The sequence below is a fragment of the Onychomys torridus genome, chromosome 8 (genome assembly GCF_903995425.1).
Source record: "Onychomys torridus chromosome 8, mOncTor1.1, whole genome shotgun sequence".
In the NCBI taxonomy this organism is placed as follows: domain Eukaryota; kingdom Metazoa; phylum Chordata; class Mammalia; order Rodentia; family Cricetidae; genus Onychomys; species Onychomys torridus.
The window spans coordinates 33,695,546-33,767,634 of NC_050450.1; positions in this window are offsets into that span (position 1 = coordinate 33,695,546).

Below are 72,089 nucleotides of genomic sequence, written 5' to 3' on the forward strand. Positions count from 1 at the left end.
GGCCTTGAACTCAGAGATCCAGAGGTTTTTCTGTCTCTGAAATGCTAGGATTAAAGGCGTGTACTACCACTGCCTATCCTCATGTTTAATATTGTGGCTGTCCTGCTTTCTGACCCCAGATAAGTTTATTTCAGGAAACACACAATATTTTGGGGGACACAATACCACCACAAAAGTGACTAACTGGAAGCATAAGGAATTTACCCAAAGTCCCACCACTGCAACTGGGCAGGTTCAACTGTTGACTCTAACAGTTCTGTATTCAGCCACCATACACCACTGCTTCCCTGAAGACAGGTGACGGATGCAGATGCCTGAAAACTTGCAGTGAGGGAACCACACAAGGGGCAGGCCTAGTGTCCAGTGGCATCAAATAAGGTGCCTGGAGGATCCAGACACAAGGCATATATATGCTGGTGATCAGGGGACAGACAGGGGTGAAGTATGTAAGGGAACAGTGAAATTGATCTTATACATCAGTATTGCCAAAATATTTCTGGCACTTTTAGAGAAAGCTATCTATATCGATCCCAAACTAGAGATCTGGAATGCCTTTCCACTCTGGCAGAAAACTTGCACAAAGAGCCTCATGAAGCCACTGGTGCTACAATACTACAATTGGGATATTACCTGAACATCTAGCTCTTCTTTCTCTCTTCCAACGGAAGCCTTTTACTATTACATTTGGTCTCAAAAGCCTGCTTAGTATCTATCCATGACATCATCCTTGAACTTCTTGGTGGCAAGACTTTATCGCATCTACCTAGACTTAGTGACCCACTCACGTGATGCAAAGAGGGGCATGACAAAGGGGGTGTAAGTGACTACCCAGTTGAGTGAGTAGCAGCGACTCCCGTATATTATGCCGTTGACAGAGAATGGAAGGAGGGAAGTATGAAGAAGGGCTTGTTTAGATGTGAAGGGCAGGAGAAGGTTGTGATCAGAGCAGAGTCACCAGCGGGAGTCACTGGGGTGTGCAGTAGCCTCTTAGGTTCTCAGTCACCCTCTTCTTGGTACTGGTTATGAACTATTCAACTCCTGGGAGTTCCAGTGGGAGATGATGTCCCATGGATGTAATTTAAGAATACAGGAGGAAGGGGTGACTCCATGAGGATGCTGGGCCTCTGTTTATTCTGTTCATATGCCATGCTGCAAACCTTCTTGGCTCGTTCCTGCTGGTCTTTCTCCTGTGGAATATTTCAGATGTACACTGCCATCTGTTGAGGAGCCTGGGCCCAGGATGCACCATTCAGCCTGCAGCCCCTCTGCTGCCCAAGTCAGGGAGGTGGCCCTGAGCTGCTGGTGCCAGGCTCTTATCTTCCCTAACCTGCAGCCGTCTATGGAGGCTCCAAAGAGTGATGGATGAGGACCCCAACTGGCCCACCTCCTCTTATGTCTGCATCTGGATTGGTGGCAGACCAGTGGTTTCTGGTCCTGTTTGTGCCTTGTCTTGTACATTCTCACTCACATTACTGCAAATGTCTCCTGGCTTCGATTGGATGCCCTGGGATCTTTCTCTTCCATGCCGTACGTTAGCTCCTCTCAATTCTGGCATTTTTGGAAACTGTCTTTGCCAGGGCTGAGGGGGCGATTGTCGAGGGAGGGTGGCTGCTGTACCCTGACCTCTGAGAAATGCATTCTCACAATGTCACTAGAGGATCACTCAGATGACAAAGGCAGGGTGCTTCAAGCATTTGGATACTGTTTTGGAGTATCAGGGACCCAGCCCTTCAACCCATCTCACCTATGGAAACCTTTTGATGCAGAAGGCAAAGCTGTCTCCCCATCTGGAATTGACACATAACAACATACCCCAGCATTTTTGGCACAGTGGGCTCCAGTACAATCAATGTGCGTGCCCTGGAACATGTGATCCAGCCGCCCTCCTGTGACCCCGGCTGGAGCACTAAGCATCTGAAATGTGGGATTGATGAACAGGAGCCCACTCTGTCACTCAGTTGTATGCCTGCAGGCCTGAATGGCACATTCATCTTTCCAGAGAGCTTTCGTGTGCCCATGCTTCCTCTAATTGGATCTCATCAACCCTGGGAAACATGCAGAGCAGGGCTCATCACTCCCATTCTCATTTGGCTGACAGGTTCTGGGAGGACACATGATGTGCCCAAGGTCACACTTTTTTTGGGTGGAATATCATCCAACTCAAAATCCAGCATTCTTCCCTTGTGTCAGAAATTCACTCTGCATCTCCTTTTCTCTGAATCATAACATCAGTGTGCTCAGACCAGTGTCTCCTAATCTATAACACTAAGTTTAGTAATTCACTTTTGGGGAACCTCAGAGCACTGATACAGGATGATTAATTAATTTACACTTGACTAATGTCGAATCATATAAAGCATGAGAAGGCCCAGTTTACAATATGGAAAAAGCATGGTCTAGCCATTTTGCTAAACTTCAGTAACAATATCAACAGGAGCTGATACCGAGGAAGGGCCAGCACTGTGCCTGGAACTCTGCTTGCTTAGATGTCACAGTGATAGCATGTGGTAGGCAGGATTACTTGTGCCATTTTGGAGACAGGATAGCAGAGGCACAGATAGACTGAATTATTTGCACAAGATTACACAGCTAGGAGATGGCTGAAGCAGAAGTTGAACTCTTATCCACAAAGACTATGGTCATCAATGCTGTTGCTCCACATTAAATAAGACTGTCAACATGACCAAAGGAAGTGGAAGCAGCATTTACTGAGACAAAACTCAGAAAACTGAACATCAAAAACTTCTAAATCCTGAGTTTGGTGGTACATGCCTTTCAACCCAAGAATTTGGGAGGAAGAGGTGGGTGGATCTCTCTGAGTTTGAGGCCAGTCTGGTCTACTGGTCTACATAGTGAATTCCAGGACAGTCAGGACTACCTAGTGAGACCTTGTCTCAGAAAGAAAGAAAGAGAGAGAGAGAGAGAGAGAGAGAGAGAGAGAGAGAGAGAGAGAGAGAGAGAGAGAGAGAGAGAGAAAGGGAAAGAGAAAGAGAAAGAGAAAGAGAAAGAGAAAGAGAAAGAGAAAGAGGAAGAGGAAGAGAAAGAGGAAGGAAAAGAAAGAACAAAAACACATAAACCTCAGGCGTCTTTGGAACCCAATACACTAACTATAAAAGATTCTTCACTGCTGTTTGAAACAGGCCCTGGGGAATTTTATCTGATATATCTTAACTCAGAAAATATTAAAAGAAATTATATCCCAGAAAAATTAAAAGAGTTGGTGTCTAGCTGAGTGGTAGAGAGCTTGTTTATCATGTGTGAGGCCCTGGTTTCAATTCTTAGCATTAAAAAAAAAAAAAAGTGATTAGCACAAGTAAGAGAGATTGGGTCATTCTCCCCAATCAGATCAGTGTTACTGCATCACTCAGCTTGAACTTCTAGTCTGTGGCCACTCCCCATGTCACGCATGCGTGAGTTCCTCACAGCTATTGAGTAATTCACAGTCCACACCCCCACAATATTTTTACATGTTACCTCAGCCCCCTCTCCACTTGCAGGATCAAGATTACAAGTTTGTTTATTGATATATCTGGGGGTTAAAAACACCATGAGATGTGATCAAAAGTCAACAGACCAGAAAAAGGCAAGAATGGTAAAAGCAAATTGCTCCCTGCCAGGAAAACAAATAAAATTTTAAGATGTAACAAACTCAACCAAGTGTTTTAGTAGCAACAGAGATATGTTCTGCTCATAGGCCTAATCGACCTGGCTACGCTTAGCCCAACTCTGAGAAATGCATGTGGGTTTGAGAACACGGGAACCATGGTGCACTTGGGAAGCAATTACAAGTGCCAACCAAGGAGGCTAAAGATAAACTATTCAGAATCCCAGATGGTTCCTCCCCATCCCCCATATGCATATGAATGAATAGCCGGATGCTGCTGTATCTAACAGGTACATTTGAATAATGTACAGGTATATATGAACAAATATCCTATTCTATCGTTTATTGTGGGGCAATGAAGACCTGTTTTAATTCAATTGCTAAGAGAATATCTACTAATGCCAAAAACATTTATAAGGTCATAAGGAATTCTTGCAAAAATCTCTGGGTTTCCCCCCAACATTTAAAGTGAAAAAACAAGGAAAATTGGGTATGGGGCAGGGGAAGCAGGTAGCAGGTATAGCTTACAAGTAACAGTTATTTTAGCCTGTTCAGCTTTGTGTACTCAATTTCTTTGGAGAAAGAAATGGTTCCAAGAATGGATGGGCTTCTGGGGATTCAGGATGGGTCCAAGGCAAGAAACATAAAGCATCCTTCTAATGTGGGAAATTTTGTCAACCAATTTATGTACCTGAATTACAACCAAGGCATGGGATTTATAATCCCACCCATCATAACCCAAATTCCTAGTTACAAAGGAAAGGGAGATTGGAGAAAATGACCCCTAAGCAAGGTGACTTGAAATCCAATTTTGATGATTTAATCATAAATGCTGAGTAATCTATCCATAAAATTCCCTTTAACATATGCCTAGGTGTAGATGAGCAAAGAAAAATGATTAAGGGGGACAACACGTTTCACCCAGTCCCCTTCTCCCAAATGCTTTAGTGAACTGTATCTTACACCATTTAAAAACCAAAATACATACTCAAAAATGTACTGACCCAAAGATCTTGTTCTTTTAAACAACCAAAAGTCAAAGAGGGAACTTGAAAATAGAATACAGAAAAGGGGGGGAAAGGGGGATAGGAGAGAAAGGAGGGGAGGAGGGGTCCAGATGGGGCACACCTCACTGTAATTTTACTTTGGATCACGAGAGCAACCGGTTCCCTGTCGTCACCACCCATCTGCATGTCAAGCTAGGAATTGACATATTGTTTCCATTCAGTTGATTAGCAAAATCTGTTCCCAGGAAAACTTTAAAACTAGCCCTGCTTTTAAGTCTCTGTCGGTTACATACCCAACAACGGCAATCGGTTTCAAAATCTGTTGGCTGTTCGCCATATCATTTGCCCCTTTGCATCTGTTTAACTCGGAAGTGACGTTCTCAGTCAAAGTGTATTTTCCGTGAGCGCCCCATAAAATCACTTCATTTTTATGTACAGGCCATCATGTACATGTCAGGAATTCATGTAGGTCTAAAACAAACATATGCTTTGCAGCTTCGCCATTTCCAATCTGATACTTTCCCTCAAAATATAAGGTCAAGAGATGGCGGGTGTTTGGAAGAGGGAAATGGATGAGTGTTATAGTTTATAAAAAAAAAAAAAATGGCAAAAACCAGAAAAGATCATTTTTAAACTGTAAAATTTCTGGGCAGATTCCCTTTATAGATCATTATAACATAAAGCATTACTGCTCTCTTTGCAGAGACTGGCTCGTTTTTATCCTCTTCTATAGATGGATTGGCTCTTATATTCCGGAGCCTCACAGTTGCTCAGCTTCCTTGGCTGGCCACAACAGATGCTGTAAGGCAGTACTGCTCTTCTGTATGCGAAGGAAGAACTCTGGTACATTTCTGCCAACAGACAAGAGCACTATGATGGATCCCTACTCTGAAGCGCTACCACTATTCCTAACGGTGAATTGATCCCCTTCTCCTCTATAGAATTGAGTTTGCTGCAGTGGGGATCCTAGGTCAAAGGTAAAGCAAACGTTTCTAGAGACACCAAAGAAAAAGGGAGGGTGGGTTTCATTTTAGTCCTCCTGATTTAAGGTCCTAGGGTAAATGCCACTAGAGCAAGGCTCCAGACCAGCAGCAGGATGACATAAGCGCTTCTATTTCTAACCCAGTTACCCACCAGAACCCAAAGCATCCTGAAGCTCATGATGTATAAATTTAATTTCTCTTTTATGGCCAGAGCAGTGTTTTCCATGATTTATAAATCATTTGGTGGGTGATTTCTTTGAAATCTTTGCCTCATTTATGCTCTTGACCTCTTGACCTCCTGATACATTTATTTATGCCACAGACCCCTTTGCAGCGGTACAATATAATGTCATTTGCCTGAGACTGGGTGGCTGAAAGGCAAAGAAAACAAAGACAAACGTTAAAAGAGGTTTTTCAGTACAAAAATGTGTATTTAAAAAGAGGGATAAACAAAGGAAGCCGTGGACTGTATTAGTCTCGTGCTATTGATTTATGGTAGGAATGCTCTACTTACTGAATACTTTATGGGTATCTAAGTATATGCCAGTTGATGGGGCAAGAGCAAATACTGATCCTCACAGCAAAAATATTTGCTTTAAATGTCATGACATGCCTTGTCTAAATATGATTCTTTCCAGATGGTTATTTTTCAAGTTTCAGAAATGGAAAAATATGCCTTAGGACACATATACATAAAAGTGACATCTTTCTCCTTTGTCTCTTTTTTTATTTGTAGTTTATTAATATTCTTCTGTTTGCCATGGAGCAACATGCTGAAGAAATCTGGTCTGAATGACATCTGATTAATTGGGCAGGGCACTTCCTACACAGCTCTTTGCTGATACCCCAGCTGGCCAAGAATCAGTTCATTATGAGAGATGCAGAGGCAGGCGACAGTCACAAAACCACTGGGAAGCTGGGTCTGTGCTAACAGATTGGCACAATTTGTACCACTGGTGCTCAGAACCTACAGAGCTTGCACAGCCCAGAGCCAAGGGCAGGCTCTGCCTCTCAGGACAGGCAGTGTTCCACCATACCATTTGCTCATTACTAAAACACCATGAAGAAAAGATCCCCAACAATTCCCAATTCTACTGGTTTTACATATATACAATGACACATACACACCAACCCACACAAACATATTGTAAAACAGACATCATTTAAAGGTGAGACTTAATATCCTCTTGGCTAGTCAACAAAGTATTAAGTTGAAAAGCCCATTCCCAATGTTAGAGGAAGCTAAATCCTTTTGTGATTAAAGGCTTTTTTAGTTTATAGAGAAAGAACGTCATTTACACATTGAAGTTATGTAAATTCACCTGTAATCATTCCTTCCCTCTTAGCCACAGAACATATGTTCTAAGACTCCAGTAGATGCTTGAAACTATAAATAGCATTAAACTTTACCCATACTAGTTTTTGCTGTACACACATAACTATGATAAAGTCTTGGTTATCGATTAGGCACAATGTAATATTAATAACTATAATTATCTGAACTATCTGAAAAATATAATAAAGACTCTAGCATCTCTATTCTGCCCTTGAGGACCATTACTAAGTTAAGTAAAGGCTTCCTGAACAAAAGCACTGTAAACCACAACAGTGGATGTGAAATAGATGAAGCTTCTAAATAACTAATGAGCAGGTGTTAGATGCTGCTTGGATATATTGGACAAAAGAATGGCATAGGTCCCCAGAAGGAGGTAGCAAGATGGTGTAAGGTCTCAACACACTATTCATAATGGCACACAGTTTAAAACTCATGAATTGATTATTTTGAGAATATCTATTTTGTATTTTTAGACCTGGTTGACCATAGGTAAATGAAATCATGGGGTGTGGAAAAGAGATACCTCAGATGAAATAGAATTATTACCCTATAAATGAGTGTGGAAGAAGGGAACAATAATATGAGAGAAATAGCAATTCAAATAGGTATATAATCTTCCCCCTTCATTCTAGTCCAAAGACAAAGAGCACAATGGCTGGATTGGATAGCATGAGTGGCTTTTATCCCTCTGGTTTTGCTTCCCTTAACCTCTCAAGCTCTAAGCCTCTTAGAACCCTGGGCATGATTCAAAAGTGGAGCTGATCACATCCTATTTTCACCTTACATATTGATACTGGGCATTCATGTTCTGAAAGTGGGGTCAATGGACTCCTGGGACCAAGCAGAGTAAAAGTCAGAATGACCCTTTGGTACCAGTGCAACATTGGTTCCATGACCCCTCACAAACAGCAAAATACAGGGATGCTGCACTCCCTTCTGTAAAATGTCCCAGAACTTGCTTATAACCTATACATATCCTCCTGTATAGTTTAACTTATTTTATATTTTCTGTATATGCTTTACAAACAGTAATTACACTGTATTGCTTAACTCATAGGAAAAGTCTGTGCATGTTCAGGACAGATGCAAGTTGTTTTCTTTTTAATAGTTCTGACCCAGCACTTGAAGATGCAGAGCCCATAGCTCTGGGAGATGGATGATGCGAAGCATCACTAAGGTTTAAACCAGAAAGAAAACAGGCAAAAGCCAAACACAAACACCAAGCAAGAATCAAGTCCTAGCGATTAGAAACACAAGGTCAAAATCAGGGCACAGCAACAAAATGTTAGCACTGGTTACTTCTAAGTGGGTGGCTATTTTTTTCTCTCTATAAACCTCCACTTGAGGTGGAGGGTGGTGACACAGGCTTGCAATCTGAACTACATCAAGTGCTGAAGCCAGAAGATCACAAGTTTAAGACCAGCCTGAGTTGCAGAGAAAGTTCCAGGTCCATCTGGGCAACTTACTGATACCCTACCTCAAAATGCAAAGTGAAAAAGAAAGCAGGGGTGGGGGGTCTTGGGATACAGCTCATTGGTAAGGTAAGTTGCTTGCCTTAGCAACTGTGAAACCCCAGGATCAATCTTCACCAGAGATAGATCATAGTTTATAATTTATATCTATAAAACATAAACACCAGCTTTATGATAAGGCAGAGGGGCTGTCAAGATACTAACCAAGGAGATGCTTTGAGAGAAGAGCCGTCCAGAGATCAGCAGACAGACTGCTAATACAGGCTGAACCTGGAATGTTCTAAGGCTGGGGAATCCTCATGCATTGGAAAGTTCAAGTTCATTTTTCTCCTATTTAGTGTTATTGCAGCTCCAAACAGAGAGCTTAGAGGCACAGCAGGCCAAGTTCAAACCCAACTCTTCAGCCTTTAGTGTGTGATCTTGAGCAAGTCATGTGACCACTTCCAGGAAGTGGTGTCTCAGTTAGGGTTACTGTTGCTGTGGTAAAAACAAAACCAAGTTGGGGAGGAAAGGGTTAATTTACACTTCCACTTTACTTTCTCACTGAAACAAGTCAGAACAGGAATTCCAACAGGGCAACCACCTGGAAGCAGAAGCTGGTGCAGAGGCTACAGCAGGGTGCTACTTCCCAGATTTGTTCAAAGGTCTTACTCACCCTGCTTTCTTACAGGACCCAGGACCAATAGCCCAGGGGATGGCATCACCCACAGAGGGCTGGGCCCTCCCACATCAACATCAATCATTAATTACAAAAATGTTCCACAGGCTTGCTTACAGCCAGCTCTTATGCAGGCATTTTCTCAGTTGAGGTTCCCTTCTCTCAAATGACTCAAGCAGCTAGAGTTGATCTAGCCTGTGTCAAGCTGACATAAAACTAGGCAGCACAGGTGGTTTACTGCTACACACTGAACAACCGCCTTTTCGGGGAGGAGGCTAGAATGTGATGACAGTGTTTTCCATTTTCCATGTATGCAAATGTTCCTTCTATGGCCAATTTTATAATAACAACCTGTCATTAAACAGATCACAGGATTCCTAACAATGTGCAAATAGACTCCCTGAAGCTGGGAAAAGCCCACCCAGCCACAACACCATTTCTTAGCCTCATAAAACCCTAGCACTCGCCAGGCAGAGTAGTGAGTATCTCTAATCACAGCACTAAGGATAACAGGAAGGAGGATTAAAGGTTCAAAGCTAGCCTAAGTCTACATAGTGAGTCATTGTCTCAAACAAACAAACAAGTAAATAAAAAACAAAACGAAAACCTCAATCACCCATCCAAAGGTATATTGTCCACAAGAAGATTTCAAAGACCAAGAATGTTGGCAAGCTGATTGCAGCAGGTTCTGCTAGTTAGCCCAGGCTGTCGTAGACTCATTGTTCTCCACCTGAGTACCATCAGCACTGGGATAGCAGAGAAGCACCACTGCTGTTTAGGTTATATCATTATTATTGTGTATATATGCATGTGCATGACTCAGAGAGGAGGCACATGCCACTGTGCCTGATGGAGGTCAGAGGACAACCTTGTGGACTTGGTTCTCACCTTCCATCTTTACCTGGGTTCTGAGACTCCAACCCAAGTCACTGCATTGTCCATTGTCAGGTGGCAAGCACCTTTACCTGCTGAGCCAATCTTGCTGGCTCTGGGTTGTTTTTTAATAAAAGTAAAATGTAGCCAGGCAGTGGTAGCACACACCTTTGATCTCAGGAGTCAGGAGGCAGAGGCAGGTGGATCTCTGTGAGGCCAGCCTGGTCTATAAAGCTAGTTCCAGGATAGCCAGAGAAACCTTGTCTCAAAAAAACCAACAAATAAATGAATAAATGTAAAATGTAATCCTTTTAGGAAATGCTCTTCAGTGATGACCTTCACTAAAGGGGGTGTTAAAAGGAGCCAAAAATTGTACCAGCAAGGTGCCAGGCAAGCTAGCTTTGGATTTGTGTTTTGCATTCCCTAGACTCTTGCTATACCTGGGTCCTTCAGTATTTCTCTGGTTTCTCAAAAGAGATGTTCTCATAGACTCATAAAGAAAGGCATAAATGGCCTCACCGGAAATTCAAGAAGAATGGGTCCTAGGAACAGAAGGCTTAGCTGCCTAGACTAGCTGTCTAGTCCAAAGCACCTTGAATCAATCTCTAGGGACAAGCCAAACTCTTCTTATATGTAACTAGTAATAAATAAGACACTATGTACACAGTGTTTAACTTGCTGCCCATACTAAGAACTTTATGTCAGTTGGCTTGTGTTATCATTTTTAAATAATACAAGCCAGGTAGTAAATAAGAGACACATTTCAGTTACTGGAGCCCAATTGTAAAGACGCAGCTGGGGAGGAGACACAGTCTTTGTTATGGTTCAAGCAACAAAATTTACATCAGGGGTATCAAACATGCTCAATTCACATCACTATTCTTCCCCTTCAGTGCCTATAACAGGCATCACTAATCAAGTCCAGATTATTCTCAATCTTTTCCAAACCAACCCTATCATTCAGTGAGTATTGTCCTGAGAAAGGACACTTCTGATTTTAACTGGTTGCCTTCATTACCTGTGTTATCATTAGCATGAAAGAAATTTCAGTCTGTCAGTTATACAAGTATTTTTGGTTTTGGTTTGGTTTTGTTTTGAATAGATACCATGCTATGCTCAACTATAAGCCTCCTTTCACCTCATATTATAAAATCCTTGAGAGTCAACATTGAGAGCAGCATTGGGTGGGGAATTCAACTCAAAACCTTCCTCTCTTGCCCCAAGCAAGTCCTCCATGGACAACTACTAAATTCAGTTTCAAGCCTTAAGCTGGAAGTGAACAAGCTTGCCTTTATTCTACCTGAACATTTCCCTTCCATTTGTCTCTCTCCTCACCGAGGCTCTTGACACTTCTCAGTGATCATTAACAAACTTCCCAGATGAAGCTGGAGTTTTTCTCTGTGTTGAACCAGATCTTTTTATACAGAATTCTGTCATTTCTAGAATATTCATACTACAAAATCAGGATAAAATTATACACCTTTTCATTCTTGACCAACAACAGCAAATAGCTTAGAAGAAGAAATCTTTTTAGAGATTGTTTTTTCTTTTATTGACACAGCTCCTTCGGGGTAAAGGCTCTGGGTCTTTTTCTTCAGATTATAAAGGAACCATTGAGCTGAACTCATATTTTCTTTTCTATTTTATGCCAAATAAATACATGGTCTCAGATGAAGTGTCGAGGGACAAGATGATAAACATGGCTTCCAGACCTCTCTTTAAGAACTTCCTCCTTACTCCAGACTCTGGGATACTGGGGCATGTGTGGGTACAAACCAGCTGTGTTTGTGTAAGGATGGGGAACTGCAGAGTTACACATCCAGCAAGTGAAACTGATCTAATGAGCTAATTGGGCTCTGAACTTATCTTTCCTCACTAATATTTACTTTGGGGGGTCTGAACACTCCCCCAAATTGCTATAATTACATTATCCTTGTCAACACAGCCTAGATGAACCATTTCAATTGTACCTTGAGACAAATCAGTTCTATTTTATAGCAACAGAGACAAGGATTATGAGAGAATCCTGATTAATCAAATCTGAAGTGGGAATTCCAAATTTTATGAATGTGATTCAAATCAACGGTTCAGAGAAGGGGCTCCAAGGTGCATGAGGCCAGAGTTCAAAACCTCTAAGAAAGTGAGCAAGGGGCTTTGTCACTCAAATCCTAAGTTACAAAAACCATAGCTGTGTTTTATGGATAATACAGTGCATGAGTCCTAAGTCCTCAACACTATATTCTCAAAATAGGGAAAAAATTGTGTTGCTGTTAAATTTTTATATTCATCCTGTTTCTTGGGCTTCTGGGGAGGGGGGTAGGAATGTAGAAAGGCAAAAGTTCAATCCATTTCAGAGTTCCATATTAACAGGAAAATTCCTTCCTTTTCCCTCAAACTCCTATATATTTCTCAGAAGCAGGTAGCAAGTGAGCAGAGTTCAGATCTCATGACAGTAGGGTTACTTACTTGAAGATACTCTCATTGTCACCAAAGATAACAAATTAAAATTCTAAACAATGTCCACACAGTGTTCCAGCACTTCTGTCCCACCCCACCCTCACGTTACTCCTAAGTACACCATGGAGGACACATCCTGAATATAAAATTGGGAGAACTAAGCTGGCTTTGATGGATATGATCCAGTGCCTTGGCAGCCCTATAGAACAGGCCCACAAATTACACTCTTTCTCCCTCTCTGTACCTTGCCCAGCCCCCAGGAGAATTGCACAGTCATCAGCTGAAAGTCCCGAGCGGCTGGCTGAAAAGCAAGGGGCTGGCAGCAGAAGGTACTGCAAGAATATTGATTGGAGGGCCACCTCTCTAATTAAGGAAACCTTAGGTTTGTGATTCTGAGGAGCTTACAGCACCAATTTCCCAAATCAGCCCGATATACTTGCTCTTCTATGTGAGGTCCCCTGGGGGGGTCTACCAAAGGCTTTGTATTCATCACCAGAGAAACAAGCCTTGCAGGCTGTACTAGGTCAATTTCCCACTTGGACTTCTGAGGATGGAAGATACTTCCTGACACCCAGTGTGTCAGATTGCTCTTCCTAAGACCTGGAAAGCACATGCCAGAGTGAATGGCAGCATCAAGTTTTTCCCAGAAGGGCAGCTTTTTCTTTCTTTCATGGGAAACAGGTTTTTTTTTTCCTATGCCATACTTCTGATCAAGTTTTGTAGTTTGACAATCTCACTCACTTATATACTCACTTATATAAGTATTCTGATTACTCTTTCACATACATACAAATTTCCTGCATCGCTATTAGCCCCTCCCTCAGGTTCACAGTTTTTGGGGGTTGGGTTATTCTGTAACTCATTTAGCTTAACCAAGGCCATCTTTGTAACTACTGGATAGGAAGTGTCCGTCGGAGCATGGTGGGGTCTTTGGCGAGCCTACATCTGAAGGTAATGAGTTCTCTGCTCTCTCTATCTATTGGAAACAAAGAGTTCAGCACTGAAGGATGTGGTGATTTATTGTGTACCCAAATATACTGTGTACCCTAATAAAGCTTATCTGGGATCAGAGAACAGAACAGCCACTAAATTAGACATAGAGGCCAGACAGGGATAGCACACACCCTTAATCCTAGCACTTGAGATCTCATGTCTTTGCTTGGGAAAGACACACGCCTTTAATCCCAGGAAGTGATGGCAGGAAGCAGAAAGGTATATAAGTTGTGAGGACCAGGAACTAAAGGCTTTTAAGCATTCAGGCTTTTAGCAGCAGTTCACCTGAGATCCATTCAAGTGAGGACTCAGAAGCTTTCAGTCTGAGGATCATGGGAACAGGATTGGATGAGGAGTTGTCACATGATGTTGGCTGTGCCTTGTTCTGCTTCTCTGATCTTTCAGCATTCACCCCAATATCTGGTTCTGGGTTTGTTTTTTTTTTTTAATTAATAAGACCATTTAGAAATTTGTATACAGGAGGGTGAACCCCTTGAGTCCCTCCTAGAAGGTATCCTTACTTTGACCATATCACTCACCTATTATCCTGCAAGAAAAATGAGAATACTACAATCTACAACCTGAGATAGCCACATGGCTTAGGTGTTAAGAGGACAGTCTGTGGAGATAAGTGACATGGTCTAGTGTACAGCTTTCGTATGTGCCAAGTTTCTTAAGTCCTCTGTTCTCCATGGTCCTTGCATACTCAATAAGGATAATATTATCGGCTTTAAAATTGCACTTCTGAGAATTAATGATAAAATGCATGAAAAATGTTTATACTTGTAGTAAGTAGTAAGAGCTCAAAATGATTGACTCATCTCAAATGAATTGGAGAAAGAATACACGCCACTGAGATCAAACATGAGCTCCTTTTAACTAAACTGGAAGGTCATGTAACAAAAACCCATTAGAAATTAAGTTTATTTTACCTGTAACTATGTCATCAGCAAGGAGTCTTAAAATACCTTGCTCCAAACTATAGGCAACCTCCTAGTGAGAGCCCCAGGATAAATATGCAGAAAGAATAATGACAGACAGAAATCAAATGGCATTATTAGTACAGACTTAGGCATCCAACCTCATGACACAGGCCATGGCTAGACTAGACCACGGGGAGCATCATTACTGCCTAGTTAAACAGTTGACCTATCATTGCTGGCAGATAAAGATTGAACTCACCCAGCCAAAAACTGGTGGGGAGGATGAGCATGGCTTTTTTGCTATGTCTGGCATCAAGTTGATCTTGACTCTTGTCCATAGGGTAACCTAGAACCTAATTGGCCCATGGGAGAAGAAAATGCAGAAAGAGAGCTCATCTGGCTCTTGCCATCTATTGATGCTGCATAGGAAGATGGGTAAGAAAATTGAGGAATAGTTACAGTCACTGACCATTTAAGAGCCACCAGACTCTAGTAGAGAGAATTACCCAGAAATACCAAGGGGGAGGGTCCCCACTAACACTTGAATCTAGACTGAATGGAGTGACAACTTTTCTTTAGCATTGTAGTCTGAGCATTAGGCTTGAATTGACCTTCCCCACATCTCACTGGAGGGAAGATGTATAATAAGACTGGATATTTTCAGGGTAATTAGTGGAGAATCCTCTAGAACACAAACTTTTAAGAATAAATGTGGCACAACATCTTTAAAAGAAAAATGAGGGGTTTTTTTCTATGTCAGTTTCTTCAAATAAAGAACTTTTCTCTAATCCTACAAAGCAGACTTTTATCAGGTTGTATATAGGAAGTCAAGTTTTATCAACCTTGACACTAGCCATATTTTGTGTGAAATAATCCTTGTGTAGATTTATCCCACTGTGGTGATAAAAATGATTCCCATAGGCTCATGTTTGAATGTTTGGTCCCTAATTAGTGGAACTGTTTGGGAAAGATTAGGAGGTGTGGCCTTTTGAAGTAGGTGTGGCCTTGTTAGAGGAGATGTGTCACTGTGCGTGAGCTTTGAGGTTTCAAAAGCCAATGGCAGGCTCAATGTCTCTCTGCAGGCCTGTGGATCAGGATGCAAAGCTCTCAACTACTTCTCCAGCATCATGCATAGCTTCATGATAATAGAATAATCCTTTAAAACTGTAAACAAGCCCCCAACTAAATGCTTTCCTTTATAAGCGTTGCCTTGGTCATGATGTCTCTTCATAGCAATACAACACTGAAACACCAACCTATTGTAGAATATTTAGTATTAATTCCAGCCCTCACCCACTTGTTGGTAGCACTTTGCCATGCAATTGAGACAATCAAAAATGTCTCCAGGAATTCCAAGTCTCCCTGTGAGCAAATGTGAGCTATGCCTGTCCTCTATGCAGCAGTCACTGCAACTAACAAGTCCCAGTTCACAACCAACATCCTGTAGTTCTTGCCCACATTGCTTGTCTAGAACAGGGGGCTGAAAACTTGGCTCCAGCACCAGGTTAATGCAGCAAACAAATACCTCTGCATTAATGCTGTTCAGCAGGCCAGAGAGAAGGAGAATCCAGACAATTCTTCATCCAGGAAGAAAACATACTCCCCTTTTGCCTCTTCATCAGCCACAGCAAGTCCCACAGTCATCCATTTCTCCAAGGGCTGAGAAATACCAATTCTTCATTTGACCAGAAGTAGAAATATTGAGTAACCAGCCCTAGGGACAACAGCCAGATCTAGCACTTAAGGAAGTTTGGAAGTTCTTCCTGGTGTCTTTATCTTTTCCAGCTTCTATTTTCACTGCCTTCTATTCTTTATTCTGTCATTGTTTCCTTAATTGACTTGCTAGCCTTTGGGGCTACACTAAGCAAACTTGTTTTTGATATTTTTCCAGTATAAAATTTTATATATACCACATTTGCCATATTGGCCTACTTATGAAAAAAATCATTTTTTAAATAAAAACTCTGCTTAAAAATATAACAGATCATTCGATTACAGTATGATTTAATATGCAAATTGTATTGCTATGCATAAAATAAAATGTACTATAAAATAAAGCAAAATAAAAATAAAAATACCATAGCGTTTGATATGTTCTATCCAGATTCGAGAATCTTAGGATTTCCACCATAATTTAGGTTTGTTTTTTTTTTTTTTAAGATTTATTTATTATGTATACAGTATTCTGCCTGCATGTGTACCTGCAGGCCAAAAGAGGGCACCAGGTCTCATTACAGGTAGTTATGAGCCACCATGTGGTTGCTGGGACTTGAACTCAGGACCTTTGGAAGAGCAGTCGGTGCTCTTAACCACTGAGCCATCTCTCCAGTCCCATAATTTAGTTTTCTAACCAAAGAATTATGTAGAATTGTGCTCCTCTGTTTACATCTCTATATTAGAGAAAGGTCTCATTTTATTCTCATTCTGCAATAAGTGTCTGTTGTTCTATATGAATCAGTTTCTATAGGATCCTGGTTTTTTTGTGTTTGTTTGTTTGTTTGTTTGTTTTTTGTTTTTTATTTATTTATTTTTTTTTTGGTTTTTTGAGACAGGGTTTCTCTGTAGCTTTGGAGCTTGTCCTGGACTAGCTCTGTAGACCAAGCTGGTCTCGAACTCACAGAGATCCACCTGCCTCTGCCTCCCGAGTGCTGGGATTACAGGCATGGGCCACCACCATCCAGCGGATCCTGGTTTTCTTAATGCCCTTTATTTCATACTGGAACTTACTTTAGGCCTAATAAAATATCGTCTTTCATAACTATTACATGTATCTTTGTAAAGAGAGGAGCTCTCCTCTAGTGGTTCATTTTGATTGTCAACTTAACTGGCCTGAGATGTGGGGAGATAAGTAGAACAAATAGCTGAGTCACAGGGAGACTAAGTCAAGCCATCCAGAACACAGAATTCTTAGGTGTCTGTATGGGACATTTCATAAAAAATATTTGGGTTCCTTTCTGTGAGAGACAATGATAACAGCGATTAATATAGTTATGGTTAGGTTTTCATTGATCTAAAACAGCTGCTGCACAGATCTAGAGGGCTGGTCATCTCCGTCTTGGGCACAGCTTCTGTGTATGCTCATGATGGGCATCATTTTGTTCTAATAGTCTCTAAAATCTGTGTGTGTCTTCCACAAGATGTACAAACCATTTTTTATCACAAGAAAAAGGTATCTTTCCTACTTCTATTTTGTTTATGAAAATATGACAGAAAATAAGGCATATCAATGAATAAAACAAGCAATGGTAATAATGTTTTAATTTATAAATAAATACACTTGGATCTGAGATGTTGAGAAATTTTATGTATAGGAACTATGCTCAAAACTCTCTGGGAAATGCAAGTCTACTCAATAAGTGTGTAGCCTCCAAATACAGCCTACAATTTTGTAAAATTCCCAACCAACTGTTCACTTCTCTGTCATCAATCTAGAATATACTAGAAAGAAGACTTGGGCAGTGGTACAGGTACCAACTATTTCATTTTTGATATCTGGGTCTGAGCTAAATCTCAGTTGTTATATCTGTTAAAGAGACCAACAGACCCATTTGCTAATAGGGCCATAATACAACTGCTATGTACTTGGTTCTCTTGTTTATAAAGTGTGGGCATCAATAGCATTCATTCAAGTTCATTTGGGTAATTATTATTGTTTATAAAGTATGGGCATCAATAGCATTCATTCAAGTTTATTTGGAGTGATTATTAAAATGCAGCTTCCAGCATTCTGCAACTCTGATCAGACAATGGAGTCTTGAGCCATCCAGATGACTTTGAAGGTAAAGGCATTTTCCACCAAGCCCAAAGGCCTGAGTTCAATCTGCAAGATCCACATGATGAAAGGAGAGAAGTAATTCCTGCAAGATATTCTGAGTGCCACACATGTGCCATAATACATGTGCACTTCCCTACATACACATACAAATTGTGGTAGTATTGTGTTCCCCAAAATATTGTGCACCCAAATAAACTTATCTGGGGTCAGAGACAGAACAGCCACAATATTAAACATAGAGGATAGGCAGTGGTAACACACGCCTTTAATCCAAGCATTCCAGAGGCAGAAATCCATCTGTTCAAGGATATAGCCAAGCATGGTGACTCATGCCTTTAATCACAGAAAGCAAGCCTTTAATCTTAGGGAGTGATGGTAGAAAGTAGAAAGATATATAAGGTGTGAAAGCCAGAAACTAGAAGCATTTGGCTGGTTAAGCTTTTAGGCTTTGAGCAGCTGAGATTCATTCTAGATGAGGACTGAGAGGCTTCCAGTCTGAGGAAACAGGATCAGCTGAGGAACTGGCGAGGTGAGGTAGCTGTGTCTTGTTCTGCTTCTCTGATCTTCCAGCATTCACCCCAATACCTGGCTCAGGTTTGATTTTATTAATAAGACCATTTAAGATTCCTGCTACAACAAATAAATAAATGCTTTTTTAAGAAAAATGGAATTTTATAGCTCAATGTGGTTGCCCATGTCTATAATCTCAGCATTCAGGGACTTGAGGTAAGTGAACTGCCAATGGTTTAAGGTTATACAAGATTTTCTATTCATGAAATTCAACTGGCCTTGTGAAGATGTGAATTTGGGTCGTGAGGAGCCTTGCCATTTTTGCTGCCTTTCTATTAGAAAACTCCCTTATCATATGGAGAAGCCCAGGCTAGTCAACTTAAAGCTAAAGGAACACAGGAAGAGACTAGCCCATCAAATAGACAATACCAAACCTGACTTTCCAGTGAGGCCATGCAAGAGCACCCAGACCTTCTGGGCCACCTGCTGATAACACAAGTATCACTTAGCTGAGCCCAATCCAAATTGCTGAACCAAAGATTCATGTGCTGATATAGAGTCTTTCAGGAACTATGAATGTGTGGAGTTGTTTGTTACACAGCCAATAGCTGGTTTAGCTACTGACCAATACTATTACTCTATTTTATGTTCTTCTAGGTTCCAAGCAAAGAGGGATGATAGTCCTCATATGTTACATTAGAAAAGAGATTACATTATTTGGCAAGGTGTACACCCAAATGGGAGGTGTAGAAATCATTCACTTGGCAATGGAGACATTTCATTTTGTGTTAATCCTTCTCCCTTTTAATCAAAGAACAAACAAGCAGAACTTTGCTAATATTACTATCTAGAGCATATGTGTTGGGAAACAAGTGTGTACATTGTGAGTCTTTGGGAGTGATGTGACATTTTAAGATGTGTTAACAATTCAAAGCAAGATTGTATATGAAATACATTAGAATGTGAGTCTATGAACATCACTATCTTAAGCTAACAAATACAAGACCAAATCCCAGATTTAAGGACCCAAACAGGAACAAAGCACAATGCAAAATAAATTTCCTATGGAAAAATCAAAGGATTTTCAAAAAGCAATTGTCTTCCTTTGAGAAATTAAGTATAATAGTTACTTTTTAAATTATAAAGTTTTCTGAAGTATAAATATGGAAGAAATGGGGAATGCATTTTAAAAGTAGAATCATCTAAATTATACTCTAGTGAATGTTCCATAATTAGGTTTATGGATGAGCGCATCTGGAAAGCATCTCTCTTCTAAGTAAGAAAATTGGGCAATGAGTATTACATTGTGGGAGAACCATGGTGGTTCCAATCTACTTTAAGAATAATTCTGGGGGGCTAGGGAGGTGGTTCAGCACTTTGAGAGCATGAATTGCTCTTGCAAAGGACCTGTGTTGAATTCCCAGCTCCTATACTGGGCAGCTCACAACTGTCTATGGCTCCAGTTCTAGGAATCTGCTACCTTCTTCTGTCCTCCACAGGCATACACACACACACACACACACACACACACACACACACACACACACACAAATAAAATCTTAAAAAGAATAAACCTGAACTCTTTATAAAAGAAAGAACAACATGGGTCTCAAAATTTCATAAACTGTGCAGACAAGCATAAACATCGGGCATGTTTGTGAGCTTTGTTAGATTTCATGGCTAATGTAAACATCCATCTGGCAATGCAAATGATGTCTAAGAGGAAAAGACATTGGAATTGAGCCCTGTGCTCATGGCCACGTTTACCAAGGATTATTAAGGGATTGAATGGATTAATAGTTTCACCCCCATGGAAGAGTACCTGCCATACAAATGCTTGAGGGTTGTGAAAAATTACAAAGACAGTAATTGAGGTTGGGGTGTCACTGCCAAGGAGTCTTTGGCTTGGCATACCCCTTTGTTTTCATATGTACCCTCAGGAGCCATTATCTCCTTTCTTGCCGGGCTACCCAGAATTTCTGACATTAGAGATGTGACACAGGTTTAGAGGAATGAAGCTACTTACCCGGGAACATTCATATCAACTCTAATGGTCCCCTAGTCCTTTGTTCTGGCCACACATTAGGCTACCTTCAATGATCATTCTAGGGTCAATGCAATTTTCTGTCTGAGCTAATCCAATTCACAGCAGCAACATCCCAGACTCCTTGGAGTCCTGTCACTGCCTCTACATTCCAGTCTGAGGGACCTACCGAATTTATAACTGATGCGTCATGAGCTCAGAGCCCAAACTTGATACAACTCTGGTCTGCATACCCTCTGTGCATGCACATGCAAACACAGTCAACTAGCTTTCCAAAAGAGCCATAGCCAAACTTCATCTACAAAAAATGGCAATATTTTCCATCCATTTATAAAAACACAAAGGGCAAGAAGAAGTTCTCATAGTTCATCCCATCCTGGGTCCTCGTTGCATAGTGGCTCTTGATGGGGGTGGTTTTTCCCCAAAAAGACATTTAGCAATACCTAGATAGAATTCTGATGGTCACAGATGGAAAAGGGAGTGCACATCACTGGCTTCAAATTGCGTTGTTGCTTGGATCTGAAATATGCCTCCATAGGCTCATGATTTGAAATGTTGGGTACCCAGGATGCAAAGCCTTTAAGAAGTGGGATATATACGGAGGAAATAAGACATCAGCGGCAGCTCCCTGACTCTGGACTACATCCTCTGCTTCCTGCATGTCATCACATAAACTGACAGCAGTGCGAAAGACCGTCACCACAGGCTGAGTCACCTCACTTGCACCATCCCTGTCGCAGTGCACCTAGGTCTCCCCAAATTCGGAGCCAGAATAAATCTGTAAATGTCAGTGTTTCTGCCAGGTATTTCAGCCACAGCCACACAAAAATAGCTAGAACACATCTGAAGAGGAGAGGGGTCCTGCTGAATGTCCTACAGTGGGTGAGGCAGCCCTCCATAACAAAGGCCCAAAATCTGTCATGGTTCAGAAACCCTGCTTAAATGCCGAAGAAATTCTTACAGCTCCTTTTTGTTGAAAAAAAAAAATTACAGGCAACAATAGTATTACCTTACAGGATGCTTGCCAGTGCTGAACAAGAACAGGCTCTATGCTAAGCCTTCAATATGGGTCTATCTCACAATAAACAAAGAACTCATTGATTCATCAGGCACAGGCACCCAGGGTAGGGGTGGGTGAAACACTTATCCTTTCTGCCTTAATGGAGACAAGAGACTAGAGACTGAGACATCCATCAATCAAACAGTCACACAAACAATAATAGTTGCCATTATTGTCATTGTTATTATTAAGAGAATTGCTCCTTTTGGTGACTTTACTTGCTTTTATTCCTAAGCTTTTGCTTATACATATATATATATATATATATATATATATATATATATATATATACACACATATATATAATGATATGTATAATATGTATTAATGATATATAATATATAATTACATATACAATTATATATACATACATATATATATACACACACACACACACACACATATATATATATAATTCTGATGCTAGTACCAACTGTGAGCTACTAGTCTTCCATGCCCACCCTAGGATGAAGAGCATGAAAGCTCTCTGCTCATCTGTCAGCTCTCTGACCTCTGAAAGAAGCTACCTGTAAGTTCTAATTGCCTGCTCCTAACTCCTCAGTGTGTAGAGAAGGAGGCATGTGATCTGTGGGCAGTGCAGCCACCACACTGTTGCTATAGTAAGGATGCCCTTTATTGATCAGACTAGCTGGGAGTCATGCATCTTCCCAGGCTGTGCTGAGCTCCCCAAGGGGCAGTTGGCAGGCAGCATGGTCTCTCTAGACCAACACTGATCTACAGTTCTGCCCTCTCTCCCACCCCAAGTACCTGAAGTCTGCTTGGAAAAAATAAAACACCTAATGCTTCTCTGTGGTGTCTTGTCATTCACACACTAATTTGAAGCCATAGATCAACACTTGGGAGGGACACAGGGAAGAAAGATTTGAAGGCTTCCCTATTTCCTAAAGCAGTCCTGCATCAACTGAGAGTAAACCTACGCTGATCCCCCCACCACCCAGAGAACCTCTTCGCCTTTAATTCCACCAATTCCCTGATGTCTTCTTCCTACTGACATTTTTATTTCAGGAAATCTGATACTAAGCCCTGGAGAAGGGCAGTGTGTTTGTTATGGATGAGAAAGCCAATGTCCTGAGAAGTCCTCAGACTTGCTTAGAGGTCACCGGGCCTGTCAGTGACCATACTAGTGAGAGCAATATCTTATTTCTTTTATTAGTCAAAGAGAATGGGCACAGGAAGGTGTTTCCATATGGATTCCAGAACCTGTAGGAGGTAGTGCCTAGCTGACCAGCATGAGTCACAGGAGGGGGAGGATTTTGAAGGTGATAGATACTCAGCCTCAGTTTCAACCTGCTCTCTGGTTCCTGGTCTGTCACAAAACATAGTGTCCCCACTCTGCATTCTTTCTGCAACAGACAGAGTACCCCAATGTGCTTTTCCTCCTGTGATGGACTGAAATCCCCCCCCCCCAAACCGTGAGCAAAAGAAATCTTTCCTCTCTTCAGTTCTTCTGCCACAGGGACACAAAACTAAAGCAGACTAAAACAAACATCCATGTCTAATCGCTGCCTCATGACAAGATGATCCACCAACTGCTGACAATGTGTCTGAGCTGCAAAGTGACTGCCGCTTCACCTCCAATCCCGAAACTTCACACCAAGGATCTCTGTAACTGTCCTTAAGTGGAATATTTCAGGAATGTTCATTCTTAGATTTGGGGACCAAATTTTATAAAGCCATCCACCAAATGAGAGGATGAATTTAAAAATATATATGTGGTGTATGATTCTGTGTGCGTGTGTGTGCACGCGGGCGCGCACGGACACACATATGCCACAATGTACCTGTGAAGGTCAGAGGACAACTTTGTGGATCCTGTTCTCCGCCTTCACATGAATTCTGGGGATTGAAGTCAGTATTTAAGCTTGCATCCCAAGCACTTTACCCACCAAGCCATCTGACCCTCCCTAAAGGATAGACTCTAATGCCAATCCCTGGCTACTCAACAATACCGTTACCCATTACACTCTCCTTAGGTCTCCACACAGTTGCGGTCCTCTCTGGAACTTATGATTAGGCTAAGACTAACTCCTGACCCACAGAAAAACAATGTATAGGTTCACTGAGACAATAGTTTCTTTCTCTGTCTTATCTCAGTATCTCAATGCTACTCTCCTAGAGATTCCACAGTTTTGTAAGGGGATTTAGGGGGAGTGAGCAGAGTGGTAGCTGAAGGAGATGGATGTAGTCATTCAGACCCCATGCACCTCAAGAGCTAGATGAGAAAGAAAAGCAATCATGAAATCTTGTGACCTGGGAGACACGGAATCCCTGTGTTCCCTCCATTTCTTAATAACCCAATTGTATTTTCGCTTTGTGGTAAAACTCTGCTTTCACTCTGGTTTTGCAAAAACCATCAATTTATGCCTGAGTCAGGCACCAGAGGTCTCAAAGGCACCCTGCACTCACTTCCCCCAGTCTTATCAGCTGTAAGGCACCCGGACAGCCCAAGGTGTAAGCTCTTCTGCTTACACAAAGTGAAGAGCATATGGCCAAGTCACACCAGCCTGCAATGAACAGAAACAGCCTGAGTGAGGCAAGTCACAGATACGCCTTCCTCCCCATGCTGAGGGTATCACATCAGCAGAGCCCTGTGAGGTAGCATGGGCAATCTCAGCCCATAGCTCCTGCTAAAACGCACTCTTGAGAGATGCAGCTCTTCCCAGAGCTGTCAATCTTCCGGCATTCACAATATCCGGAAATCAACTGAACAGAAGAAGGTTTTAAAGTGACTTTTCCTGAACTCTGTGACCAAATGAAAAAAGAGAGTGCTGGTTGCACTTTAGAGGTCAAGGTGCTTTATGGTCCAGGGTCTGCATGTTCCTGATGCCTTTCCCCCACACACAAGAGTCACCCCTTCCTGGAAGAGAGACATGTTGTTGAGCTTGTTTCTTGGTGTGGAGGCATCAAGGCCTCCATGTCTCCAGAAACAGGAGGGTGTCAGCCCTTGCTGTTGGCCACTGCACGGGGAGTTAGGAACTGTGTGCCTCCTGTAAGCCCTGGACCTTGTCAATCCCACAAACCAAGACTCAGGTGCCCTTCCCAAATGTTGGTTGCCCTAGCCACCAAATGCCTTCTCTACCAAGAAGGAAACAAGCAGGAAGCTGGCAGCTCACTGTCTTAGAAGTATACAAAGAACAAGTACATCTACTTCATGCTTCATTTTCTTAAGAGAGAGGGAGGGAGGGAGGGTGGGAGGGAGGGAGGGAGGAAGAAAGGAAGGAATTTGTGTATATGTCCACACCTAGACCAACTGCTATAACCAGAGAGAGGATAAATCATGAGCCATGTCTAGCGTCTGTCCCAGGCTATTAGAAGCAGAGGATATTGCCAGAGACAAGAGAGGGTCAGCAGAGACCTAACTGTGGCTGGGTAGCCATTCACATTGTCTCTTCAAGAGAACCTCTGCCTCAGCAGCCCTAAAGCAGACAAAAACACATTACCCTGGCAGCAAGGCAACCTATAGCCCCATTGATGTAACATTTATTTTTCATTCCTCAGGACCCTGCTTAGGAGATAAACACTGGAGTCTGAAAGATACATTGTTTCAAAACTTCTGACTCTCTTTGTTAATCTGATTTGGGGGAAAAACAAACAAACAAACTATGTGCTTACACTAAGAAAAGGCCTGAAGGCTGAGACAATGAAGGAGGAGGCATCATCATTTAGAAAATTTGTTCTCTAAGGAAAAGATGAACACGCAATAAAATGACCCACGGAGAGGGCAAAGAGAAACAAGTGACCAAGATAAATGGTCACTTAGACATCAGATCCGAACAGCTGAGACATCTTTTGTCTGACAAGTATGAGTGAATTCAGGTGTAATGACAGATCATGTTCATGCTACCCAGGAGCAGAGGCCATGATCTTTGTGAATGCCACAGCAATGTGAATGAGAAGGGCCCCTCCTGCCAGGATGCTGAGTACTTGGGAATAGCTGCCCACACAGAGATTACTTCCAGCATCTGCTGATGTCACACAGGCTAAACCTCAGGCTGTTTGCAGATGGCGTCACATTTTCTCAAATGTCACAGCCCCTTGAGGCAGGTCATCACACCTGTCAGAGGCATACTTCACCCCATCCATGCCCCTGAGGCATTCTAAGCTAATTGCCACGGCTAAAAACAATCCCAGAAATTACAAGAGACTTCATAAATAACAACGGGGCAAGTGCGTACGACACGCATTATGACAAGGCTCTACAGCTCTTATCTTTTCCTAGAGTGGAGCTTGTGCGTTTGTGTTACTAATGAATCTTCCTCATTTGTGCGAGTGATGCTTCCATTTGACAATGACAAGAACATAAAGTGGAGGTTAATTTACTCCATGGCAAAGAGGTTCATTATTTAACCTGACGTTGAGGACAAAACAATGTAGCTTAATAGATGACAAATAGAAATTAGTTGTGATAAATTTTGCCATTTAATTCCAGCAGCCTCTCTGAGTGCTTGCTGTAAACACAGCAAGAGAAGTTACCTTCTCCGTGGGTGGGATGTGCTAGCTTTGCTATTTTGAGGGTGTCATCCAGTGAGCTGGAAGCTTCCCTGGGGAAATGCTACCTGAGGGAGGCCATTTCCTGTTCTACAGAAGACTAGCGGCTGAGAAGCTGACCCCGAGTCCAGTTTTTTCTAATACCAAGCCAACAAGTCAAAAGGCTACACTCTGGGCATGTGATTGAGCCTTGAGAGCTATTAGAATTGCCAACTAAGCAAGAGAGAAGTGAACAATGAAGTCCTATCCCTTACCAAGAAACTATTTGCAATCGGTAGCTACAGGGAGAAGCAAAACCTGTTAGTTCAAAGGAGCATTGCTGGGTATACCAACCATACTAGAGGGCAGGCTCATGTCCAGGAATAGTTGGCCAACACAAAAATGGACTCCATATTTTTTATATACTTTTTGTTTTGTTTGGGAATTCTTGTCTTATTGTTCTGACCTTTTGTTTTTTATGATTTTTTTTTTAAGCATGAAATTGGGTAGGCAAGGAGGTGGTGGGGATCTAGGAAGAGTTGGGGGATGACAAAGAATATGATCAAAATATATTGAATGTTAAAAATATTTAATAAATAATTTAATATGTATATAATCCTAGAATCGAATGGAGCCTCCATTTACATCCAGAACAGTGAGTAACAGGATAGTGTGGTCTGGATGAGAGTCCCTGCAAAGCGCTCAGAGGTCAAAGCCTTGGCTCTCATAGTAAGAAAATGGGTAAAGTTGCAATCTTCAAGAGGTGAGGTCAAGTAGAAAGTTCCTAGGTCTCTCGAGGGTATGTACCCCAAAGGGATTTGAGAACCCACACCCCATCCAGCCGGGTTTTCTTTTGCTTCCTTATTCATATTGAAATATTTTGCTCTACTCCACAGAGGTCCACAACTGAGGCTTCCCAGTCTTGGAACTTCCAGAGCCCTGACCCAAAGTGAACCTTTTCTCTTTGAAACTTGGTTGTCTCCGGCATATAGTTATACTGAGGGAAAGAGACTAATATCTGGCTGTACATGAAGGGATTATTCAATTTTTCCTAGTCTGTATTAGTAATCTATAGAATGAGGGTGCTAATAATATTTACTCCATACTATATAGAGCAAATAGGATTTAGAGAATTGAGACATATACAGAATTCATAGTTATTATAGATTTAATGTTCCTGAATGATGGCTAGAAATTCAGTCATCGTTTCTAATTTTGTCTTCCTCTGTTTCAAAAGATATTCTTCATAAGATAATAGAGCATGCCATTCAGACCTTTGTATACTGGGTGTGCTCCTTTCCCCAGTGATATGGGCATTCACACGTGCCATCTCACTGAAGAACTGTACCCAGGCTAAGGAGTCCTAGGTCCAATTGATTACATAATGAGGAAATAAAAGAGAAGACAGGATATGCCAAGGCTCTGTGTCAGTGGAGAATGTAGCGAATTCAAGAAGCAGAAAGAAACCCAGGATATTTTGAGCACAGAAATCCAGAAATTTGTGGGAGGAGGAGAGGCAGCGCCAAGGTTTCCCAGACCTTGAAGGCCATGCATGATAAAGAGTTTTGACTTCACCCTGTGAGATGACAAAATGCCCTAAGATGTCTTAATCAGAGCAAGGATATGTTTGGATTTCATTTCAAATGAATAATGCTGCAAGGGGTGTGTAGACAACCTTTTAGAGGCAGGCAAAAAACAATGCAGCTGGCCCAGACTCTTTCTGTGACTGCAGCCCAGACTGAGAGAGTGATAACATAGATGAAATGATAACGGAGGAAAATGAGGACTTGAGAAACTGTGCAGAAGGTCAAAGTCACAGCCCGGGGTTGTGATAAAGAAGTGAGTACCAAAGAGGATGGCATGTGTCACATGGTCTACTTTAAAAGTGAAAGCACAGAGCCAGAGAGATGGCTCAGTGGCTAACGGTGCAAGCCTGACGTCCTAAGTTCCTTCCTCGCTGGAATCTATGTAAAAGGCTACATATGGCAGCACATGTCTGTAATCCCAGCACTGACGCAGGGGATTCAAGCCTGAGATAGAATTTCCGGGATGCTCACAGGCCAGTTAGCCTATGTGTGCAGTGGCAAAAATAACAAGAGAGACCCTACCTCAAAAATAAGGTGAAAAGGTGCTAATCGACTAAAAAGTCATTCTCTGAACTCCATATAGGCACTGAGGCTTGCATACACCTGCACTTACACACTTACACACACACACACACACACACTTGAATTTTAAAAAATAAGACACCCCCCCGAGAGAGGAAATTAAGTTTATCTAAATATACATATAACAACTGAGCTAATAAATCTGTACAAGTGTAAGAAAGAGGCAAGGGGCTGTGTGTGTGACCACTGTCCACTCACATACATGAATACATACTGTCGCATCTCTAACCTGCATGAACTGCATTCCTATGACCCAACACTCAGACTGTCCTGCTTAGTTTTTTTAAGCTCTATAGAGCATATGTAACCCCTCTGTATGCTTTCTTTTATCTCTCCAGTGTGTGGCCACCTCGTTTTTATTGTAATTCTGGCTTTCATTTAATTTATTAGTGCGTGGCCTATGTACACATATTTTAATAATTTTGAAGGCAGCTTGTCGTCATTGAAGCTTGCCTAAGGAAAGCCTGAGATAATCAGTATTTCAGATTTTTACTGTTCCACTGTCCCCTCCCCCACCACATGCCCACACTCATATAGGTTTTGCAGTTTTTTTAAAAAAGAGAGATTTAACAGCCATAAGGCACTTTTAAAAATAACATTCACATCTGGGCTGACCACCTGTTTGCCAAAATTTAGCTTGATGTTAATTAAAACAGGCATGTTATAAAGCTCAGGAAATGGCAGCTGACCCCTAACCATGAATGTAGTGCTATAATAATATGCAGTAAAAATAAGACATTTGGGGCTGTTGTCCAAACCACTCATGCATTAAAATTCTCACCACTGTACAGTTCCTTGCAGAGGAACACACGAATCAACTGCAGAGGGGGTTGGACCAATAATAACACAATGATGATAATTCTAGGGAAAAGGGCTCTTCACTCAATCAAAAGATATCTCCGAATGCCCATCCTAAACAAGCATCCGAGATCCACCTGGTGAGGAAGACTCTGAAAGGAGAAGGGAAGACTTGATTAGCCATCCTCTGACAGGACAGGGGTGATGTCAACACCATTGTTATCTACTGAACAGTTTGCTGTGTGTGTAGAGCAAGGTTTAAAAAAAGTTCGTTTTGTATGATTTCACTCCATCCTTCCTTCAGCTCTGCAAGGTTTAGGTGTTCTAATGAGATTCATCTTACAGACAAGGCAAGGGCGGCGTGTAAGAGCCCATTCACCACCCTATGTAGTACAGTGACTGAGCTGTGAATGCCGGCCATCTGGGTGTTTTCACAGAGCCTCTCCATGACCATGATGTCATGTCCCTTCTCCTACTTGGTCCCCACACTGTTTGAGAACTCATGCCACACTGTTTAGATCCAACCATAGAGATGTTTCTAGGTTGGGCACCATCTCCCATCCTACCCGTGTGTTACTTTCTTCTTCTGAGGCCCCAGAGAGTCTCCCTCCTCCTCCTCACTTTCCCATCCACCTCACTGGTTTGAAACTCCTCTTAATTACCTCTGATAAGCTGACAATTGGTAGCTCAGCCTTTGTTCTGCCTTTCATAGGATCCAGCTACTTGTCCTTTCCTCTGAATCACCAAGTTTTCCTTTTCTTCTTACTCAATTTTTCCTTTTCTAAACTGGGGCAACTAGAAACTTGCATTTTAGGACACACATATACAACTTACATGATTGGCATGTATTATACCATAACTGAATGTTAGATTGCATACACACCACCTTTAAAGAAAATCTTCTACTGGCCCCATCAACATTTCCTCATGGAGGAGGGGGGCAGCTTATAAGGCCCCACCGTTTACTGAGGAGCTATAGGCAATTAATAGTTGCTGGAGGCTGGAGGACACATTGTACAGTGGTATAGCCAACGGAAGTTGCCCTCCTTGAGTTACCTGCCCCCTCAACCCTTGCCCATGCTCATGCAGGCAACCCTAATTAAATGCAGGGGGGCACACAGAAGACCTGAAATTAGGGGAGAGACTTGGGGAAAAGAAAGTGCTCAGTGGGCAGAGAAAGAGGTCAAGAGAGGACAGTGTCCAAGGGATGTGATCAAAGGACATTATATACATTTATAAATAATCTATCATTCAATAAAAAGTAACCTGTATTTTAAATTGTGCAAGACTAAATCAATTGTAAATGCTTCGCTTGTTGTACAAACTCTGTTACCAAAAGTGCCCAATTGGCATAGCTAAATTCAAACTGCAAGACTAAGTTAACGTGTGAAATCTCCATATTTGCTTTTACTATGTGTGGTTTTTTTTTTGTTGTTGTTGTTGTTGTTGTTTTGGGAGCTGAGGATCGAACCCAGGGCCTTGTGCTTGCTAGGCAAGTGCTCTACCACTGAGCTAAATCCCCAACCCTATGTGTGGTTTCTTTAAGAAATAAACAAGGGGCCGGGTGTTGGTGGCGCATGCCTTTAATCCCAGCACTTGGGAGGCAGAGCCAGGCAGATCTCTGTGAGTTCGAGACCAGCCTGGGCTACCAAGTGAGCTCCAGGAAAAAGGTACGAAGCTACACAGGAAAACCCTGTCTCCAACCACCCCCCCAAAAAACATAACAAAATAAAACAAAAACAAACAAAAAACAAAAACAAAAACTTAACCTAGTAAGTACCTGAGAAATGGCACCTGCTCCTGACACCAATTCCTTAGCATTGCCATTGTTTGGTAAAGACTTATTTGTGAGTGTGTGTGTGTGTGTGTGTGTGTGTGTGTGTGTGTGTGTGTGAGAGAGAGAGAGAGAGAGAGAGAGAGAGAGAGAGAGAGAGAGAGGGTGTGTGTGTTTCTGTACACCACATTGCATGCAAGTGCCTACAGAGGCTATAAGAGTATCAGATATTCTGAGACTCAAGTTACAGGCAGTTGTGAGCTGCCTCATATGGGTGCTGGGAACTGAACCTGTGTCCTCTGACTGACCTCTCCAGCCCCACCCCTGGTTTTTAGATGGTTGTTTATCTCCAGACACTAATTATAGTTGTCACAAAAGCACATCTGGTGAGGAACCCAGATACCCCCTTCCCCTTTCAGCAGCATCTGAAACAGCAGTCCCCCTTCAGCAGCAACCACACCAGCAAACACCATCCTGTTTCAGCTGTCCTTCCCCCTTTTATGGATTCTTCTCTTTGTCTTGAAATATTGTTTGGTCCCTGTGAATTGGTCTCATCAAATCCAAATCACTGTCCAATTATCAGATTAAACATGAGCATCTCTGTGAAGTCCAGCCTGACTCCCCAAGACAGCCACAAGCAATCCTTGTCCGAATTTCACAAACTGAATCTCCTAGTAGACTAAAGATAAAATAGGAATGCTATTTTATCTTATTTTGCCATTATTATATTCTCAACACCAGGCAAAGTGGACCATGTATCATGGGGTCCTTTTCAGGAGGCTTTACTACCAATGAACAAAAGCTTCACCCTAAGAAAAGAACTTAAATATTAAATAAATGCGTGGCCAAGTATGACATGAAGCACAGAGGCAGAATGGAGTTTGGGGTTCATTCGAGGGTTCAGCATCTGTATGGAGAAGAGACCAGTTCCTATCAGATCCTCAGCTGCTCTCACCTTCAAGGATGAGACTTTAAAGCCACAAGATGGCTGCCACAGCACCAACCCTCTCACCCAGGAGTAGCAACAACGAAGGAAGAAGAAACTGTGTTCTCTCCTATGTTTCCTATAGAACCCTAGAAACCTTTCCCAGAAGCCCCATCAGACTTCTGATTCTCCATTTCCCAGGATTAGGGTTTTATGCTCATTCTCAAAGCAATCATTCACAGGGGAAATGAGATTACCCCAATTACGTCAGGCTAGGGCTCAGCAAACATTCTCTTTAAGGGGCCAGATAATAAAAATCCAAAGCATGGCAGACCAGACTGTCGCCACTGCACAGCTCACTGTGCCCATATAGGATAAAAGCACTCAGAGCTTGTATGTAAATGAATGATGTAGTTGTATCCCAATAAAAGTATTCATGGATTCCCAAATTTGAATTTCATGTAATATTCACATGTCATTAACTGTTCTTCTTCTGAATGCTTAAAAATGGTTAAAACTAACACTTAAAAATGGTTAAAAACAGAGTTGGGAATTTAGCTCAGTGGTAGAGCACAAGCTCAAGACCCTGGGTTCGGTCCTCAGCTCTAGCAAAAAAAAAAAAAAAAAAAAAAAAAATGGTTAAAACCATTCTTAGCTCAAGAGACTATACAAACATAGGCAACAAGCTTGGTTTGGTCCAAGAGCTATATTTTGTTGATTTCTAGTTAACAATATCTGTGGCCAGTGCATTTTGAAGTGCCATCAAACACAATTTCCTAAGTGTGCCATACATTATAAAAGATTAAAGTGATATATGACTAAAGAGAATGCAATAGTTCTTTCCTTTTTTTTTTTTTTTTCCCACCCAGACAGGATCGTTTGTATCTCTGGCTATCCTCACATTTGCTATCTATCTAAGGACGACATCATATCCTTGCCTCTACTTCCTCAGGGCTGGGATTACAAGCACAGTCCATCACACTCAGTTTATGAGACACCAGAGAATCGAACCAGGACTTCATGCAAGCTAGGAAAGCACCCTACTAACTGAACTACACATAGCCTGAGAGCACAGTTCTTAGCTGGGAGGAGTTTGTAGAATGTCTGTGTGTATGATTTCCTGAAAAGTGTGTTTAGAAGAAGAGCTTTACCTAATGATGATAGATTTAGCAGAACTAGACAAACAAAACTTGCTGTTTACAACAACCTAAATTGTGAAAATGAGAGATAAGTGATGTTTTGTGTTCAAGCGTGTGGGAGATACAGAACTGCAAAGCTACTCAGAACTCAAGTCATAAAGGGTGTGCTTTTCCGAGCAAGGAGATGTAAGAGATTATTCCAGGGGCATTTTCTATGCTAACATCGTCTGACTTCACAATTTTCCAAACATTATTTTGCATGTATCCTGCTGTAGACAAAGAGATAATTATAGAGCAACTGCTTGCACTCAGTGCAAATTAATCAAATGTAAATTAAATAAACTGTAAATACAAGATACTCCTCAGCTGATAACAGCAAGTGAATCACCTCCATTATAGACTCATTTTTGCAAAATTACATCTAATCATAGTATTTTAAGATAGTGTTTAGCAAAACATCTCTAAATCTGTCAACAAAAGCGGTGATTACTTCTCTGAAGCTGAATACCTTTGGCAACCAACGCACATCGTTCAGGGGAGATTTACTGAAGAGTCTTCCTGAAGGCAGGGGTAAAGTCCAAATGACCACTGGATGGTCCCTTGACCTGTGTGCTCAGAGTCAATAAAAATTCATTTCAGAGTCATTTACTGCAATCCTTTTTAAAACTATAAATCTAAGGTGTGAACGAGTCTTAAGAAACCCCAAAATAGAAATTATTCTAATTATACTTACATGACTTAATAAACATTTTAATCTTGCTCATCAATAGAGCATCTAATCTCATCTCTAATAGAGACCAGACTTTTCCATGTGGTTCAAAAGGTCTATAGTTCCCCATTAGGCCGCCATTCTTTTTTTTTTTTTCTTTCAGAGACCATTTTAGTTTATTTTTAATACAAGCATATATAAAAGAGAGATTTTATTCTAATGAATTCTTCAAGAAAGAGTTTCAATTTCAAGTGGAGATTTTTAAAGTTATTTATGAAAATCTACCTTTAAAAAATGTAACAATGCCGGGCGGTGGTGGCGCATGCCTGTAATCCCAGCACTAGGGATGCAGAGGCAGATGGATCTCTGTGAGTTCGAGGCCAGCCTGGTCTACAAAGCGAGTTCCAGGCCAGAGTTCCAAAGCTACAGAGAAACCCTGTCTCGAAAAACAAAAAACAAAAAAACAAAAACAAAAACAAAAAAAAGTAACAGATAAACTATTTGAAGGAAAATAAGTAAACATTGATTTTATACCCACTTTTTAAATTTTTTAAGCAGGGTCTTATTATGTAGCCCTAACTTCCCTGGAATGCATAGAGATCTACCTGAGTCAGCCTCTTAGTACTAGTACTGGGATTAACTGTGAGAGATGTGCCACCACACCTGCCTACACTTCCTTTTTAAAATTTTTATTATTAAGAAATTTCTATTCATTTTACATACCAACCACAGATTCCCCCCTTCCTCTTCACATCCCCCAGCCTCTTCCCCCAACCCTCCCCCCATTCCCACCTCCTCCAACTCAAGGTCTAAGACCCAGGGAGGTCAGCAGAACCTGGTACATTCATTTGGGCCTCCATTCTTTCTAAACGTATTTCATTATGTGGATGGGTGTTCTGCCTACATGTATGTGTGTGCAACACAAACATGCTGTGTTGATGGAGGCCAGAAAAAGAACAACAGATCTTCTGGGACTGGAGTTAAGGATTGCTGTGGGCTGCCAGGTGGGAGCTGGGAACCGGACCTGAGTTTTCTGCAAAACCATCCAGTGCTCTTAACTACTGCGCCATCTCTCCAGACCCAGCAAGTGCATTATTAATGCTCTACTACGATGATATCTTAATTCCTCAAGCACAAGGGGTCTGTACATCTGAGTCCACGCAAGTGCTCTGCCTGGCCACTGCTTCCCTCTTCAGACATCATGACCCCTTGATGTTGCCTTCCAGCCTTGACCAGGACTCTCTTCCTTTACCATATCATGGTTTAGGTGGCAAGTCTGTGATTATAGCACCTCTTTTTTAATGTCTGTTATCCAAGTGCTTTTCCACATGTGGAGAGCAGAGAAAGTCCTGATTGAATGAATCTTGAGTGAATGTGTGCTGCTGATATGGGCACCACCATGTCAAAGACTGCAATGCCTCAGACACATGCAGAGCACAAAACCATCCCTGGCTAGGCTCAGGTGAATGACAAAGCCTTCCCTCTGTTCCAAATGTGAATGGGATAGTGTGTACTAAAAACATCCAGCTTTTGGCCCTCTCCATGATTTCTTCCCACCCCCATGCTCACAGCCTGAAGATTTCTCCCTATAGAGACTGTTCGTTCCTACAGAGTCACTAAAACTGCCTCCTTAATCCAGCTGTGTGCAATACCCTGCCTCTCTGTTCAGCTGTGTATAACAATATGCTGAGCTTCTAGGTTCTGTATCAATAAGAGAGCCCAGTCCACCCAATCCAAGACTGTCTATACATGAGTCCATGTCTTTTTGTTATTCGCTTACTACCCCAGTTAGGTCAATCCCTGGGTTTATGCAAGGATTCAGCATCCACATACTTGTTATTCCCTTCATGGTTGAGGGCAACACTCTACTTGGTTCATTACAGCAAAAACACAAAAAGAACAAAAACAAAAACAAAAAGCCTAAGATGTGAGAATATAAAGCAGTTTAAATGCATAGGTAAAATGTTTGGACTTTGCCCTGAAAGAAATAGCAAGAAACTATTGGAGACATGTACCATGTTCACATATGACTTATCAGAAAGATCATTCTGGAAGCTGCATCAGAAGACAAGGAGATAGACAGATTGAAAGAGACCCACAGTATCTGTACTAGGAATTCTTCTAAAAAAATGAATGCTGGATAAAAAAGGACAAAAGCTTAACCTATACTCATTAATACTGGACACAGAGATTTGTGGTCAGTTCAGAAAACCATTTAGAAGCAGAAATCTGTGCAATGGATTAACAAGTACATAGTAAAGTCAAGAATTTAGAAAAAAAAATTAAGGTAAAATCTGATGTCTGACTGTATAACTAAGTAAATGATAGTGCTAGACACCCGAGCAAGGCTAAGGAAGAGCACCTTGTTGAGGCTAGAAGAGAGTGATAGGTAATGTCATATGGACACATGGTTTTGAAGGAGCCTTCAAAAACATTGAGACAATGAACAATGAACACATGTGTCTATTATAAGATACAGATAAGGAAAGCATAAATTAAAAATAAAAACCTGAGAGCCAATGGATCATAACTAGCATTATGTCTGAGGTGTGCCAGTCACTCAAAGAGAATATGTCATGCCTGCATACACACACAGACACAGACACATGCATGCATATGCACACAGACAGACAGACAGACAGACAGACAGACACACACACACACACACACACACACACACACACACACACACACACACACACACGAAGCTATTTAGCTAAAATAACTCAATCCAAACACCAAGGACAAAGTCAGAGGAGCTCCTCCCTAACACTGGGGAAGAGCCACAAAGACAGCCAGCCTGAGCGAAAGTTCAAAACAAGGAGAAAGTTGCAGGACCCAGACCTTAGCCAGCTATGGTCATCTAACAACAATAAGAGCTCAGTCACATGCCACAGTAAGCATTTGCTAAGGCTCATAAATCCACAGGTCTGTTACAATGGTGGCCTAGGGCTGCAGGTCTATATGCCAGCTGGGGCTTCTCTATGACACAGCTATTATCCTTAGAGGACCAGCAAGTTGCCTGAGGCATATTCTTCTCCCAGGAATGGCAGACCTTGAGAGAACACACGGAAGTCTGGGATGCCCTTTAGATTCTACTCTCAGATCCGTGTTCTAACACTTGTGCTAACCCCATTGCTCTGACACAGCCATCAAGGCTAGGCCCAGGTTGATGGATAAGTGGTCAACATAGATGAGAATTACAGCAAAGGTGTACGCTATTTCCTAAGAAGCATGATCTTATCTATGAGTAAACTACCACTGGCCATTCAAGCAAAATGATTCTGTATGTCTTCAAATTGCCTGGTAGGCCCATCTTTTTGGAAGACTCAAAGTCAGGCATTAGAAGTGATACCCTTGTAAGAAACTAAGGAATTCCTAAGGGACAGAGGGCTGTCATATGGCTAGTGGGCATTAGGTGAGTAACAGAGTCAGATTTTTTTTTTTTTTTTTTTTTTTTTTTTTTTTTTTTTTTTTTTTTTTTTAGTATCAAGGGACAGTCTAGCTTAAGAGCTCATAGAAAGGGGGATTTATTGTATAGATACCTTCTCAGTATGGGGCAGAAGCAAAAGAAAGATTTGCAGCTAGAAGCTGAATCCTCTCTCCAGACTTCACACTGGCATGGTCTGTGTTCTCTTTAATTTGTTACTTTAGTTTTTCTTTGTAGAGTAGGTCTACAACACTTCCTCTGTCCATCAGCAATCCTCCTCCTTACTCAGGGTTTCATCTCCATTCTAAATCCCGTTTGTACATAGCTCTGAATGGTCATCACTCCAACTTCGGTGCATCTGCCACTGCTTCTCGATGCCTGGGGCTCATCAACTTTTCAGGTCACGCTCGTCAAGGAGACACTTGGATTTTCCCAGCTTATTTCTCACAGTACACCATGTCATGGGCAATATTGCACATATGACCATCTCTAACCAAACTAATTGTGACCAACCAGAGCAGGTGGGTGATACAAAGAATAAGGAAGTTCCCCTTAAGAAGTATTATGGGTAGGGAGCTATCAGCTGAGCTTTCTAGTAAAAGGAGGCACCCAGAGACACAGAACTAGGGTTCAAATGAGAGCAAATGGGAGGCTACCCTCTAAATAGTGGGGGAGCCACCCAAGTTCATCCTGGATGAAGCATTAGGGATGCTGGGACTAAACTCTAGATCATTGATCAACTACACGCTCAAAGAGAGATCCAAGCATGTTTTATATAATAAAACACTTCTTAAACATTATGTCACTTCAACCTCATTAAGAGATTTGCCCCAGGACCCTTGAAATGAGAATTCAAAATATGAACTGAATAGAGAATTGTAACACTGAGAGATATGAATGAAACAGTAAAACTTTCCACTGTTTGGGGACTCCACCTAAAGGATGAGCTGTTGGTAGGGACAATGTCCTCTGCAACCCTTCTTGTGAGAAAAGGAGCACCAGGAGGAGAGATGGAAGTTCATGAGCACTGGCGGTGGCTGGACAGAGACTAGGACTGGCAGAATGGTCACACTCATCCTGGCCATTGTCGAAGAGTAGAAACATGTGCCAGGAATAGGAAGCTGGCAGTTTCTGGGTACACCACAATATCCTAAAGGGCACTCCTTGATGCTCTCCAGTTCCATTATTCAACATGTTACTTCCCTCCAGGTACAGAAAACAAACACCTGTGGTACCCAACAGTGTGGTTATTACTGCTCTTTCCATAAAATTTCTAGAGTCTTAGGCCATCATTGGCCAGATTTGCTTCTCTCTTCATGAAGTTACCCCATAATTACTGAATTCCAAACCCAGATTGCCTCTACCCTACCATAGACTATCTGAAATAATTTTGTATTTGGTTTAGGCCTGAGTCAAACCTGAGAGTGATGTATCTCACAATATAAAGAAAAATTAAGAGTAACCCAGGATAGGACCTGGTGACGTATCCCACAAGAAGATTTAAAACAACAGTTCGAATTAGCTAGAGTCGCTGTCGCTGTAATAGGGCCAGAGGTGTACAGGGAGAGCTGAAACTTAGTTAACTACAAAGAACACAGTTTATACAAGTATTTAAAGAAATCTGGAAAGAAAGCTCCTCACTCTTTTCCCATCCTCAAACTCATGTTAAGGAAAGGGTATAAATAAGGACTGACTTCACTGTTTGGATAAGCATACAATATACCTGTTACTTTAAAAGAGAGGAAGGAGGTGTTAGCAAATGAAACCATGAGGTGTCACAAATCCAAGAGGCGTGAAAATTACTACACTCAAGGCCCCTTTGGGTTCGGAGAGATTTATGCTTCTTATGAGTGTCCAGACATTAGTAGCTCAAACCCCGCACTGTATTCAGGCTTCATTTAAAGAACCCATAGGTCAGACCAAAATACAACGGGGCTTTATATGTCAATTTTTCTTGACTCTCTGTAGGTCAGGGGAAGTTAAGCTCATGTAATTAGGGGATAAGGATGGAGGCTGGTAGTGGAGGATGGGAGAATGATGAAAGTTCCAGAGTTTAAAGGCTCAGTAGGAAACCAGAGGCAAAGTGGATGACGTCAAATTTTGTATGAAACTTGCATTTTCTGGGGTAGAGAAATATGTCCTGTAGTGCCATTCTCACCCACCTGTGGAAAAAAAGAATGCAAATATGTCATGACTGTAAGGTCATTGCTGCCCTCTTATCTATAATCAAATCTGGATTCAAGTATCTTCACCCCAGTGTCTACAAGAACTGTATCTCAAAAGTATTTTTTTAAAGACAGTCTCCCTATGTAGCCCTGGCTAGCCTGGAATTCATGATGTAGGTTGAGCTTACCCAGAACTCACAGAGATCCACCTGCCTCTCCCTCCTGAGCTCTTTATTGAATTCATTTTATTTCACAAAGAATGGTCCAAGCAACGTTTTAACTTCATCTTCTCTTAATCTATGATTGAACTAACCATAAACAATGACACGAGGCAAAGAGGAGCCTCGATGTGTAAGCAGCAGAAAGCAGTTACCACAGGCAGTGGAAAAACAACTGTGAATAGCCAGAGCAGCTAGAGCTGAGGACGTGAGTAGAGGATAGCCCTGTGACCTCAGAGTGCACAGAGAAGAATCTCACTGGGTCCTGATGACAGTCATCCACACTGCAACAGAGAGCAAGATCTGATAGTCTGCTGCGGTCCACCTGTGCTATTAACAAGCTGACAGAACCCCCAAACCCCTCCCAAGAGCTTCTGAACACTCAGTACCATACCGACAGCCATGCACAGTGCCTGCATCCATGATTCATCAGAGATTATCACCAAACAATTAACATAAAATAAAATAAAGTAAAAATAAATGTGTCCTTACGGCCAGCTGCATGGATGGTAAAACAGTGTTTGTCATCTTACCTTTCTGGTATGAATCTTGGGCACACTGAACCAACATTTTCCCTGTCCATTAGCTTTCTCGGTCTTTCAGTATCTCAGCCAGACATTAATCCTCTCTTTCCCTCCTTCCTTCTTCCCTCTTTTCTTCCCCTCTTCCCTGCCTTCATTGCTTTCTTCTTTTCTTATGAAGCCACATGTGAAGTACCTGCTATGTGCTGAACATGAGTCTTAGCTTGCAGAAGAACGAGAAAAACAAAAGAAACTAGACAGGTCCACTCATTAAGGACAGCTCACGCTCTAGACGAGGAAGGCAAATAAGAAATGAGTTTAAAAGGACAAAAATAAAATCTGGGGCTGGGCTTAAAGCCACATAGGAGAGAAAAGGTGTCGGAGGGCGGGGGGAGCCGGACTGCTCCTGAGGAGGTGGAGGGATGAGTTCCCAGGGAGCATGTGCATTCCGGCTAACTCAAACGGCACTTCTCAGCATCCATAGCTTTTATTGAATCACATTATGTTACAGATTACCCCACTTGTTGTGGGTTATTCTGCAGTATATCCAGCCTCTACCCATTCACTATCTGTGACAAAATCACCTCCAGTCATGGCCATCAAAAACATTTCTAAATACTGTCACATGCCTCCAGGAGAGCAAGCAACCCCTAGTCAGGAACCACTGCACCATGGAGAGAGTCAGAGCAACCAATATGGACAAATCACATGCTGGGGATGAGCCTAGGATTCTGACAGAAGGAAGCAGGCTAATGTGAACAGAGTGGGTGTGCAGAGTGTATGCAGCAGGGAGTTGATGGAGGGCACCAGGGCAGACAGGACATGCCAGCCCCTTGTAGAAGCTGCATTTACATCAGAAAACCCATTCAACATGGAAGTTTTTCAGCCCAGAGAAAAAAGAGAAGAACAAATATACCAACTCAAATCATGGAATTTTCTGTTTCTCTTCTGACACTGAGTTCATACTCAACACTGAGAGTGATCTTCTGAGCCCATGCTTCCATTACATCAGATAAAAGTCATCAATGTTACCTTTAAAAAACAAGATTTTAGTGGTATTGCTTTGAGTTTCTTTCCATTTAATTTGATGTTGGCTGCACCCACATCTGACAGAGGGCTGATATCCAGAATATATAAAGAACTCAACAAATTAGACATCAAAATGCCCAACAGTCCAATTAAGAAATGGGCTATAAAACTAAACAGAGAATTCTCCACAGAGGAAGTTCAAATGGCTGAAAGACATTTAAGGAATTGCTCAACATCCCTAATTATCCGGGAAATACAAATCAAAACGACTCTGAGATACCACCTTACACCTGTCAGAATGGCTAAGATAAAAAACACAGAAGACAGCTTATGCTGGAGAGGATGTGGAGCAAGGGGAACTCTCCTCCACTGCTGGTGGGAATGCAAGCTTGTACAGCCACTTTGGAAATCAATATGGCACTTCCTTAGAAAATTGGGAATCCATCTCCCCCAAGACCCAGCTGTAGCACTCTTGGGCATATACCCAAGGAATGCTCAATCATACCACAAGGGCATTTGCTCAGCTATGTTCGTATCAGCTTTGTTTGGAATAGCTAGAACCTGAAAACAACCTAGATGCCCTTCAACTGAAGAATGGATAAAGAAAATATGGTACATATACACAATGGAGTACTACTCAGCAGAGAAAAACAATGACATCATGAGGTTTGCAGGCAGATGGATGGATCTAGAAAAAATCATCCTGAGTGAGGTAACCCAGACTCAGAAGGACAAACATGGTATGTACTCACTCATAGGAGGATACTAGATGTAAAACAAAGATGACTAGACTGCTACACAACTCTAGGGAGGCTACCTTGAAAACGGGACCCTAGGAAAGACACAGGGATCACCCAATGATAGAGAAATGGATGAGATCTACATGAACAACCTGGACGACAGTGGGAGTAATGAAGGGCTTAGGGGAGCAGGAGATCCCAGCTGGATCAAGAACAGAAAGGGAGAACAAGGAATAACAGACCATTATAAATGAAGACCACGATAAATGAAGACCACATGAGAACAGGAATAGGCAATGTGCTCGAGAGGTCCCCAGAAATCCACAGTGGCCTCTGTAGACTGCTAGCAATGGTCGAGAGAAAGCCAGATCTGACCTAGTCTGGTGATCAGATGACTAAACACCCGAACAGTCGTCTTGGAACTCTCATCCAATAACTGATGGAAGTGGATGCAGAGATCCTCAGCCAGGCCCCAGGTGGAGCTCCAGGTGTCCAACTGTTGAGAAAGGGGAGGGACTGAAAGAGCGTGAATTGTTGAATCGAAGATTGCAAAAAGCACAGGGACAAATAGCCAATCGAATGGAAGCACATGAATTATGAACCAACAGCTGAGGAGCCCCCAGCTAGATCAGGCCCTCTGGATAAGTGAGACAATTGAATAGCTTGATCTGTTTGGGAGGCACCCAGTCTGTGGGACCAAGACCTGTCCTTAGTGCATGAGCTGGCTGTTTGGAACCTTGGGCTTACACAGGGACACTTTGCTCAGTCTGGAAGGAGGGGACAGGACCTGCCTGTACTGAATCCACCAGGTTTAAATGAATCCCCAGGTGTGTCTTGGTCCTGGAGGACATGGGAATGGAGGGGAGGGCCTGGGGGAAAGGTGGGGGTAGGGGCAGGAGGGGGGAGGACAGGGGAACCCATGGCTGATGTATAAAATTAAAACACACAATAATAATAAAATAAATTTAAAAAATAATAGTGAGTAAAGAAAAAAAACCAAGTAATAAAATCTCCAATTCAGTAACTGTCTGCTCAGTGGGTCAAAAATTCTCAACAATATTTTTTTCAAGGGCTTGCATGGAGCATCAGCATGTTCCAGGTGACACAGTGCTTAACTTACTGGCTTTGTGACAGGATAGCGGTTAGCAACGTCAAAATCCTAGCCCATATTTGAGCTTCTGTGTTATTTCTAAGCTCCAGATTCCTAGCATACGACTATCTTCAGGGAGGTTATTCTGAAGATCATCTTCTCTTTCCTTCATCCAACAGAGAGATGCAATTAAGGACCACATCCCTCTTGGGCATGGAAATAGACACCCTCATATGGCAAATGGAGTAGACTTCCTCAAATGAGCTGGTTTATATCTGGGGGGAACGGTGCTGAAAGCTGGAAGACCAATACTTCAACACCTTCCAAATTCTAGCTGCATGAAGGTTCCCTTCAAGACTATTCAAGCTCGATTAATTGATGTGCTGGGTAAGAAATGGGCGGTGTGTCCAAAATAATGAAACCAGACTTAGAGTGATGGGTAACTCCAGCAGGAGCCACAGACTTTGGTTCATAAAACAGAAGCACAAAGACAGGAAGTTAAACAAAGAAAGGGAAGGTAAAATAAGGGGAGGGGAGGGGAAGGGAGGGGGATGGAGGGAGGGTGAGAAAAAGGAGAAGAAAGGAGGGGGAGGAGAGGAAGAGAACAGGATGTGAAAGGAGGGAAAAGAGAAGGGAGAGACGAATGGGAAGGGGGAGGGGGGAGGGAGGAAGAAAGGCAGAAGAAAAAGGGAGAAGTCAAAGAGTGGGAGATTTTGTGGGGGTGTGTAGTACTGACAACAGGGACACAGGAGAGAGCTACTAGGTCCCTTTTCCCCTCAAAAAGTCACAGCAGCTACACAGTCCAGGCAGAAAATGTGAGGTTTGAAAATAGTCTTCCTAATTTGTACATCACTCAAAAAACCCTCTGAATTTGGTGAACTGTCATGTCGGGCCTTAGTTTTCTGGCTTGCTAAATGGATGTCATGGTACCAAGGGTGTGGTAAGTCGCAGAATGGGCAAGATGCCACAATGCAAAGAACTGTGCAGAAAAATTACCCATAAAATACAAAACCTCAGGGCTGGAAAGCCAGCTCAGTCAGTAAGGTGCTTGCTTTACAGACACACAACGACCTGAGTTTGATTCCCAAAATCCACTTCTGACCTCAACACCCATGAGCACACACATACATACACTCATCCACACACAGGGTCACATACAAAAACTCTCTCACTCTCTCTCTCTCTCTCTCTCTCTCTCTCTCTCTCTCTCTCTCTCTGTGTGTGTGTGTGTGTGTGTGTGTGTGTATACATATATCCTTGTCACTATATAAAGAATCATGGTCTAGGAATTGCCATAGAGCCTGGGACTTTATACTGCAGAGCATCTCTTTGGTCTTAAAGTGAAGAAAATTCAAGAATGGTCTCCATCTCGCATATCCTACATGGACCTTAGAAATCTGTGTGGAATTCAGCTCTTGGGCCCTGTGTGGAGACTGAACATGACACAACAGGAAGGCATCTAGTCAGATCCATTGAGTTGCATGTACTGATACACCATGTCCACTTGCCACTGGAGAATCAGATTCAATCAACAATCAGCTATTGGGTACCTACTATGTGCAAGACCTGTGTTAGAGCTCGGGAAATGGAGAACAATAAGGCTAGGCTCTTCTGTTAATTAAATAAATTTATGAGAAAAAACAAAACATTCTATGACTAAATGTATAGGCTGATATACTATATATTCTTATGTTTTTGTTGTCTATCTTTGACCACTAGAATGTAAGAACCATAATATGACAAGCCCCTTCAAACCCCTCCTGCACAGAACAGTAGCTGGCATTGATCGGATATTCAGTAAATAGTTGCTAAATAAATAAAAAAAAAGAATCTTTACCTCTGAATAATTCTCCTTACTGTTCACAACATTTATGAAGCACAGGGCTGTGCCAGCCGCTCTTCTGCATGGTCGCACACATTTTGCAACCAAATTGCATGGAACAAATTCAGAAAGGTGATGGTTTTAAAAAGCACATAAAGCCATAAAGCTGCTAAGTCTGGAGCAAGGTTTGAGCCTTTTTGCACATATTCTGGCTACTTATGGAGTACTTACTACATTGAGATCCTCTTCTGGGTAGCAGAGAGAGAACAGAAATCAGACATTGAGAATCTCTGTTGTCCTCATACATACACGTAACTGGGAGGGGATACAATGAAAAGCAATAGACACATGTTTCCCTGAGGCCAAACTCCAAGGCCCTTGACAGGTTGTGCCCCCTTTCCACCCCACATCATCCTTCTTTTGGACAATAACCACCAAAGAAAAGAAATGTAAAGAAGAGGTATGGTAAATACCAAACGAAGCTAAGTAACTCTAGGAAACCAGAAAGAATAAAGCCAGATAAATGGGTTTGCCCAGAACACTAACAAATGTCCTGTTCCAAAACCTAAATTGGAAATATTTGCATTTGGCTTGAGTGCCCTGTAGGCCCCCAGGCAGGCAGCTCATGGACCTTCCACAACACAGACACAGCTCCCATCAGGGCACAGTCATGAAAACCAGCTCTCTACCAGAAGGCCTGAGGTTTAGATGAATTAAAAGGCCTAGGTCTCTGGCTCCTGGAGATGGCTAGACAAGGCGAAAGCATATGCCTGCCTGCCTGGCAGCAGCTCTCCCTGGCTGGAATGGAAGCATTGACGCAGGCCAAGCAAAGCTGGCAGTGATGGTGGCCTTGGGCAGAAGCCATAGCCAGCCAGCACCAGCATGGGGCTTCCCTACAGACAGCTCTTGCTAAAACAAAGAAGGATGGAGGGAAGAGCTGTGCGTGTCCAGCCTCCAGGCTTGCATGGAAACTGGAGAGCAGGGAGACCAGATCGGCTCCAAAACCTTAGGCTCTGAGTCTGGGATGCAAGCAGAGGAGTCATTTCCTGATGACTCTTCTCTGCATAATGGATTTGCGTTATAAAGGAATTTATGCCCTCAGGACCAAATTACCCAGATAATTGAAGATGGAATGAGGCTGGAAAGGGGGGCAGGAGAGGGGAAAGCCTCAATTACAGGGGTTTCTCTGACACCCTGAATGAGTTCAACACTCCAGTTCATGAAGGCATTTCATCTGTGGTATCATAATGTCTCTGCAGTCTGCCCTGATGGAGAAGGCAGTGGCTTTCTTGAGCTCAGCAACAGAATGTCCAATCTCCCTTCAAGTAGAACCCTAAAACTGCCACATTTCACCAGCCTCATCTTCCAAGATGTGAGTCCTGTGCTGTGTCTCACACTCACCAGGAAATATATGAAACCAGATTAAGATGCCAGAAGCTTAAAAGTTTACTTTTATTTTAATAAAATAAAGATCAAAGGAGCCAGGACATCTTTCAGAGCTCAGATTTACCCATAGTCACAGCTGAGATCTGGACATTAACTCTAAGAATAAGCAGTTCAAGTTCCTCACAACTATATAGATCCTTAGCTCTTTTTTGTTTTCCTCAGGGTCACGCGTATGGCTTGCACGTGCCCACTAAAACTTTCTGTTTGGGAAACTTAATTCCCAAGTTCTTATGTTTATGCTCTTTACGGGTAATTATGATAAGGTGATAGTTGTGAGCATGGGTACCCTGTGATGATGTTTTAAGAGGAGGAAGAGAAATACAAGCAGAAACCTTCACTCTGTCTCAGTCACATGACTCCTGCTATCATGTTCTTGTAACGCAAGAGGGACCATGAACATCACAGAACCATGCCCCAGGATCTTCAGACTCCAGAGCTATGAGCAGAATACATCTTTATTCTTTATAAAGAAGTTACTGGTCTCAGGTATTCTGTCTTTACAACTGAAAACAGACTAAGCAAGCAAGAATTACCTACAGGCAACAGAGTTGGTAACACTACCCTGTATGACTGCATTAAGGGTTTTTATGTTTACCTCTGTCCTAACTTGATACCAAAGCGCAAAGAAATCCTGTCCCCAGAACACTGTTTTTACTCTGCCTTTTGGGATCATTAACCAAAGGCACAAAAATACAAGAGCAAAATCTTTAGAAAGTGAAGCTGAACCAAGTTTACTTCACAAAGAAGCAACCCATGATTCAGGCAGCCCTTACATGAGGAGAGAGTCCAAGAACTCTTAGTTGAAAGTCAGGCCACTATTTGTGGCTAGAAAACCAAAGTACAGGACACCACAGCTCAGATGGTCAGATTGGCACCTGCCTCACTTTGGACGTGCTCAAATCAGTAGCCATCTTGGGAATGTAACCCAGGTATTGGTTACAGAAGGTATGTTCCAAAGTTAGGTTTGTTTAAGTACTGATTTCGGTTACACTTCACTCAGAGGATGGAGACAAGCTTACATAAATGCTAAGTCCTGCCCGCAATGGCGTCCTGCTTGTTTAACACTCAGGGGAAGGATGTAAGGAAATGTCAGGGTCTCCGAGTCTCCCATAAAATACCCCTCCTCCACATGCCCCCTCTCATCTCAGCTTCCTTCGTAGCTCAGGGAGGTCAAACAAGGGACACGAGAAAAAGCTATTTTAGGAAAGTTGTCCATGATTGAGTCCAGATTTATGGAGAGACTAAAGAAGCCCCACTGCAAAATTGTTATTTACCTGAGCATGTCTGATTGTGTTTATGAGGCTCATTTTGTCAATATTTACATAACTAAATGGGCAAATGCATAAAAGCCAGAGCCTCTGAAATATGGCCAGAGGGATGCAATAAGAGTGGGGGTAATAACAGATGGTGACAGGCATTACGTGAGCAAAGATGCCCAGAATGTATAAGATGCCCGCCCGGTAGTGTCTGGCTCAAGCGAAGTGTCCCATGAAGCAATGCAGGGATGGAGGTGGGGTGGACGGAGGTGGTGAGCAGCCTGCAAATAGGTGTTAAGCCACTTATTCAAGCACTCCCACAAATGGCCTAAAAGATTTTCCCAGCATCCCTTGGATCTCTATGAGTCACCGGGATAGCGGTGAGGTTTGGAGTTGAGTTATAACCATTCACCAAAGCATTTTCCTCTAGACTGTATAAAGGAAAGGGGTATGTTGGTAAATTTATTGACTATTTCATTAGATCAATATAGAATATGATTTATAAGGCTTTGCCTAGGCTCTTTAAATCTATTTAATCAAACCAATTAATAAGAAAAAAGGTAAGGAGTTGAAGTACATCATGTAAGGTGCATCATAAATATATTCCCTTACTTGGGCTTTTGATCTCACCCAGGTAATTAACAGCTTTAGTTAAGTCCAGTCTTTTCTTCATGCCTGGCTATGGCCATAAAACCCCCAGGCTGTGTGTAGCTCTTGGATTTACGATGTTTTTCCTACTGCAAGAGCGTCTCTCTCATTCTGTCCCCTCTCCTTGAGAAAGTTTCTGTAGCCATTGCTTTTGCCGCTGCCCAAAAAGCTCTGTTGCCTGGGAAACTGTGTCCCAGCCTGTGCCTGGGTGCACTGGGCTCTTCCTATCCATTTCAAAGGCTTGCTCACAATCAAATGCTTCACACTATCTCTTCTCTTGAAGCAGAGAAGTAAAAACATCCAGAATTGCTTCTCATTCATCACTTGGCTATTTTTGGCTCCTTTTTATGAATGAAGTGGCCTTTCTCTCTACAATAAGTGAGGCTTCTGTTAGGAAATTTGAGGAGAGAAGGCTTTCTTCCCTGAAACCATTGAGGATACACCACTCTTCAAAGACTCTCAACAAACACACACCTATCCCTCCACCAGCAGGCCCTTCTCCCAGCTGCCCAGATCCACTCTTCCTGGCATATAGGCTGTAAGATTCTGACAAGTCAGCATTTGGGGGAGGATGAAGAATGGAAAAGTTGGAATCTGTGTCTTGAGACTCCAAATGAGACTGAGCTCACAGCTTCATTCTGTATGTCGGCTGGGAAAATCGAAGCTTAGAAGGGACACACTTATTTTCCCTAAACTCTCCTGCATCGCTATTTCTCAACACGCTTGGTAAATATTGTCACCCGAATAATTGCACTCTGGGCTCTTTCCATGGCTGAGGAAGCAGGGCCTAGGGGGAGAGGGGGAGTGGTATAATCAAAATTCAAACTGTACATTGAAAAGTTACCTTCTTAAATAAAACACATAAATTTTGGGCAAGAAGCTAGAAGTGTGCAGCACTCTTCTTGATGTGGCTTACTTTCCATGTCGACCAACTTCCATTCGCATGCACAGAGTGCGTAGGAAGTCCACAGACGTTGATGGAGGAGCTGAACTTGGAATACTTGCTTTCGCAGGCAAGGATCAACAGCAGGCTATTGTGCTTTTCTCTCTCTACTTACTCCAGTCCAGTTCAGTAAGTACTTGCGTCTACCCTATTAGGTATGGTTTGGTAGAGAACTATCAAACACAGAACAAACACAGTGATTTTTATCACCTTTGTGAGAGACAAAGGGAACTGACATGAAATACTGGTATTTAATTATACCATCTTTCCTCTTATCTCCCCCCTCCAAGAAAAAAAAATCTGTTATCTCAAACACATGTCTATCTTCATTCATTCAATAAGTATTAGGTATCTCCTCTACACTAAAAAAAAAAAAAAAAATGGGCTACAAAATGGTGTGTGAAAGCTAAGAAGCAAGCAATTACTATGAGTCTGCTATATACTAAAGGAGCTATAAGATACAAGTAACTTTGCATCTCCTCATGAACTTACATGAATAAAACCCACATCTAATTCAAATCACTGTATCACTTTAGGATAAGCTCAGCTGCCAATTCCAAGGTATATTTAAACACCTTGATTTGCATGACATGGGTAAAGACCACTTTAATCTAAGTAAGAATCTGATTTTGAGAACATAATAAAGTATATTAAAATTTATCATCCACATTATGGTGGAGATAAGGCAACTTGATAATGTATGATTTTTGTGTATAGATAGACTTTCTGAGATACAGAGTTTACATCATGATGTTACATTGTAGCTTTTAATGAGCAAATTTTTAAAGAAAATCATCCTTCTTCAACTGATGTACCTCATGAAGAAACACATGCCTCCCTTTCCAGTCAGCTTTAATTCAGTCACAGTCACCAGCACTGCCCTCCAATACTATCTCAGCCCCCGAAGGATGTCAGACCTTGGGCTAAGTGGGGTGAGCTTACTGATGGTTACAGTAACCCTAGATGGTAGGCTACCTGATTACTTCAGTTCCACAGGTGAAAATGTGGAAGCCAAATGTTCCTCAGCTAGTGAAAGCTGCCTGGATTCCAAGCACATGTTTTGAAATGAATCCAAAAATCAATGGAGTCTTGTCACACATATGTAGTCTGGGGTTAAAATAAGTAAGTAGGTTGACAAATTCCCAAGTATAGCCACAAGCACAGAGAGAATGGGTGTGATTTTTTTAACTTCCAATTTCCTCGCAGCTCCTAGTTTCTAGAGAGATCCATGTGGCCTTGTCCTCCAATCAAAGATGCTCATCAACTGGGAGAAACGTTCTGGCTCTTGCTTCAGCTCCTTGTGGGCAACTCGGAGACACCTTGCAAAGAGGAGCCTCAGAGAATGGTGTGTAATTCCCATCCCTAAAATTAAATTATTAATTTTTTATCAAGTAATTGGATGAGAGTGGTGAAGAGAGAGGCCCCTCCGTTCAACAGAGCTCCATGGGGTACCAGATAAAACAAGAAATCAGCATGGGTAAGATGGGGAAGAGAAGGCAGGGGAAGCCACAGTAGTAATAACCAGCATCCCCTCGTTTCAAAAGAGGGAAAACCAAACCCCTTCCCAGGAGGCAAGAGCAGAATCACTCAGATTTCTCTAGGGGAGCCTCCACTAAATCAGCCCTCCGGGCTGTGTAGACTTGCTGTCTACCCAGAGTTTGCCGCTTTCAATTCTCTCACCTACTAAGGAAAAGGAAATCCCAGGAAAGAGAACTTTCCAGCCTCCTTTGGAACAGAGAAGACGTGTTCTTATTCAGAACAATCTTGCTTAAAACAGGAAATCATGGTATTACACTACTGAGATCCTAGTATGCAGGGCACTGAGACAGGAAAATCAAGAGTTCAAAGTCAGCCTGAGCTACATAGTGAGTGCCCAGTCAACCTGGGCTACAAAGAAACAAACAAAACCTGAAAATTAATATTAATAATAAGTAAAGCAAAAATGGAAATAACTCGAGTGCACATAGACAAAGTTTTAAGTAAAAACATCAAATTATATGGAAAATATGTCATTTTAAGTATATTTTATCTTTGGTTTTTAATCATAGTGCTAGGCAAGTGCTCTACTACTGAGCTACATTCCCAGTGCTAAGTACTTCATTTTCCTTCCTTTCCTTTTTTTCATTCTTAATTCTTTCCTTCTCTCCTTTTCTTTTGGTTTCAGAGACAGAGTCTCACCACATAGCTCAGGTTGGCTTGGAACTAGTTATGTAGCCCAGGATAGCCTCAAATTCTGCAACCTCATCTTCTATGTGCTAGGATTATAGGCTTGTGACACCACAGCTAACTATAAACACTTTATCATTTTATTTTTTATTTTACTTTAATTGAGTACATGTGTGTGAGAGAAAGAGACAGAGACAGAGAGACAGGGAGGCTGGACTTGAGAAGGTGCCCAAGCACATGCATGAAGATCAGAGGACAACTCTGTGGGGTTACTTCTCTCCTTCCTCCTTTATGTGGATTCCAGGGATTAGATGCAGGTCACAGATTTACGTAGCAAGCATTTCTATCCACTAAGCAGTCTCCCCAGCCTTTTCTTTTTAAGGAGCATTGTGCATATGCTTGCTTTTGCTGATAGAGACCTGTAAAAGCACAGCTCTAAATTTTGAACAAGTATTCACTAGATACCTACTGTATGCCAGAGATCCTAAGTCAGCACACTATTCCTTGACCTTTTATTTCATTCAATAATAGGATGTAAATTTATTTCACAGTGGTACAAATCTACATGATCATTTTATATCGACTCAATTTTTGCCATAATTTGAAAGAGACACTTTTCATCACTCTGAATAATTTGTTTCACTGTAATCCCAATCAAAACACCTTTAGGTCCTTCCCTACTTCTTGCTAAGAAACACAAAGATACAATGAGAAGCCTTTTGAACATATCTTTGATTATGTCTTTCAGACAAAAACTGTTGAAAATTTAAAACACCCCAGATTTGTGGAGCAGTATCACAATATCACACTAGTATGATACTTAGAGGACAACAAAGAATCTGATCTCTGTCACCAGAATTGGTCTCTTTCTTCTACAGTCAAGAGACACCATCTGGATTTCCTTCATCAGGTTCAGAGGTCAAAGTCTGGCAGCTAAGTAAACTGACTGACAAATGTACTTGTATATGACATCAGGAGAGAGATGGGAGTGGGATGGAGGGAAGGCAGGACACATTAGAACCAAGGAGTCTCAACAAGACCCAAGAGACACATGCTATTACATACCCACTCAGAAGCCAAAAGAAGACCAGCAGCCCCCCATGTCCTTCTCGAGAAAAGGTTCCTTGTGGGTCAAACTAATACTTGTCTTTCTCACCAATATATTTCCAGTGCATATCTTAGGGCTTGGAATATTATTGGTGTTCCATAAACAGTCCTGGATTTAGTGACTAAACCAGTCAACAACAACTAGACAAATCCCTCGCTTCTGAAAACCACAACTCACCCCACCCTTATCACCACTCAGCAATAAGAACTGTTTCAGACAGCAAAGACATTTATGACCAGTAAGTTACATATGGTGTTGATGCTGCAATGCATTCCTCCTGTGGCTGAGGACTGTTGGCCTCCCCCAAACATGTCAGATCCTTGAGCTGGAAGACTTACAGTAAGATGGGGGAGAAAAAGACTCAACATGGAAGAAGGATCCTCTGGATTTGTACTTTATTTTCTCGAGATGCCCTCCCAACTTCATCTCCCATCTCTCTATCCTCCTCAGACATATATTACCTCACCCTCTGCCTTGCTGTAGAAATCCGTCTTGGGCATTAACTCGTATACACATATGCTATGCGTGTAAAGCTGCATTTCCACGTGGGTGGTTCATGAAAACCAGCCATCCATCATACATATTGATCATGGGGGTAGTAAGGTATGAATCAGAGAGTAGCAATCACTGAATCAAAGATTTATACCAGTAAAAGGGCACCCAGGCAATTCATCAATACCACACCACATTCAGTGATTAATTAGATCCTAACCTGGCAGTGCACAATTAAGGCTATTTCAGTTAGAGAAAGGTCCCTTTTTAAAAATACTTTTTCCTTAGGAGGCCAAGAAGACTGTCTTTCTATGGCATTCTGTACATTTCCATTGTAGCACTTATCAGTTTATAAATATGGGGTTATTTGGTGTGATTGTAGATTTCAATTTTTACCATGCATGGCTCCATTTGGTCCAGGAAGATTTAATACTTGTGGTATCCTGTCAGATACTTAATATGTGCTCAATTTGGATATGCTGAATGAATGGATTTATTAACAAGCTATTTCTGACTCCAGAAACCCTAATGCAACAGCTCTTACAAAAAGCCTTCCAATTGTTCTCAATGGCTATTGTCCTTTTGAAAGAAAAGGAGAAACCATGTACATCAGATACACACTTTGGGAACTTACTTGTCAGTAGATACTAAAGCTAAGAAATCCAAATCCCTATCACAACAATTCAAGTGCTGCCTGGATATCAGTCCCCCCACATACACAAAGTTAAAAATATAATTGCACACCAAACACATGCTTAGGAATATTCACAGAGACATTGTGATCAATGGCTCAAACTGAAAGCGAAGAGATTGCTCATTATCAAAACAAAGCATGGGATGTTCAAACATTATAAAACTCTGGAGCAATGAATATGAACAAGCTAGCGCCCCACCCAACAGCATCTCTAAATCTCACCAGCATTTCATAGACAGAATAAAGTCAGGCACAGAGGAATATGTGCTGGGTGGGTCTCCTTAGGTGATGTCCAAACAGGCAAAATCATAGCATCGATAGTGGGAATAACAGAACCAATAAGATGATGTAACAAGTAAAGGCACTTCCTGCCAGGCCTGGTGACCTGAGTTCTATCTTTGGGACCCACATGGTGGAAGGAGAAAAGCAACTCCTGAAACTGTCCTTTGACCACATGTGCACTGTGGCACACACAGACACGAGTGTATGGGCTAGTGCATGTGCATATGCATGCACAAACACATACACACACACACACACACACACACACACACACACACACACACACACACACACCTATACACTAGGGAGGGTGGGGTAAATAAAATGTAAGAACTAGGGATGTGGATTGCTTTGTAGGCTGCTATCTGGTAAGAGTATGAAGGAGTTTCTGGGTCCTGAAAAGGTTTTGTTTGCCCTCTGGTCACATAGGTGTATTTCATGAAATTTCATCAAGGTGTTTTCTGTTGAAAACCAGTACAGTTGCAAGATCAGTGCTCTTTCATACATGTGTGTGATAATTAATAAATTATTCAAGTGTGACCCTGGTTCTCCTTTCTTTGTGTGGTGGGAGAGTTATAAATACCCTCTTATACACTCCCAGCACCTAACCAAATTTCACAAAGCGTCTCTATCCACAACTCCCAACATAGGTCACAAGGGTTCAAATGAAAGGTTAGGCACCATGGCCTTCAGGGTCCCTTGCAATCCTAAGAGTCTATGGTAAGTAGGCTTCTAGAAATGGATGGAAATATTCAATGGCCAGCACATGTGGCTTTCTTGGCTCAGCAGTTCTCAAAAGAGAGAAATGAAAGGCTGGGGAGACCGCCTGGTGATTCCAAGAGCTCCTTCTGCAAACATGAGGAAATGAATTCTAGGTTTAAACTATCACTTAGTGTATCAAAAGCTGATTTATCTTCTAAGATGCTACCTTCCAAAATTGAACAAGAGGAACAGTCAAGTGGCTTTCAAACTCATTCTGCCATTTTGGATACTGATGTCATTCACTGCACAAGCTGTTGACCACAATGGATGGGGCCTTTGGATTTCCTACCCAACTGTCACATTGTCTTTCTTCTTCCGTCTTAACCCAAGGTGAGTTCTGTTCATGTATCAGTATCCTTCCCTACCTCCTCCCAATTACAGATGATTAATAACCTGTCCCAGTATAGTTACATCTGTTGGTCTACCCATGGCTGGTTAAAGAATGCCACAAAATATTGCCAATTTAAGAGGAAGTCAGTTCTGACACTTCCTAAAGTATTTCCTCTACTCATATAAAGGATTCTAAGACAGGACATTGTCCTTCTTTCTCTGCCACAAGGTAAGTGAGGAGAAGTGTCATGGGGCTGCTATAGGCATCTGGTCCCCATCCCCATCCCCATGATGGAAGCTATGAATATACAGAGTAATTGCATGAAAGGAATTAAGCAACCCCGGAACTGACCTACCTCTGAACTATTTGTTGTGATCAATAAACCCTTCTCCTGCAAAGCCGATGTTAATTGGGGCTTTGAGAAATTTACAGCTCAAAGCACTGTGATATATAATATCACATGGGAACAATTTCCAGGGGAAGAGAAGGATGCTCTCTTTCTGGGATTTATTTAACGAATCTAAGAAAAATTTCCCCTGAAGTGCTGACTGTTCTCTTGCCTGCCCCCATTTCCTCTCAATTCCCATTGGCCACTCTCAGATCACATGACCATTATTGAACCAATCACAGCTGGTGGCATTAAAATGCCTTTTGCCCAATCAGACCTACCAGTCCCTGGGATCTAGGATTAAGATTAGCTGACCCTAAAGTAAATGTCGGCATGGAGTAGTGGTGGCAAAATAAAACTTAGTCCTGTTCAGAAGAGTGAGGTGGATATTAGAAACACACTTACTGATCCCTTCTTACCTTTGCATATACAATATGTGCTGGACCCCAGGCTCGCAGAGATAAGGCCTGCTCAGCACAGCTTTGCCTCAATCAAATCAAAGTCAGTATCCTTCCGTAGTCCCTATTTTGGAACTCTTAAAATCTCTCAAATCTAAGCCAGCTCATCAGACATCTAGCAAGTGCACTTGGGCTCCCGTCCCAATATGGATTTTGCTAACAAAATTTTATCTCAAGAAAGCTCAAAACATGTTTCTCTGTACCACATACAAATTTTGCCAAGCTGTAGAAACAATCCCATGCTGGTATATCTAGGAGTTCTATCTTGCTTTAGACACAAATTTGTAACTCTCTTGTTTTCCCACCCAACTTTCCTGAATTTACATTATCAGACTCCCAGGAGCCTAGAAAATGACGCCCCAAATTAGGCAGGACTTTCTCTCCTTTGAGGGTGCCATAATGTGGTGGTTAAGAAGGGGTTCACATCCCTTCCTTACCACTAATTTGGTAGGTCTTGGTCGAGTTGTTTAGCCTCTCAATGCCATAATTTTTCAACCATAAAACAGAGTAGTTGTGGTTTCTAGCTGACAGGGGTGGGAAGGACAATGTGAGCTGGTAACAGAAAAGCACTCAGACAAGTGCCTGGGAAACAAACTGTCAGCTCAGTGGGTATCAGCTACTTCTCCTGGCTCTCTTTTCTCCCCCTTTCTTCTCTGACTCCAGCATCACCAAGCTACATCATCACAGTCTGCAAAAGTAATTAACTAAACTATTCTGGTTGTGTTTTACCAGTCAATCAAACAGCTTGATTCCCCTCCACCTCCATTTGGTTAGACAAATCTGCCCTTTGGTATAATACTTAACTTGGCCAATTAAATGGAAAGGAACGTCTAATATTTATATGGTAATTTTCTCTACCTTGAGCTTTCTCTGGAGCCACAGGACCGATCCTCTTGGGCATGGTCTCTGGAGTCTAGGTAGATACATTTTTTTTCCAGGCTGTACCCCTGGCTTTGAGCCAGTGTGTCTGCACTGTCTCAGAGCAGCTGAGCTCCAAGCGTGCCTTAGGGACTCAACTTCATTGACTCACAAAATCAAAATATACAAATCCCCCTTTTAAACCATGATATATAACTGGGAGAATATTGGCTCTCTACTACATTAGGGCCCGCCCTATTACCTTATGGAATTACCCACAGTGGCAGAAATCCATTCACCTGATCCACTGACACCCTGGGGGCAACTCAGATAGCATAAAGCCAATTGATAGATGTATATTTGATATATCTTTTATGCCTGGAATTTATGTCTTCTGCATGTTTCATTTGCCATTCTGACTCATTTTATGCCACGGGAGAACTAGGGAAATTCAAAAGGGACTGAGAAAGCAGCAGCATGGAAGGAGCAGGGGAGAAATCAAAATAGCCATTTTTCTTTCTGATCTAGGGCCTCACACCAGAGCATCCGATCAGTCTGAAAACACAAAGCAAGTGTCCCTCTTTGGTGCGTCCCAGTAAGGAGCAAGGAGATGAGGCACTTAGCTCAAGGACTGGAAAACTCTTTTCCTGCATTCTTGCTGGGCCACATTCCCACTACAAAGAAAATATGTGGACTAAGGATATGAACAGTAATAGGATTAAGGGTATGTGTTTTATTCTCACAGTGAACAAGGCTTGACCATGTATTTCAGCTCAGATCATGCACAAAACATAACATGGTAAGGTCAAAACCAGTCTCTCCAGCCTTATGTAACTGATATTTGGCAAAGGAAAATGACCTCATAGGGACCATGGGTCCTAACACTGCCTTCTACCTCCTCTTTATTTGGCTAATGTGTGTAAATGTGTAAGGATCATAGAGGGTTTCTTCACAGGCATTCACACATGGAACAGATCAGTCTTGTGAATATCCCTCTGAGTCCCATTATATGCTTTTCAATATCTTCATTCTTTAAAAAGAAAGAGAATTCAAACCAAATTATAGTAACAGCTTACATACACATGCATGTCATCTTCCTTCAATACACATGATGAAGTGGTTCTAAGATGCCCACTGTGGACATAGAAAGACATGGATCCACAAGTTCCTTATATAAAACAATGCAATGTTTGCATAGAATCCACGCCAAGCCTCTCCTAGACTTTAAATCTCCTGCAGATTACTTGTTATAATGCATACAATATTAGTACTCTGTAAATTATTGTGATAACCAGGAAATAGTGGCAAAAAGTATTATTTTTGAACCTGAGGTTGGTAGAGTCTCCAGGTGCATAACTCATGCTCAGGGAACTCACAACTAAAAAAAAAAGCTGACCATGCATGTGCCCCCTCCCCCCACACACACACATAAATGTTTCTCATAACAACCTTATGAGAAAAGTAGTATTCTTTGTTACATTCTACTAAAAATAATACTGAATGTGGGTAATATGGTAACTTCTGAGTCATGCACTTAACCTCTCCACAGTCATGTCAGCAGAGGAAAAATAGAAACCTGCCCTCCAAGTAAAGATTGGCAATAAGACCAGACAACAATGAATAGCTTTGTGTTTGCTGAATAATCTTGTTTTAGCCCCAAATATGTTTCCATAATAATCTTTTCAAGAATAAGCATTTGATGAGAGCCATATTCTTTGCTGAAGACCATGGAATCATGGAAATCACTCCCATTACAAAGCATTTCATATGAAAAACCATTTCTCTAAAGCATTGTATGTACCTCCCATCTTGTGTACAAGAGCCTCTGTCTCCACTTCTCTATTGGAGATTTCAGCCTTTCTAACACATGCACATTTCCCCTCCTCTACCATTTCAACTTCCAACACATTTTTCTTTCTGAAGTATGAAAAGAATTCAATTCAGCCTCAGTTCTAACTAACAAATTTGGTATCAGCATACATAAGCTTTCAACAAGACAAAAAGCTTCTCTGGTGTAATGAGGCTGTTCCCTTTATCAGTGAGATTAAAATTTGGAGATACACTAGTTAGTGTTCTATAAATCCTTGATTTAGTAGTGAGTAATATCAGATGTGATACCTGGCTTTATGGTGCTTACCATGTATCATAGACATGACAAACATCATTCAAATAAACACAAAATGTAAGCTCTAGGCATTAAAAGACACTGTGCAGAAATATAATAGGAGGACTTCCTGTATTTGAGGTATCATAGAGATTCTATTAGTAAATGTTAAATGATTTGAAACCTAAGGAACAGGATAGATTAGCAAGAATATTCACTGTGGTTTAAAAAAAATGGTGATAACAATAAAAACAAAATAAGTGTTTGATGTCTACATAAAGGAACCATTTGGGACTCTCATTTGTGGCATAGTCCTCTGATAAATTTAACAAAAAGCCAATAAGAATTTAAATTTTGATACTAAAATACAAAAGTAAAAATTATAGAATAGACAAACCTGTTTTGATATATTAATATAAAAATTTTCAGGAAAATGGTAACAATGAGAATATAACAGTACATTAAACAAATGGACTCATTCCAAGAATGAACAAATATTTCAGTGTTACAGAAATCCATTAATAACATTCATTATAGTAGTAAGTCAAAGAAGAAAATATAAATACCAAGAACACTGTCAAAAAGCATTTCATAAAATTAAATCCACCTCTAACAAAAAGAAGGCTGACTTTTTAAAAGAGAACATTTCTAACTCCCAAATTAAGAATCCTGTGAACTAGTTAAATACTGAAGCAAGTTCTTTAATAACAATAAGATGTGTGTATTGGTGGTTTCATTTAATTTTTTGTTTAATCTTGTAAAAGTTCCAACCAGCGTGAAAAATCAACAAAATAATAGATACAGCTACTAAGCATAGTAACTACACAAATGCTATTGTCTGCATAGAATTACATACTTTTAAAACAAATTAATAAAGATAATAGAATAAAAACATTCAAAGTAATTTGTTGTACAAAAATATGTAAAAGTCAGCAATATTCTCATAAGCTAACTACAGGACTAACGAACAAGTCAAAAAAGATGCCTTTTCAAAAATTCTACAAAACAAACAAACCAACTAGTTTACCCAATCGAGGAAAAAATATGAATGCATGAAGTAAAAAAAGCAGCAATTATCAAAGTACCACTAAAACTGAGTACCAACAAATTTGATAGAAAAAAAAACAATGTGGTAATCTGGTGGAATAAATTTTCAAATCTGAGTAAATAATTTCAAGAGAATAAAAATCATCAAACTGATTCCTATAAGCAAACATTAAGACAGACCAATTTCCTAGAAGAGAGAGAGAAAAGTATCAAAAACAGCAAACAAACAGAAATGCAAACTGTAATTCATATGCAATACCAAATAATCTCAAAGCTAGTTAAGCTGCCAGGAGATCAAAGGTGAGAGCCTTCCCAGTTCCCTCTCATAAGCCCACAGATGAGGGTCTGCATCTGGTAAAGATTGCATCACAAGCTGCACATCAATCTCATCTGTAAACACAGATGCAACAATGAATATCCACAAAGAAAACCAAATGGCTGATGAAAATAACACTCCATACACACAAGACCAATTCAACACTAGGAAATTCATGCATGCAATTTCCCACCCCAATAAACCAAAGAATGAAATCACATGAGCTATATATACTAAGAAGGCACTTGATAAAATTAAAATTTTGGTAGAAACTGCAATAATTTGATTTTTTTTAATTAGAGAAATCAGTGGAAACCTGGATGTTCCTGGACTGTTTTTCATGAAGGAAAAGCATACTCTTCCAAATAAAAGTACAACCGTAGCCATGGTATGGAACCCGTTTCATCCTGGTGACCTCCCAGGTAAGATAAGGCAATGGTGGTGTGTAGCTCCCTACAGCACCAGAGAATAGATTACAAAGTTCCCCAACAGGGTAGGGACAAGACACAGAGGACAAAGAAAAATATGCTTCTACAATGCATAAATCTGACAAGTATTTTTGTATGTGTTATCTAATTTCATTCTCCCCGCTCTTACCCAAGAAGCAGATAGGACCTTTCCTATTGTGCCTATAAGATTTTGAGAATCAGGGCTGCTTAGCGGCTTTCTCAGAGAGCATAGCTGATGACCACAGGGATGGATTTATATACCAAACTACCTAATCCAGTTCAAGTTCATTTGTCTTCTATTATCCTCTCAATCTTCTTAGCCAGGAGATCCTTACTGGCCAAACTCAAGAGAACACCAGGGTGGGATAGGGGCATGTGGAGTGGGGATGTAACCCATGCTGGTCAGCTTCCAGAGGCAACAACAGGATAAAGAGGAAGAACTAATGGAAGCTGACAAGATGGCGAGCTCATCTGACCACCTACCTGTGCAATAGATAATGAGAGTTCAGACCGAAGGAGCTGCTCAGAGGTTAAGATAGAGCTGAGGATACCTTGGCTCTGAGCAAACTCTCAGGTGCTGTGACTGCCATCCACTTACATTGCCTAAATGCCTCAAGTCCAATAGATTCTGGTTCTTTAGGCAAACATTTGAGTTTCATTTTTGAACTAGAAGAACAAAAAGCGTCCTTAAAATGGCACAGCTGGTTCCATCCATCACTATATGCTAAATCGCACAGACAAACCAACATCTGGGCAGAGGAAGACATTGATAAAATGAGCAGCACCAATTTCCCCTCAGAAGAACACTTTAAATCCATTTTGAAATCATTGCCAGTGAGGAACATTCTTAAGAACATCTTTTTTGAGCTGTGGTAAAAAGTATGCTAGGAATATGTTCTGTGCACCATCATGTAGATGGGAAGTTCACACTTCAGTCATTTTTGCTGTAAGTGACCCTCTACATCAGTCAGGAACCATTTTGCACCTGTGACCCCTAGAATAGAAAAATGGATATGAATGTAATTGACCTATTTTCAAAGTCACACACACATTTAAAAAAAAAAAAAGAAAGAAAGAAAGAAAGAAAGAAAATCTGCTCTCTCCTTTCCTGACTTGGGAACATATGGCGTCGGATTACATGGTTGGCACCTGGCTGACTGCTGAGTCCATGTGTTGCATTCTAACACAAACAGGCAGAGGCACAATGCCTGCCCAGAGGAGTCACCAGCCAAATCCAAAATGGGCAGCTCAAGTCACAGGCTCAGCCAAAATGCGCTGTAACAGCCTGGTGGAGGAGACAGAGTTCTCTGCACCACCTGCAGGGCCCTGCTTCCCCTCTAGCCCCATGCCTTCCTCCACAAGCTGCCAAGAAGGAACCTTAGGCTATCTCTCCATAAGCGCATGTCATCAGCAACTCTGGCTCTGTGGGGTAAGGGGAAACTGAGCTAGCTTCCCCTCTACTATAAAGATGGCTTTCTTAAGTTAAACTATCTCAAAGTAAGCAAATCCCCCCACATGCTCTCAAATCTTGGCATGCTAAAAAAGAGCAACAATTATCCTCAAGCTAGTATAAAGAAGGCAAAATGCTGCATTACACTGTCTTGTCTTCACTATTCTGTTCCTGTCCACCTTAAGGTAGAGACCATTTCTAATCTGTTGATAACTTCAAATCATCCATGCACCATGAAGATAAATGTCCCTGTGCCTAGTTCCCTACGCTTCCCATTGCAACACTATATGTCCCTAACTTCTTCCTTCCTCTCTCTCTCTCTCTCTCCCCTTTCCTCCCCTTCTCTCTAACTAGAATAATATCCTGTAGTCCAGGCTGTCTTCAAAATCATTATGTAGCTGAGGATAACCTCCAATTTCTAATCTTCTTGACTCTTTTCCAGGTACTGGGAATACAGCATATGTGCTGATTTATGTAATATTAGGGATGGAATCCCAGGATTCTGTATAGTCTAGACACTTACCCTACCAACTGAGCTACATTCTCCAGCCTCTCTCACTCCTTCTTGTGATCAATTATCAATTCATTTTCTTCTTTTCTTGAAATATGTCTATCCACATCATGTTTAACAATGGATAAACAGGATTTGGCCCACATCAACTATAGAACTTGAAAGTCCTGGGAAGCAGGCTAGACATAGTATTGTTAAAATGAAAAGAAGACTACAAAGAGGGACTGAGCTCTGCAGACACACAGCTGTCTGTGGATGTGTGCACTCACTGTGGGCACAAACTTCATAACTAAGTAAAGACAGCAGTGACCAGAGAGGATGGCCAGACATTAAAAAGTGGTCTTTTCCCCCAAGTCCCAGAATGGAGAAGGGGAAGTGGACAAAAAGTCTTGGCAAATGTAGTTGGTCTTTGCCCTTCTGGTCTTAAAGATCCTTCTACTTGGTTGAAAAAGACCCATTTAAAAATTTATTCATTCATACACATATTTTGATCATAGTCTTTTCCCTTGATCCTTTCACATCCCTGTATCTATTTGCAACAGATACCTGCTGAGAGAGGGAAAACATCAGTTTTCTGGAATGGACTGATGCTTGGTGTATCAACCACATAGGGCAGGCCACATTACCAGGGGGAGCTGGCCAACGCAAAACAGACTCCATGTTTTTTGCATGCTTTTTATTTTAGTTTGTGCTGTGGATATCGCTCTGTGTAAATAAAGTTCTGATTGGCCAGTGGCCAGGCAGGAAGTATAGGCGGGACAAGAGAGAAGAGAATTCTGGGAAGTAGAAGGTTGGGGAGAGACACCGCCAGCCGCCGCCATGAGAAGCAACATGTAAAGACACTGGTAAGCCACAAGCCATGTGGCAAAGTATAGACTAACAGAAATGGGTTAATTTAAGATAGAAAAGGTAGATAACAAGCAGCCTGCCATGGCCATACAGTTTGTAAACAATGTAAGTTTCTGTGTGCTTTCTTGGTTGGGTCTGAGCGACTATGGGACTGGCGGGTAAGAGAGATTTGTCCTGACTGGGCCAGGCAGGAAAATCTAACTACAAATTTGGTTTGGTATTTTATTTTTTAAGGTTTTGATTTGATTTGATTTGATTTTCATTGGTTTGTCTTTTAGGTTTTTTTTATAAGGAGAGAGGGAAAAGAATGTGAAGTTGTGTGGATAGGTGTGTAAAAGGATCAAGGAAAAAGAGTATGATCAAAATACGTGTATGAATGAATAAATTTTTAAATGGGTCTTTTTCAACCAACTAGAAGGATCTTTAAGACCAGAAGGGCAAAGACCAACTATATTTGCCAGCTTGAAATAGAACTTTCACATGCCCAAGACAATATATGTCACAAGACCTGAGCAAGGTATTGACAAAGACACAGCTCTAATCCTACTGTCTTAGGGACTGTACTAGATACCTGCTGCCTCTGTCTCCCCAGAAACTACTTCCTGCTTCTCCTTCTTCTGTTGATAACACCTAACAAAACCCCTCCTTTCCTCAATTGCTTTGGGGAGGCTGATTGCCTACCAAGCACTTTTTCCTGACCCCGTTACCACTGGATAAGAGTAAATGAGCATGCACACTGGATCAAGTATCTGAGACAATCTCTAATTTTAGTAGCACAGTGAATCAAACTCAAGGAGTGAATATGTAGCTCAACTAAGTTAATGAAAACTCTTCTCTAATGTGTAGACTGAACTGGAAGCCATCAGGTCAAGTAGTCTCTTTCCTCTGGAGTTTAGGGATGTGTAATCCTGGATTTGCCTGTATCTTATTCACACCAGCTAAAGGAAGGTACAATGTATACATGTGCATAAGGGTCAAAAGATGGTAAGAGATACAGAGGAAAGAGGCAGAGATGTGACAGGAGGAAGAAGAGTTGGAGAAGAGGTCCAGAAAGAAGTTAGGGGAGGGACTGTGAAGAAAGGAGAAGAGCAAGGGAGAAGAAAGTCAATGGAGGAGAATCAGTGGAACAGAAGGGAAGGGGGAAGATGGACAGAAATGTTTATAGTAAATGAGATGGGAATGAAGGAGGAGAAAGAAGACTGGGGGAGATAGATATAGGCAGAAGGTATGGGGAGAGAGAAATGGAGAGGAGGTTGAATGGAGAGGAAGAGGGTAAAAAAAAGAAAGGGGAACATGGAGATAAGAAGATACAAAGAGAGAGAAGGAAAGAGTGGAGGAGATGTGGGAAAATGTGGAGAGGAGACAGAAGCTGACGTCCCTGAAGGTCGGGGTCTTGGCCACCCTTTATGCCACCTCTCTTCTGTGTCTTCTAGCTGATAACCAGAGGTGAGTTAGCTCCTGCCACACACAACCATAAGGCAGTGGTCATCCTTCTAACCTAGATCTTGCTCTCCCTCTCTCACCCTCTCTATTACATCTCTCCTAATTTCTGTCATTGTCTCCTCCTGTTTATTCTCCCCTCGGCCCCATCTCACCACTCTCCTCCAGGTCTCTTACCATCTTTTGACCCTTGTACAGACTCATCCTTGATGAAATCCCATCCCAATACAAGTGTGGCTTTCATCGGCTTTTTCATCGAACACAAAGATCATTACCTGAAAACATTTGTATTCTTAGACTCTGCCCACATGACACCATAGCTCAAATAAGCAGTGAAAATATCAGTTCCCCTGTCAAATGAGGCCACTGGAAACATCTCCGTTCCTTGCCATCAAAAGATGGTCCCTCACAAAAGAAAGATATAAAAGAGACAGTGTGGAGGTTAAAAGCAGCATTTAGGAAGAAAATGATGTTGTACATCATACCAAAATTTAATATGACTTTATGCAAAATAGTAATGTGTCTGCTAATGCAAGATCCTCCTAACGTACGTTAGTAACAATCCAAGATCATTCCCCTTAAAAAAATGAAAGTGTATGTCAAAAAAAATAGACCTAAAGTAGCTGAATCTTGTACCCATTGATGGAACTGATTTACATAGACAGCATTTAACATTCCATCATCATTATCCTATCAGTCTCCTGTCTAACGCACAAGCTGAGACATTCAGTGTGCTTCGAGGTTAGAACAGACTCACACACGAGCACACACACAAGCGCACCCTACACCCACCAACCCAAATGGTGGTAAATTACCAAAAAAAAAAAAAAGAAAGAAAGAAAGAAAGAAAGAAAGAAAAGAAAAGAAAAGAAGAAGAAAAATCACTTTAGGCAGACAGATAAATATCAACAGGAATGGAGAAAGAATGTCTCACTCCCTATCCAGTACCAAGCACCAACTTAAGAGGTGGGAGAAAAGAAAAAGAAAACTAAATATTGAAGAGTAGAATGTGGTTATCAAGGGGTGGGGGGATAAAACAGAGTCGGCATTATGATAATGGGTTATGTCTGCCTCTCCCAGAGCAAGCAGCTTTGCATGGAAGACAGTTCAATCTTTAGAGTTCACTGTGTGAATATTTCTGGATTTTTTTCTTTCTTTAAAATTCTGATTCTGATGAGCACTCTGGGGAGTGGGGAGTGATGCAGGAGGGTCGTATGTTTGTATATCCTCCTTGTACAGAGTCCTCCAATCCATGTGTACTTGGCTGTGGCCTTGCAAATCTTATGGTCTCTTTAGGGTCTCTTTTATCAGGCTAAGACAACAGAGGAATCAGAGGCAAAAATGGAACCAGAAATGGCTGTAAAGCTACTCATTGTGATCCACTGTAAGACGGTCTTGAGCAGCCCTCGCCTAGCAGAGAAGAGTGGCAGTGCTCCTGTAGGCATGGAGTGGGGTGCCCTTCCCGTTAGGAAAGAAAGGAAAGGAGGCAGAGGGAGAAGGGGAAGAGAAACAAGATGCATAAGAAGAGAGCATGAGGAGGAAGAGAAGAGAGGAAGGCAAGAAAGAGAGAACCAGACAGAGATGAACTGACACCTTTGCTGACCTGTATCTAGTTCCCTACCCAGAATACCTAAGCTGGGGACCACCATTTCAACAGTTACTGCAGTACACACTGTGTCATAGTATGTGTCCCCAGACCCTGCCTCATAAACACTCATCAATAATCAAACAGCTTGAGTACATACCCCATATGTATCCTTTCTGAGACAACATGCCTGTCAATCTAACAGGATTTGATCTTCATTAAACAACTACCTTTGTCCAGCTTTTCCTCAGCCTTCCATAAATACACACGGTGTCTTCTGAAACTGTCTACTAATGACAGGCCTTGCCCAGGTCCAGGGTTTCACCTATCAACAACAAATTTTATTTACAACAACAAAGACAAAGGTTAAAGTAGGATCCAAAGAAAAACATGCAAAAATTCCCAACATTTAAAGGAAAAGAATCCTAACAACCTTGAACCATGGCTCCTTTTGTCCTACCCACCCCCACACACACAATGTGAGGAGACTAACCCAGACGAACCAGGTTCCCTCAGCCAGCAGTCTAGTCTATGAAAGAACAAAGACAAAACCGAATGACAGCTTTTGAATATTAATAGGGCCTATCAGCAAGGGTGAGCAGGAACACTGGAGTCATCCACAAGTTCTAAAATCAGCTTCTAAAAGCCAGGATTCATCTCCTCACTCCCCACTTAAGAATTCCACTATGAAAATGAATCTTTATTTCAAAAGTAAACTTGTGAGATACCCAGAGATAAAAGCAGAGGAAGAGGTCCCAAGCAAGTAAGCAAGGCACCATAGGGCTCTCTTCCTCCCTTGTCTTCACCCCCCAGGGCCCATCATGATGCTGAGCATATTATAGATGCTCAGTAAATACTTGTGACATCAATAATCTGAAAAAGAAAAGGAATTTTAAAGTCTGCTTTTGAGTAAGGCGAGGCTTTGAAAACATGCTGGTCCCCATCAATATCACAGAAACAGAAAATAGATTTTCAGGTAGCTGAAATCTTCATGATGAGCACCATCTCTAGAAGGGTTTCTTTTCTTAGCACAGAAGTTTTCTGGGGTGCCACATGGATATCTTTTTATTAACTCATCCATGGTCATTCATAGTCAATGTCATTGACCACCTGCTATATGTGTCTCCAAGGTATTAGTGGTAAAGAAAAACAAGAAAAAGCCCAGCTCTCATAAATGCCACATGTATTCTGTTCTTTATCTCAATCAAACCATTGTATGCTGGAACCATTATATGAAAACACACACACACACACACACACACACACACACACACACACACACACACACAAAATGCAGCTACATCCCAAATTTATCTTGCTTAACAGATACCTTCATCTCTCTAAAATAGTGCTAACTCACCTGCTCAAAACCTTCAGGAGCAGCTAATACCTCCAATTCAATGTGGGACACATTTACTAGCCTAGTACTCCACATTAGGCACAGTGCTAGTGTTGCTGGTTAATACTCCTCAGTAAGCAGCAATGAGCCTTGAAAACGTGTGAAGCAAGGTTGAGATGAGTGTTGGTTGGCCTGGGCTACTGACTCTCAGCTGAAGTCTTCACTGAGGCTGCAGCTTCTATTCCTCAGTGTGACTTTCTCACTCAGCTGCTAGTTTCTCAACATGTTGGGCTCTCTGCAGGGCTTTAAGTCTCTCAGGACACGGAAAGATGAGAAAGAGGTAGAAAAGGAAAGAGAGAGAGGGAAAGAGGATGGAATGAGGAGGATGGAGAGGAGGCAGAGGCCACAATGCTTTAGACTTGTGCACTTCCTAGTTTGGAAAGTCATGGATATCACTGCACTATATTCTATCAGAAGTCAGTGATTAAGTATCAAAAAAGGGTTACAAGCTTTACCTCTTTATTTTTAAGCTAAGTTCTCATCGATCCCAGGCTGGTCTCCAACTTGCTCTGTAGCCAAGGATGATATTGAATTTCTCATCCTCCTGCCTCTACCTGAGTGTTGAGAATATAGGCATGTGTCACACCTCTGGTTTATGCAGGAATGTGCTAGAAATCAAACACTCCCCTTGACACACACATACACACACACACACACACACACACACACACACACACACACACGACTATATCCCAGTCCCAAGCTCCACCTCTTTAAGGAAGGTATATCAAAAGAACCTGTGGACTCATCCTAAACACAGTACAAAGCCATCTATAGTCAGGCCTTAATCCACTTATCTATTTGCTATCTCTGTGTTGGTATTCCCAGACTTAACTTCTGACCTCCAACCAGCTGGCTTCTGAAAGACTATGCCCACAACACTGTAGGTTGAGTGTATTCTGCTCCAGGCCTCTAGACTCTGTGTGGAAACTAAATAGCTAACATTATAGTATTATGAGAGGCAGCCAATAGGAAATACTTATATCCCTAGGGATCCAGCTTTGAGAATAGGATGAAGACCCTCCTAGAGAAGCTTCCCTCAGCCTTTGGTTTTCTTGCTTTCCCAACTCCAGCTATGTGAGAAGAACACAGCGCTCTTACCCACACAGGAGAATACAGCTTCAAGTCACCAAGAGGCAGCCCTCTCAGGTCACCCAAACATGCCCAGTCTCCAGAAGTGTGAGAAAATACGTTCCCATTCTCCACAAATCAGCCAGTCTAGAACTTTGTTATAACATCACATCACACAAACAGACTGAGACTACATGGCCAGTATATCTATTTTCTTCACATGTTGCACCCAACTCAATCCTCTTTGGTCCTCTAAACCATACACTACAAAGAACAGAACACAGTGACTAATGTGGAGACTGAGCTGCCTGGGTTCCAACTCTAATTTCAGCAAGTTAGAATCTTGATTTTCTTAGTTAGAAAATGATATTAGGTCCTTCTTCATATGCTTCTTATGAGAAATAAATGGTCAGTACAAGTTAGTAGGAGTGCTTTAATAGTAAGTGTTATCACAGGACCTGGTAAATAATATAGATAGCATTCCTTTGCAGGCAGATCAAGGTGTATGTTATGTAGCTCATAGTGATGCCTTCACTGGCCTTCCCATGTCTTAGCTATGATCATTCTAACTCCAGCTAGATCTACATATTATCAGTTTAACCCTCTCCTGTGTAAATGTTTTATGCCAAGTTGTTTTCTGGTGGGCTTTAAATGCACTGTTTTCCTAGAGTGCCTAAAAAAGAGTAAATATTTATTATCAAAAGAACAAAGGGAAAAGTACATTCGCAATGGTCCCTACAAGAAATAGTCATGCTCTCCTCAAACACCAGAGACCAAGAAGGAGCAGCCTTCTCATTTCCATGAGACTCTCATATCTTAAAGCAAACCAAGATAGACTCTCCCACAACATTAGCCTAATGGAACCTACTTCCCTTACAAGAATTCAGGAAAGCATCCAGGATGGGTGGACTTGAGAATCCCTTAAAGCTAGTGGTCCTAGAATTGAGACAGGTATTACAATCCTCCTGTGCCTGGTTCAAGACTGAACCTCAACCACATAGCAAGTTGAGACCAACATAGGCTACAAAGAAAGACCCTGTATTGACAATAGTATTATGAAAATTGAAGATTGGAGGGGTAGGTTAGTCTGAGCCTCAAAGGTGAGAGCCCAGGTACTGCAATAATTTGAGATGAGGCAAACTTTAACCTCCCGAGACTGTTAAATCTTCAAAACCCTGGCATTTCAAGACCACCACTAACCAACTCCTCTCTACCATACTCAAACACCATAGTACTTTAAGGCTCCCACCAGCATGTGGCATTAAGGTGGTGCTTTTTCTTTCCCTGGGAATGTAGGTCCCAGCTTATAGTCAGAGCCTCAAACCAGGCAATCACTCATATTTGGAACCTCCTGAGACTGACAGGTGAAAGACAGATGCAATGGGAATGAACAGGGAGAGACTGATGTGTGCTTCTCTCAATCTTGGTCAGAGAAGCTTCTTATTGGGGAGGGTTGTTCGTGCAGAGACTCATGACTGTTCAGAATGCAGTAAACATATGATTGTAAGTGTTCAGCCATCTGTAATACCCAAGGTTCAGGGAAGACCTCAGAAGGGGTAACTGCAGGACAGGGAAGGGTGCCACGAAATGCTGTCTTCTGGACATGATTTGCCTTCAGCAGACATGAACTCACAGCAGCTATAGTTACCTGCCCAAGATCAAGCATGCTTAAAAACCATTCCAGCATGGAAAAAAGGGGAGAACCTGAGGTCCTACCCAAGCTGAGGAGCTATTTGACAGCTAGGAGCTCCCATGGGAGAGAGAGCTATTTGGAGGGGGTTGGGGTTGGTGACCATTGGTAGGCTGCTATGACCTAGTGGGTAAACCCCAACATCCATGAGCATTTGGACAGCAATAACTGAACTCAATGGGTTATTAAAAATATGGAAGGAAGAAGTGGAGATTAATATGAGCAAGATATTTTGTATAATGTATAAAATTTTTCAAAGAATAAATATAAGTATTAATAAACTACAACAAAGAGCTACAAGAATTTATGGAGGAATGTTCTGATTGCCCCCCCTCTCTCATACACACATACACACACACACACACACACACACACACACTTCAAAAAAAAAAAAAAAACCTTCTGCTGGTCCTGGTTTGGCTGATAAGAGATTGCATGCATTCAATGTGCATACATGCATGCATGCATTCATGAGTTCAATTCCTTTTATACCTAGTCTTTATCAAGCATGTGCTAGGCACATGGAATGATACCAAGAATTGCATATGAGTTCCTGAGCTTCAAGTATTCTACCTGGAACAAGTTCCTCTCATAGGCTTCCAGTTCCTTTGTGTATAAAATGAGGAGGTTGGACAAAGTCTCTAGGGTTCTTATCATTTTCCAAAATAAATTGCTATTTTTCTGATTCTAATGCCTGCTCTGCTTTGCCAGGCAGGGCTGCTATGAAGATGAAGTTGGAACATGAGCGTGAAAGTGCTTTGCCAAGTGAAAGGCACTGCTCAGAATGTGATGCATTATCCTCTCTGTTGTTGCCATAGCCCCCAAACTCCCAGGAGGAAACTTTGCAAAGGCCTTCTTGATAATATCCCACTGGGATCCTAAGTGGGAGAAGCTCTTCAAGTATCATCTGGCTCTCTCCTGCTGCCGGGGAGGTCCAAGGCATCACTTCTGTACATTAGTAGCCTTGCAAAGAATGCTTTTTCATGGATCACAACTTTCCCCAGGAAAAAAAAATGTACTTGACCTAATTCTGTTATCTAGTCTAGGTCCAGAAGGAACAAAGACCTGTGATCCATTAGCAATGTCTGCTATGATGGAAGGATGGTGCTCACAAGCCAACTGCCATTCCTGGATGCCTGTGTGTTCTGCCACAACACACTAAACTTCAGCTAGGATCCTAAAACAGCAAACAATAAAGATCTTCTTGACAACAGAAGAAATGAAGAAATTATAACTGCCTCTGATTCAACATACTAAAGTTTAATCCATTAAAGCATTCATTGTAACACTCTGACTATATGCCCCATGGATTTATACATTGGGGGTGGGTGTTTGCTGGGGAGATAGATCATTGAGAAAAAGATCTTCTTGTGAATTCAATCCCCAACACCCACATCAAAAGCCAGGGGTGTTCAACTGTTGCTTCAACACTGGGGGATGGAAAGGGAATGACCCTGGAACTCACTCAGGTCCCAGTGAGAAAACCTGTCTCAGAAAAATAAGGTGGAGAGTGCTTGAGCAAGAACAATGGGTTTTTCTTACTCTTCTGTTCCTTCTCTGAGAACATCTCCAGAAATTTCCCTGGGCAAAATTTCTAAGAACAAAAAGACTTCCTCTGCCCACCAGCCCCTACAT